We start from the raw sequence: 72,089 nt of genomic DNA on the forward strand, positions 1-72,089 counted from the left end.
ATGGCTTACATTGCACTCAACAAGTAATTTCTCATCCCTCACTTGTCTCCCACCCTCCCACCTTTTGGAGTCTCCACTGTCTGTTATTCCACTCTCTGTGCCCATGTGTACACATTATTTAGTTTCCACTTATAAGTGAGAACATGTGGTATTTGACTTTCTGTTTCAGAGTTATTACACTTAAGATAATGGCCTCCAGTCTCATCCATGTTATTGCAAAAGACATGATATTATTGTTTTTCATGGCTGAGTAGCATTCTCCATGGCATATAAATACCATACATTCTTTATTCAATCTTCTGTTGAGGGACACTTAGGTTGATTCCATGTCTTTACTATTTAATAGTGCTGTAATAAACAAACAAGTGCAGGTTTTAAAATATACAATGATGTATTTTCTGTTTGATAGATACCAAGTAGTGGGATTGCTGAATAACAGTTCTATTTTTAGTGCTTTGAGAAATATCCATAATGCTTTTTGTACAGGTTTTACTAATTTACATTTCCAGCAACAGTGTATAAGCATTCTTTTTACTTTGCATCCTTGCCAACATCTGTTTTTTTTTTTTATTTTTTAACAGCCATTCTGACTGGTGTAAGATGGTATTTCATTGTTGTTGTAATTTGCTTTTCCCTGATGATTAGTGATGTTGAGCATATTTTTTATTATTTTAAATTTTACTTTAAGTTCTGGGATACATGTGCAAGACGTGCAGGTTTGTTACATAGGTATACATGTGCCATGGTGGTTTGCTGCACCCATCAACCCATCATCTAAGTTTTTAGCACCGCATGCATTAGGTATTTGTCCTAATGTGCTCTCTCTCCTCCCCCCCACCCCTCCGACAGGCTCCAGTGTGTGATGTTCCCCTCCCTGTGTCCATGTGTTCTCATTGTTCAACTCCCACTTATGAGTGAGAACATGTGGTGTTTGGTTTTCTGTTCCTGTGTTAGTTTACTAGCAATGCTGGTTTCCAGCTTCATCCATGTCCCTGTAAAGGACATGTACTAATTTTTTTTTATGGTTGCATAGCATTCCATTGTGCATATGTCCCACATTTTCTTTATCCAGTCTATAATTGATGGGCATTTGGGCTGGTTACAAGTCTTTGCTATTGTAAATAGTGCTGCAATAAACATACATGTACATCTGTCTTTATAGTAGAATGATTTATAATCCTTTGGGTATATACCCAGTAATGGGATTGCTGAGTCAAATGGTATTTCTGATTCTAGATCCTTGAGTAATTACCACACTGTCTTCCACGAGGGTTGAATTAATTTACACTCCCATCAACAGTGTAAAAGCATTCATATTATTAAGCATGGGCAAAGACTTCATGACTAAAACCCCAAAAGCAATAACAATAAAAGCCAAAATTGAAAAATGGGATCTAATTAAACTAAAGAGCTTCTGCACAGCAAAAGAAACTCTCATCAGAGCAAACAGGCAACCTACAAAATGGAATTAAATTTTTTCTATGTTTATGTTGGCCACTTGCGTGCCTTCTTTTGAAAAACATCTGTTCATTTCCTTTGCCCATTTTTTAGTTGGTTATTTGTGTTTGTTTCTTGTTGAGTTCTCTGAGTTCCTTGTAGATTCTGGATATTTGTTCTTTGTTGGATATCTAGTTGAAAAATACCCTATTCTGTAGGTTGTCTGTTTATTCCATTGATTAAGAAATTCCACAATGTTTTGTTCTTTGTCTCTCTTTATGTACTTGAATAGGTAACATCTATTAGCAGAGTGTGTGTCAGAGACAGCCCTTAGCAAACTTATGAGGTTTATGTAATTGACTCTTTTCATCATCTCTCTGAAGTATATACTATTATTATCTCTATTTTACAGATGAGAAAACCAGTGAATAGAGAAATGAGGTAACTTGACAAATATCACACAGCTGGCGAAGGGCAGAACATCAGTAGTAACTCAGGCAGTCTGATTCCAGAGGCCATACTTTTTTAGCCCATACATTTGTGTTGTTTTGTTTTGTGATTAAAAGCCAGACTCTAGAGTTATTTTTCTGAGTTCAAATTCCAGCTTTACCACTTTCTAGTTGTGTTACCTTGGGCAAGTGACTTCACCCCTCTAAGCCTCAATTTCCTTATTTGTAAAATGGAAGAACAATAGTAAGGCTAATGTGAAAATTAAATAAGTTATTTATGTAAAACACTTACAGTAATGTTTGAAACCAGGTAACAGTATATAAATATTACCTATTATTATTGTCTGAATAGAATTAATTCCATTCAGCTCCCCAGGGGAGGTTGGTGGGAAATCAAAAGTCAGTCTTTTTTTCTTTATTGCAGCTTTCCAACATTACACAGAACTGTCAGGTTTAAATAAAGTTTACATAGTCCAGAAAAAAAAATGGGGCATGTAGTCTTCAGCAGTCCCTGATGGCTGCCTTCTGGTGCTCATTGATCATGTCCCAAGTGTTCCATTCCAAGGCTTTGCAATCCTTCAGTGCCAAGTCTCTAACAGGAGCTCACACTCTGATTTATTATGCCATACTGCCCCCTTCTGTGGATTATAGGTAATGAATAACTATGGGGCTTAGAGGCTGAGTTTCTCACATGCTTAATAAATGGTAGTGATTTTGTTTGATTAGATTTCACGCTCACTCATATGATCATGAGCCTCAACACTTAATGTTACCATGAGGAAACTAAAACAGAGTGAATAAGTATATCTACCAAGGGTGCCTAAATAATAAGTGATGGAAGTCTGGATTTGAATTCAAGCCTTGATAATTCTCACATTCCCAACTTTTAATTTTTATCGTATGTCTCTCTTTTTAATATTTCTGTATATGATCACATATAAGGACTGTCTATCTCCTACTTTAAAATCTTTTTCTCCTTCAGGAAGTCTTCCTGTATTCTGACATATTGTGTTGTATTTCTATGTTCACTATTTTCAAGTTGTTTATGGAGGCAGGTATTATCCTCTCTGAGATTTTACGATAGCTGAATAAAAAAAAATGAGTTTTCCAATTCCTTGTGGAATTGATTTCTAGAAAAATTACCATTTAGTCAGAATATGCTAAAATTCAAGAAACTCAGTTAAAAGGAGAGTGAAGAAGAGCACTGAGATAAATAAATTATAGACCCTGGTAAAGTATAATTTAGAAGAATAGATGTTTAAGAAAGTCAACATCTCAAGAGCAGGATTTACTTCTTATAAAAGATGACATCCCTCACAATCTAACTCAATGCCTGCTCTATAGTAAGAAGTCAGGAAATATTTGTTGAATTGTCATTTAGAGTTTGCTGATAGGATTCAGTATTATTAAACAAGTAATAATATGTTTCCTCTGGATATCCAGGAAAGAAAATGTTCTAGTAAGATTTGCAGGTCATGAAAAATTTTACCATTTACATGTGACCTTGTATCTTCATATTTTTAATAAGAATCATTGCGAAGTTAATAATACACTTCCTGGTTTTAGTGTATGAATACTAAATATGTAATGTTATTTGATTTTTGTTATTAAACTGAGCATCATCTATAAGAATAATCACTGTTAGACATTGATATAGGCTAAACCAAAGATGTACATATAGTTTTGTGTCACAGCATTGTTCAAATAATGAGCCAGAAGCATGTAACTAATTTTATTTCTTAATGTTTTTTGCTTTTTTTCTCTAAAAATTGAGAAAGATGTGGTTAAGTATAAGCTGAGCTGGAACCAGAAAAAATGCTTTTGACTCCCAGTTTAGTGGTCTTTTCATTACACTACTTTGTATCTGATATTGATAATGATTTTCTAAAAGATGAAATTATCACTTTGTAGACAGCTGCTTTGGCTTTTGATTTACCCATTACATTTCCAAAAACAGAAAACAGTGCTGCACTCTCCAATAAGTACCAGCACAATTTCTTGAAGTGGTGATGGTTACTGTTCAAATTTATTTTTAGAAAATAAAAATAGACATGCCTGTAAACACAGCACTAAGTTAAAAATTTCTATATGCCCTATGTTTTTATGAAAGTCTACAGCCCTTTGCCTGTTTACTTCACTCCAATGTAACAGCCTTTTGTCATTTCATAAATATTCTCTCATCTAATTCCACCCTAAATAACAGTGATCTAGAACAACAAGAATTCAAAATGGACTGCAAAGATAAATGTTTGAGAGGACAGAAACCACATTCTCCATGATGTGTTTAGTTCACACTGTATGCCTGTATCAAAATATCTCATTACCCCATAAATACATACACCTACTATGTACCCACAAAATTATAAAAATAATAATTAAAAAACAGATTGCAAAACTAACAGATGTACACAAGGAAGGCTAACATTAATATGTCACCATCTTACATTCTGATATCCATAGTGTCCTTCCTATACTAACAATTTTGTACACCTGTCTCTATAATACAAATAATTATAGAAATACAAGTTTATTGTACTTTAACACTGAAATTATGTAGAAAAAAATAAGTCTTTTGGATATTTTGAAGTTCTCTTTTCCTCCAGATGGAGATAATCTGGTAAGACTCCTTGCTTCATGGTAGTAATCAAGGAAGGAAGTTTAAGAACTAAGTCTTAAAGGATTAATTAAAAGTATATAATTGGAAGAAAAGACATTTCAGGCTGAGAGAGCAGTGTATGCAAATGGATATTTGGAGGGACAGGTAGGAGGGCAATAGGGGATTCCTAACTTTAAAGTTATAGGAGAACTGTGGGATATGAAGTTGAAGAGGTGGAATGGAACAAGTCCATGAGGGCCTCATATGCTATCCAAGGAGTTTGAGTTTTATATTTAAGGTAACATGGAGTCATTAATGGATTTTGAGTCATTACTGTGTAAAAAAGATCATTCTGGCTGCTGTGTACAGATTGGTTAGGGAGAATTGAGAGCAGAGGCAGGAAAACAAGATAGAAGGCTGGTGCAGTAACCCAGGCAAAAGATGCCAAGTACCTCTACTAACAAAGTGGCAGTAGAAATAATAGGACTGACCAGACTTGCAAGAGTTCAGGTGTGTGGTCAGCTCCCAGGTTTGTGACTTCAAAACCTTGCTTTTTATCCGGTACTCACCACCTTATGCAAATGATTTCCAATTATGTCTCCTGTAGCTCAGTCAAGATAATAGATCAGTCAGCTTTAGTCAGCAGATGGCATATTAATAACTTATTTCCGGTGGTTTCTCCATGGAACACCCTGTACTTCAGTGGATTGGCATTACTCAGCATAGTTCCCTGTAGATTCATTAATAGTTCATTTCCTCATATTGCTGAATAGTACTCCTTAATATGTATGCCCCACATTTGTTTAACCAGTTTGAGTTATTACAAATGTAACTAATATGAACATTTATATACAGTATTTTATGTGGACATAAAGTTTCATTTCTCTGGGGTAAATACTCAAGAGTCCAAATGCTATGTCATATGGTAAATATATGTATAGGTTTTCTTTAAGTTTGTTTAACTGCCAGTCAGAGTTGGTTTATTTTTTCACATTCTCACAAGCCATACAGGGAAGATTCAGTTTGTATCTTCACCAGCATTGGGAATTGTCATTATGTTTTTATTTTATCTTTACTGTTAGGTGTGGAGTGATATCACATTAGAGTTTTAATTTGCATTTAGCTATTGCCTAATTATGCTAACCATCTTTTTATGTGTGCATTTAAAAAATATTTATTTAATAAACAAAAGGTCTAGCTGTCTCACCCAGGCTGGGGTACACTGACGTGATCAGAGCTCACTGCAGCATCAAACACCTGGGCACAAACAATCCTTCTGCTTCCGTCTCCTGAGTAACTAGCTCTACAGATGCACGTCATCACACCTGATTAATTTAAAATAAAAATGTAGAGATAGGGTCTTCCTTTTTTGCCCAGGCTGGTCTTAAACTCCTGTCCTCAAAAGATCCTGCAACCTCAGCCTCCCAAAGTGCTGAGATTATAGGCATGAGCCACTACATCTGTTCCATGTATTCGTTTTTTATCTGTTTATTCTCTTCAATAAAATGTCTTACTGTGACTGTTACTCACTTTCTTTTAAATAATATTGTATACATTTTAAATGACATAAATTGTACATATTAATGGGGTGCATAGTGCTATTCAGTACATTCAATGTATAGTCATCAAATCAGGATAATTAGCATACCCACCACCTCAAGCATTTATCATTCATTTTGGTTAAGAACATTCAAAATTCTCTCTTCTAGCCATTTAAAAATATGTAATAAATTATTATTGGCTAAAGTCACCCTATAGTGCTATAGAACACTAGAATTTATTTCTACCTCTAGGTGAAATTCTATATCCTTTAGTCAATTCCTTCCTATCCCCTCTTCTCACTACACTTCCAGCCTCTAGTAACCATCTTCTCTTTCCTTCTATAGTATCAACTTTTTTTGCTTCTGCATATGAGTGAAAACATGTGTTATTTGTATTTCTCTCCCTGTCTTATTTCACTTAATGTAATATCCTCCAGGCTCATCCATGTGATCACAAATGACAGGATTTCATCCTTTTTAAATGACTGAATAGTATTCCATTGTATATATCACTTGCCCATTTTTAATTAAATTATTAGTATCATTTGCTTTTGAGTTGTTTGAGTTCCTTCTATATTCTGGATATGAATACCTTGTTGAATGAATAGTTTGCAAATATATTTTATTTCATTCTGCTCTCTTTTCACTCTAATGATTGTTTTATTTGTGGTGAAGAAAACTTACAGTTTGATATAATTCAAGATGTCTATTTTTTCTTTTGTTCCCTGTGCTTTGAGGTCATATTTATAAAATATTCAGGCATGGTGGCTCATACCTGTAATCCCAACACTTTGGGAGGCTGAGGCAGGTAGATCACTTCAGGTCAGGAGTTTGAGATCAGTCTGGCCAATATGGTGAAATTCCGTCTTTACTGAAATAAAAATAAAAATAAAAATAAAAATAAAAATAAATTAGCCAGGTGTGTTGGTACATGCCTGTAATCCCAGCTAGTAGGGAGGCTGAGATAGGAGACCCTTTTGAACCAGGGAGGTTGCAGTGAGCCAAGATTGCACCACTGCAACAGAGTAAGACTCCAACTCAAAAAAAAAAAAAAAAACAACCAAACAAAAAACATTTCCCAGATCAGTGACCTGAGATTTTTGAATTGATTTTTATATAAGGTGAAAATTAACTCTAGTTTTATTTTTTCTGTATATGGATAACCAATTTTTCAGCACCATTTATTGAAGAGACTGTCTTTTTCCTAATGAATATTATTGGCACCTTTTTCAAAATTCATTTAGTAATAACTACATGGGTTTATTTCTGGATTCTGTATTTCGTTTTGTTGGCCTATGTCAGGTTTTATGACAGTGCTATGCTGTTTTAGTTACTACAGCTTTATAACATATTTTGATATCTGGTGATGCAATGCCTCTACCTTTGCTCTTATTGCTCAGGACATCTCTGGCTATTCAGTGTCTTTTGTAGTTTCATACAAACTTTAGGATTTTTTTCTTTCTACTTGTGTGAAGAATGTAATTGGTAGTTTGATAGGGATTACTCTGAATCTGTAGGTTGTTTTGGGAAGTATGGTCATTTTAATATGTTAATTCTTCCAGTCCATGAACATAGAATATATTTTCATTATTGCTCTGCACTCTTCAGTTTCTTTCAACAGTATTGTGTAGTTTTTCTTGTAGAGAACTTTCACCTCCTCAATTAAATTTATCCCTGATAGTTTTTTGTAGCTATTATAAATGGAATTGCTTTCCTGATATTTTTTCAGGTAATTTATTTTTGGTGTACAAAAATGGTACTGATTTCTGTATGTTCGTTTTCTATTCTGCAACCTTACTGAATTTATCAGTTTTAAGAGCTTTTTGGTGTAGTGTTTAGTTTTTTTCTATACATAAAATTATCTCATATGCAAAGAGGGACAATTTGACTTCTTCTTTTTAAAATTTGATTACCTTTCTTTCTTTCTCTTGCCTAATTGCCCTGGCTAAGACTTCCAGTACGATGTTGCATAAGAATAGTAAAAGTTGCAATCCTTGTCTTCCTCCAGTTCTTAGCGGAAAAGCATTGTGGGCTTTACTATGTTGAGGTATATTTCTTTAACACCTAATTTGTTAAGTTTTTATATGAAAGAATGTTGTGTTTTAGTCATTTTTCTTCTTAGATTGAGATAATCGTATGGTTTTTATCCTTCATTCTGTTGATGTGATGTAACATGTTTATTGATTTGTGCATATTGAACCATCTTTACATCACTTGGTAAAATCCAACTTGACCATGGCTTAATTATCCTTTTGATGTGTTCTTGGATTTGGTTTGCTAGTGTTTTGTTGAAGAATGTTGCGTCAATGTTCATCTGAGATACTGACCTGTAGTTTTGTTATTGTTGTTTGGTTCTATCTGGTTCTGGTATCAGGGTTATGCTGGTTTCATAGAATGAGTTTAGAAGAGGTATTTCCCCTTCAATTCTTTGGAGTAGTTAGAGAAGAAGTGGCATTCATTCTTCTTTAAAAGTTGGGTGAAATTCAACAGTTAAGTAATCTGTCCCTAGGCATTCCTTTCTTGGGAGACTTTTAATTAATAATTAAATCTCATTAATCATTATGGGTCTGTTTAGGTTTTATATTTTTTCTTTGTAAAAACTGGTAAGTTGTATGCATTCAAGAATTTATTTATTTTCTCTACATTTTCTAATTTGTTGGTATATAGTTGATCAGAATTGACTTTAATGATCCTTTGCATTTCTTTGGTATCAGTTGTGATGTTTTCTTTTTCATTTCTGATTTTATTTATATGGGTCTTATCTCTTTTTTCTTACTACAGCTAATAATTTGTTAATTTTGTTTATCTTCTCAAAAACAGCAGGTTTTCCTTTTGTTCATTTTTTGCATTTTTTAGCCTCAATTTTGTTTATTTCTACTCTGTTTATATATTTTTTTCCCCTCTATTAACTTCTGGCTTGGTTTGTTTTTTCTTTCCTAGTTTGTGAGGTGAATTTTTGTGTTGTTTATTTTAAATCTTTCTACTTTTTTTTTCCAACTTTTATTTTAGATTCAGGGAGTACGTGTTCAGGTTTGGTACCTGGGTGTATTGTGTTGTGCTGGGGTTTGGAGTAAGAATTGTCCTGTCACCCAGGTAATGAGCATAGTACGCAACAGTTAGTTTTTCAACTCTTGCCCATCTCCCTCTCTCCCACTTCCAGTAGTATCCATTGTCTATTGTTGCCATCATTGTGTTCATTCATATACATCTTTTAACACCCACTTATAAGTGAAAATATGAAGAATTTGGTTTTATGTTTCTATGCTAATTTGCTTATGATAATGGTCTCCAACTTCATCCATGCTTTGGACGCAGCAAAGGACATGATTTTATTTTTATGCCCCACCTTTGATGAGCCCCTAGGTTGATTCCATGTCTTTTCTCTTATGAATAGTACTTCAATGAACATGTGACTGCTTGTGTTTTTTTTAATTGTAAAATTATTTGTTTTCTTTTGGATATATACCCAGTAATGGGATTGCTGGGTTAAATGGTAGTTCTAAGTTCTTTGATAACTCTTCAAACTGTTTTTCACAGATGCTGAACTAATTTACATTTCCAGTAACAGTGTATAATTGTTTCCTTTTCTCCACGGCCTCACCAGCATCTTGTTTTTTTTCTTTTGAGTTTCAACAAATAGCTGTTCTGACTGGTGTGAAGTGGTATCTCATTGTGAATTTGACTTGAATTTCGTTGATGATAAGTAATGTGGAGGATTTTGTAAAATTGTACTTTAGGTTCTGGGGTACATGTGCAGATCATGCAGGATTGTTGCATAGGTAAACACATGGCAAGGTGATTTGCTGCCTCAACCCCCCGTCACCTATATCTGGCATTTCTCCCCATGTTATCCCTCCCCAACCTCCCCACTCCATGCTCTCCCATCCCTAGTCCCAACCCCAACAGACCCCAGTGTGTGATGCTCTCCTCCCTGTGTCCATGTGTTCTCATCATTCAACACCCACCTATGAGTAACAACATGTGGTGTTTGATTTTCTGTTCTTGTGTCAGTTTGCTGAGACTGATGGTTTCCAGATTCATCCGTGTCCCTACAAAGGACACAAATTCATCATTTTTTATGGCTGCATAGTATTCCATGGTGTATATGTGCCACATTTTCCTTGTCCAGTCTATCATCAGTGGACATTTGGGTTGGTTCCAGGTCTTTGCTATTGTTAACAGTGCCGCAATGAACATACGTGTGTGTGTCTTTATAATAGAACAATTTATAATCCTTTGGGTATATACCCACTAATGGGATTGCTGTGTCAAATGGAATTTCTGTTTCTAGTTCCTTGAGGAATTACCACACTGTATTCCACAATGGTTGAACTAATTTACACTCCCACCAACAGTATAAAAGTGTTCCTATTTCTTTACTTGCTCTCCAGCACCTGTTGTCTCCTGATTTTTTGATGATTGCCATTCTAACTGGAGTGAGATGGTATCTCAATGTGGTTTTGATTTGCATTTCTCTAATGACCAGTGATGATGAGCATTCTTTCATATGTTTGTTAGCCTCATACATGTCTTCTTTTGAAAAGTGCCTGTTCATATCCTTTTCCCACTTTTGAATAGGTTTTTTTTTTTCTTGTAAATCTGTTTTAGTTTTTATATATTTGTTGGCTACTTGTATATCTTCTTTTGAGACGTGTCCATTCCTGTCTTTGCCAATTTGTTGACAATGTTATTTGTTTTTTGCTTGTTGAATTGCTTAAATTTCTTATAGATTCTGGATATTAGAATCTATAGGCCAAGTTTGTATCTCTCTACTTTTTTGATGTAGGAATTTATTACTATAAATTTGCCTCTTAATAGTGTTTTTGCTGTATTCTATACGTTTTGGTATGTTGTGTTTCTATTTTCATTTGTTTTAAATTATTTGTATGTTAAAAAAATTTCTTGGCTGGATGCAGTGACTCACACCTATAATCCCAGGGTTTTGGGAGGCCAAAGTGGGTGGATCACCTGAAGTCAGGAGTTTGAGACCAGCTTGGCCAACATTGTGAAACCCTGTCTTCACTAGAAATACAAAAAATAGTCGAGTATGGTGGCTGGCTTCTGTAATCCCATCTACTCAAAAGGCTGAGGCAGGAGAATCTCTTGAAACCTGGAGGCGAAGATTCCAGTGATCTGAGATAGTGCCATTATTACACTTCAGTCTGGGTGAAAAGAGCAAAACTCTGTCTTAAAAAAAAAATTCTTCATGACCTACTAGTTATTCAGAAGCATGTTGTTTTGTTTCTGTTTATTTGCACTGTTTTGAATGTTCTTCTTTTTATTGGTTTCTATTTTATTGAGTTATGGTAAAACAATATACTTGATATATTTCCAATTTTTAAAATTTTCTTGAGACTTTTTGGGGGCCTAACATATGGTTAATCCTAGAGAATATTCCATGTGTTAACAATAAAAATGTGTATTTTGCATAGGTTGGGTGAAACATTCTGTAAAGCTCTGTTAGGTCCGTTTGGTCTATGGTGCACTTTAAATCTGATGTTTCTTTTTTAAATTTGTTTGTGTAGATGATTTTTTCAATGGTGATAGTGGGGTGTTACATTTTCCAACTATTATTGTACTGAAATATATATCTGTCTTTAGCTGTAATAATATTTGTCTTATATATCCAGTTGATCTGGTATTGGATGTACATGTTTACAATTGTTTCCACCTCTTGCTTAATTGATTCCTTTATTATTATATAATGTCCTTTTTTTTTTTTTTTTACAGTTTTTGACTTAAAGTCAGTTTTATCTGATATAAGTTTAGCTATACCTGCTTGCTGATGATATACATTTGCATGGAATATTCATCTTCATCCCTTCACTTTCAATTTATGTGTGCCTTTACAGGTGAGGTGAGTGTTCTATAGGCAACATATAGTTTATTTCTTTTTATCCATTAGGCCAGTCTACATATTTTAATTGGAAAAATCAATGCACTTACATTCAAGGTTATTATTGATAGATGAAGATTTACTCCTGTCAATTTAATAGTTTTACGGTTGTTTCATATTTTATCTACTATTTTCCTCCTCTCAGAGTATATCTTTGTGGTATCACGTTTTTTTGTAGTAGTAACTTTTGATTCCATTCTTTTTCATATTTGTGTATGTGTTCAACCACTAAGTTTTATAATTTTGATTGTTTTCATGATGAATGTTATTGTCCTTTTGCTTCCAGATATAGAACTTCCTTGAACATGTCTTGTAAGACCATTTGATATTAGTAAATTCTTTTAGTTTTTGTTTATCTGAGAAAGATATTATTTATTCTTTATTCTGAAGGGTGGATTTTCTGGGTGTAGTATTTCTAACCAGTATTATTTTCTTTAAGCTCTTTTAATATATTATTCCATACTCTTCCAGCCTGAAGGTTTTTTCTAAGACATCTACTTTTAATTTAATGGAGGATTCTCTTATATGTGATTTGATGCTATTCTCTTCTGGTTTTTAGAATGTTATTGTTGTCTTTGACTTTTTTTTCCCCATAAGCTATTTGTATACAGATGGCATTTGGTTGCATGAGTAAGTTCTTTAGTGGTGATTTGTGAGATTTTTGTGCACTAATCACCTGATCAGTATACACTGCACCATATTTGTAGTATTCTATCCCTCACGCCACTCCCACTTTTCCCTCCAAGTCGCCAAAGTCTGTTGCATCATTCTTGTGTCCTTGTATCCTCATAGCTTAGCTCCCACATATCAGTGAAAACATAGGATGTTTGTTTTTCCATTCCTGAGTTACTTTGCTTAGAATAATAGTCTCCAATCTCATCCAGGTCACTGCAAATAAATTAAATTCATTCCTTTTTATGGCTGTGTAGTATTCCATTATATACACATACCAGTTTCTTTATCAACTGGGTGATTGATAGACATTTAGGTTGGTTTCACAATTTTATAATTGTGAAGTGTGACGCCAAAAACATGCAGGTACAAGTATATTTTTCAAATAAGAATGCTTTTTCCTCTGAATAGATACTGAGTAATGGGATTGCTGGATCAAATGGTAGTTCTACTTTTGTTTTTTTTAGAAATCTGCACATTGATTTCCATTGTAGCTGTACTAGTTTACATTCCCACCAGCAATGTAGAAGTGTTCCCTGTTCACTGCATCCACACCAGCATCTACCGTGTTTTGATTTTTGGATTATGGTCATTTTTGCAGGAATGAGGTGGTATCACATTGTGGTTTTGATTTGCATTTCCCCAATTATTAGTGATGTTGAGCTTTTTTTCTATGTTTGTTGGCCATTTGTATATCTTCTTTTGAGAATTTTCTGTTCATGTTCTTCGCCCACTTTTTGATGAAATTTTTTTTTTCTTTCTGGTTTAAGTTCAATGTACATTGTGAATATTAATCCTTTGTCAGATGTATAGATATTGAAGATTTTCTACCACTCTGTGGGTTGTCTCTTTACTCTGCTGATTCTTCTTTTTGCCATGCAGAAACTCTTTAGTTTAATTAGGTCTCAGCTATTTATCTTTGTTTTTATTGCATTTGCCTTTGGGTTCTTGCTCATAAAATCCTTGCCAAGGTTGATGGCTAGAAGGGTTTTTTCAATATTATCTTCTAGAATTTTTATAGATTCAGGTCTTAGGTTGAAGTCCTTAAGCCATCTTGAGTTGATTTTTGTATAAGATGAGAGATAAGGGCACAGTTTAATTCTTCTACATATGGCTAGTCAATTATCCCAACACCATTTGTTGGATTATCCCGAGATGAGATAATTTATAATGGAATGAGGTTTAATTGACTTACAGTTCCACATTGCTGGGGAAGCCTCAAGGAACTTGTAATCATGGTGGAAGACAAAGGAGAAGCAGCCACCTTCTTCACAGGGTGGCAGGATGGAGTTAGTACAAGCAGGGGAAATGACAGATACTTATAAAACCATCAGACCTTGTGAGACTCACTCACTATCATGAGAACAGCATGGGGGAAACCACCCCTATGATCCAATTACCTGCAACTTGCCCTGCTTTGACACATGGGGATTATGGGGATTACAATTCAAGGTGAGATTTGGGTGGAGACACAGAGCCAAGCCATATCCACATCATTTGGTTGTCTTTTCTCATTTCTGTTGAGATTTTTTAACAGCTTTATTAAGATGTATTATATATAACATCTAATTTACCCATTTAAACTATACAGTTTAATTGATTTTAGTAAATTTATGGACTTGTGCCTCCATCATCACAATCAACATTAGAACATTTTCATTACCTCTAAAAGAGACCCTAAAGTTCTCAGCAAGCATTTCTAAATCCCTGAGTCTCCCTCTCTAAGGCAACTGTTAACTTACTTTCCATCTCTATAGATTTGCCTAATCTGGACATTTCATCCATATGGAATTATACAATATGTGGTCTTTTGTGACTAGTTTCTTTCATTAGCATAATGTTTTCAAAGTTTATTCATGTTTTAGCATATATCAGTATTTCATTCATTTCATTGCTGAATGCTATGCTATTGCATGTGTATACCAGATTTTATTTTATTTTTAATTTTATTTTTATTTACTTTTTTTGGGGGGACAGGTGGTATTTGGCTACATTAGCAAATTCTTTACTGGTGATTTATAAGATTTTGTTGCATCCATAACCCGAGCAGTATACACTGAACCAAATTTGTAGTATTTTATCCTTCACCCCCCTTCCCACCCTTTCCCCCCAAGTCCCCAAAGTCCATTGTATCATTCTTATGCCTTTGCATCTTCATAGCTTAGCTCCCATTTATAAATGGGAATATACAATATTTGGTTTTCCATTCCTGAGTTACTTGACTTAGAATAATAGTCTCCAATCACATCCAGGTTGCTGCAAATGCTATTAATTTGTTCCTTGTTATGGTTGAGTAGTGTTCCATTATGTATGTACATCACAGTTTCCCTATCCACTCATTGATTGATGGGCATTTGGGCTAATTCCACATTTTTGCAATTGCAACTGGGTTACTATAAACATGTGTGTGCAAGTATCTTTTTCACATAATGAATTATTCTGCTTTGATTAGGTACCCATTAGTGGGTTTGCTGGATCAAATGATTTCTACTTTTAATTCTTTAAAGAATCTCCACACTGTTTTTCATAGTGTCTGTACTCATTTAAGCTCCTCATTTCATTAGTTTTTTTAAAAAATATATACCCAGAAGTGGGATTGCTGGGTCATACAGTAGTTATATTTTTAATTTTTGAAAAGAAATTTATAATGTTCTTCATAGGGGCTGGACCATTCCACCTTCTCATCAACCACGTATAAGCCTTCCCATTTCTCTACATCCTTGCCAACATTTGTTATCTTTGTAAAAAGATACAGGAAATAGTCATCACAACATGTGAGGTGATATCACATTGTTGCTTCATTTTTTTTTTTTTTTTTCCGGAGTCTCACTCTGTCACAAGGCTGGAGTACAGTGGTGGGATCTCCGTTCACTTAAACTTCCACCTCTCAGGTTTAAGTGATTCTCCTGCCTAAGCCTCCGAAGTAGTTGGGATTACAGCTGTGTGCCACCATGCTCAGAAAATTTTTGTATTTTTAGTAGAGACGGGGTTTCACCATATTGACTAGGATGGTCTCAATCTCTTGACATCGTGATCACCTGCCTCAGTCTCTCAAAGTACTGCAATTACAGATGTGAGCCACTGTGTTTGGCCTCAATCTTCATTCTTGATGATTAATGATGTTAGGTACCTTTCATATCCTTGATGGTATTTGTACATTTTCTTTGGTAAAATACCTATTTGAGGAATTTGCCCATTAAAAAAATAGTTATTTAATTTTTTGCTATTTAGTTGTAGGAGGTTCTTATAAATTTTGGATATTAAACCCTTATTAGTTGATGGTTTACAAATATTTTCTCCCATTTTGTATGTTGACTTTTCACTCTGTTGATTGTTTTCTTTGCTCTGAAGAAAATTTTTCGTTTAATATAACACAATGTCTGTTTTTGCTTTTGTTGCCTGTGCTTTGGTGTCAAATCCAATAAATAATTGCCAAGACCATTTTCAAAAACCTTTTCTTTGGTATTTCTTTCAAGGAGTTTACAGTTTCAGGTCTTACATTTAAGTCTGTAATCTATTTTGAGTTGATTTTTGTATATGGTGCAGGATTAACATCAAATTTTATTATTTTGCACATCATATACAGCTTTTTCAGCACCATTTGTTGAAGAGACAGTCCTTTCCCCACTGTGTGTTCTTGACATCCTTCTCAAAATCAGTTAATCATATATGCATGGGTTTATTTCTGGGCTCTCTGTTCTGTTTCATTGGTATGTGTCTGTCTTTATGCTAGTACCGTGCTGTTTTAATTACTGTAGCTTTGTAATATTTATTGAAATTAGAAAGTGTAATTCCTCTAGCTGTCCTCTTCTTGATCAAGACTGCTTCGGTTGTTTAGGGTATTCTGTGGTTATATCTTAATTTTAGTATTTCTTTTCTATTTATATAAACAATGCCATTGAAATTTTGATATGGATTAAATTTAATCTATAAATGACTTTGTTTTGCATAGACATTTAAAAAAATCCATATGAATTTTAGGAGTAGCTTGTCAATCTCTGCAAAGAAATCAGCTTAGATTTAAATAGGGTTTGTACTGAATTTGGAAGTCAGTTTGGGGAATATAGCCATGTTAACATTTTTAAGTCGTCCAATCTATGGACATGGACTGAATTTCAATTAATTTAGTTCTTTAATTTTTTTCCACAATGTTTTGTAGTTTTTGCAGTATAAGTTGGGCATTTTTTTTGTTTTATTCTTAAGTACTTTATTTTTTTTGAAACCATGGTGAATGGCAAGTGTATGGAAACAAAATTAACTTTGTGTGTTAATCTCGAATCCTGCAACCTTGCTGAACTTATTAGTTCTAATATATTTTTAGTGGATTCTTCAGAATTTTTCTATACAAAGATCATGTGTCTGAGAATAGGGATAGTTTTACATTTTCCTTTCCAATTTGGGTGTTTCTTAGTTCTTTATTGCCTAATTGTTCTTGTTAGAACCTCTAGTACAATGTTGAATAGAAGTATTAAAAGCTTGTCTTGCTCCTGAGCTTAGAAGAAAAGCATTCAGTTTTTAATGTTTTTTCACTAAGTATAATATAATGTCATTTCTATCCTTTAGAAATATATTGTTGCAATTTATTACATTAATTGATTTTTGTATGTTTAAATACCTTTGCATTTCTAGAATTAATTCCCCTTGATTGTGGTATCATCCTTATTATATATTCCTAGATTTGATTTATTATAGGTTGGTGCAAAAGTATTTGCAGTTTTTGACAAAACCACAATTTTTTTCACCACCGTTTGTACTACCCTAAGTACTATTTTGTTGAGTATTTTTATTCATATATTCATAAATAATATTGGTCTGTATTTTCCCTTTTTTCCTTGTCTGGTTTTGAAACTTGGGTAATATTAGGCTAATAGAATTAATTAGGAAGTGCTCTTAAGTTCATATTTTCTATGTTCTTTGTTTGACAAGTGATATTTTATTGTATCCTGGACTTTTTAATTATTACGATGTGAGACTCTGTATTGTATTTAATTATTACTTTTTATTTCAGTCATTTACCTTGATAATGTATGTCACACAAATCCAAGTGTAAATGAATGTTGAGTTTTCTGCTGGGCCTGACTGCTACCAACCTAACAAATGCAGAGCTTGATCTTTCACCACCTTGCCCTGTCTCATTGTCTGGCAGTAGGGGTTGAAATTCAGTTTCCTGCTTGGCCCTGCTTATACCTCCCAGTAAAATTAGATCACTGACTCTTATGTTTCTGTTTGAGAGCTTATTATTTCTGTTTGAGACCATGAAATTCAGCTCCACATTATGCTCTCACCGAAAGGAGGGAGGAGAAGAGTAGGAGGTAGGAGGGAGGTGAAGGGCCAACTACCACAAAATTGCACTGCCTCTTTCTGCCGCAATGACACTCACTAAGTTGGATGGAGTTAAATACTAGCTCCCTGCTATGTCTCACGAATACTGTGTGGGGTGGGCAAGAAGTAAAGTACTAATGAAAGTTGCCTGGCCCTGCCTTACTGTGTCTTGTTGTTGGCAGATGGGAGTGGAAGTTCAGCTTCTTCTTCGTTCTTGCTGATATGGATATTGGGAGAAGCAAAGTTTCCATAAATAGAGTGTCGTCTCACATTGCCTCATTCTGCCCTGTTCCTGCATGTTGGAGGCAGAAGACAGAAAATCAGGATTCTCCCAGTTCCTGCTGATACTGGGGTAAGGCTGGGGAGGGAGTGCTGACTAATAATATCTCACACAACTTTGCTCTGTTTCATTGCTGCTGAGTGGGGGTTGAACTTCAGCACCACCAACACCTGGACCCTCCTGGTACAACCCCTGCAAAAGCAGAGAGGTAGCACACACTACATTTCAGTGGTTATAGGTAGAACTTCAGCTCCTTGCTAAGCTTTGCTCATAATACATTGGCAGGGAAACTGCAATGCTAACAAGTACTACCTTGTACCACTTTGCTTTGTCTATTTGCCACCTGGTGGGTACAGGAGTTTAGCTTCCTGCTAGGGCCTGCTGACAATGGCAGGGGTGAGGGTGAGGGAGTGGGTGGAAGCAATTTTTCTTCTGTTATTTGGCTGGAGAAGCAGATATTATTTTTTTTTAAGTTGTTCTGCTGTGCTGCCCTTATCCCAATCCTTTGATTACAAGAGCAGGATTTTCCTGAAGCTTATTTTGTGTGTGCCTATTGTATAATTTAGGTTGCAGGCTTAGAGGGCCCCATCTGGGATATATGAGAGCCTAAAAGGAAACTCAGGGAGCTCCCACTGTGTTGTTCCTCAAGCCCTGAAGACCCTGTGTAGCTTGCCTTCTTTCACTCTTTAGAGTCTTTTATGTTTGTTTGTTATATTATATCCATGGTTTTGGTGTTTTTTATTCTTGTTGAGGGAGGATAGTGAGAAATGAGATGACTACTACATCTTTGCCAAAAATATAAGTCAGAAATCTGTGTTTTAACAAGCCCTTCAGGTGATTCTGATGTATGCCTCAGTTTGGAAACCATGGGTTTTTCATAGTCTCCCGACCTGTCATTTTTCACATGATGCCAATTGCAGTTTGATTAGAACCATGGAATATCAGTGTTGGGTGAAACTGTGAAGGATCTCTCTCACCAAAACATTTACATTTGACCCTGGAAACTTAACAGGTGTTCCTGAAGCCTCAGCTTAAATATATCTAGTGATAGGAGTCTCACTTGCTACCATTTGAGCCCATTTCATCTTTGGCCAGCTCTTTTAGAAAGTTCTGTGTAGTTATGAACTGAAAGCTGTGTCTCTGCAATTTATATCTATTCATCCATGCTTTGAACGTCTGTCAGCCTTCAAGTCTTGAGAGCTCTGAAGGCAGAGACTAAATTCCTCTAAGTCTTCTCCAAGCCAAACATCCCCAGCTCAAGGGACCTGGTTTCTGACTTCCTCCTCAGCTCAGTGACTGCCCTGTGGATATATTCATGTTTCTCTGTATCCCCCTTTAATTATGGGGCTTAGGTTGAATCTGAACAAATAGAGTATCATCTTTTTGGTTTTGGATAAATAGTCTCTTAGGTTTATTTCACTGGACACTGGTCATGTAAAATATTCTGTGAAGAAAGATTTCTATGTTCAAATAAGTTTGGGAAACACTACTTGCCTTAATCCCCTCTTGGAAAGCCACAATGCTCATTGTTGTGTTAAAGAATTGAGAAGTCCTTCAGTAAAAAAAGCATTTCCAAAGTGTATTTAAATATTGAACTTTCTTTTCACATAAACTCTTACTAATGCATACAAAAGATTGAGAATTTTTTTACTATACACAATATGTGGTTTTAATAATTATTTGTACTTTAAAATAAATATGCACTATTTTTAGACCAAGTACTATGAATATTTAAATATTATTTAGTTATGTTTTTATTTATACAGTTTAAAGTACATTTATTTTGTTAGCCACATGTTTCCACTAACTTATACTGAATTTGCAGATAAGTAAATTTCCATTTTTTTTAAAGAAAAATGAAGAAAGAAACAGAAATAAAAAAAGAAAAGAAAAAAAGAATGAAGAAGAGGAAGAATGAGAACTTGTTTTATAAATTGGACGCTCCTGTATTGGGTGCATATATATATAGGATAGTTAGTTTCTTTTGTTGCATTAATCCCTTTACAGTTATGTAATGCCCTTCTTTGTCTTTTTTAAACTTTGTTGGTTTAAAGTCTGTTTTATCAGAGACTAGAATTGCAACCCCTGATTTGTTTTGCTTTTCATTTACTTGATAAGTATTCCTCCATCCCTTTATTTTGAGCCTATGTGTGTCTTTTGCACGTGAGATGGGCCTACTGAATACAGTACACTAATGGGTCCTTGACTCTTTATCCAATTTGCCAGTCTATGTCTTTTAATTGGGAGCATTTAGTATTTACATTTAAGGTTAATATTTTTAAGTGTTAATTTGATCCTGCCATTCTGATGTTAGCTGATTATTTTGCCTGTTAGTTGATGCAGTTTTTTAATATTGTCGATGGTCTTTATAATTTGGCATGTTTTTGCAGTGGCTGGAACTTATTTTTCCTTTTTATATTTAGTGCTTTCTTCAGGAGCTATTGTAAGGCAAGCCTGGTGGTGACAAAATTCCTCAGCATTTGCTTGTCTGGAAAGAATTTTATTTTTCATTCACTTTTGAAGCTTAGTTTGGCTGCATATGAAATTCTGGGTTGGAAATTATTTTATTTATGAATGTTGAATATTGTCCCCCACTGTATTCTGTGTTTTAGGGTTTCTGCAGAGACATCCACTGTTAGTCTTATGGGCTTCCCTTTGTAGGTAACTTGACCTTTCTCTGTGGTTGCCTTTAACATTTTTTTTTATTTCAACCTTGGAGAGTTTGATGATTATGTTTCTTGGGGTTGCTCTTCTCAAGGAGTACCTTAGTGGTGTTCTTTATATTTCCTGAATTTGAAAGTTGGCCTGTCTTGCTAGATTGGGGAAGTTCTCCTGTATAATATTCTTAAGTGTGTTTTCCAACTTGGTTCAGTTCTCCTTATCACTTTCAGGTACACCAATCAATCATACATTTGGTCTTTTCACATAGTCCCATATTTTTTGGAGGCTTTGGTTATTCCTTTTCATTCTTTTTTCTTTAATCTTGTTTTCACACGTTATTTTAGTAAGTTGATTTTCAATCTCTATATCCTTATTTCCGCTTGATAGATTTGGCTATTGATACCTGTGTATGCTTCACAAAGTTCTCGTGCTGTGTTTTCCACCTCCATCAGGTTATTTATATTTCTCTCTAAGCTGGTTATTTTGGTTAACAGTTTCTGTAACCTTTTTATCACAGTTCTTAGCTTCCTTGCATTGGGTTAGAACATGCTCCTTTAGCTCAGAGGAGTTTGTTATTACCCTCCTGAATAAACAGGAGGGTAATAACAAACTCCTCTGAATCTGAAGCCCTAATCTGTCAATTCGTCAATCTCATTCCCCATCCAGTTTTTTGCCCTTTTTGGACAGGAGTCGAAATCATTTGGAGGTGAGGAGGCATTCTGGTTTTTAAAATTTTCAGAATTTTTGCACTGGTTTTTCCTCATCTTTGTTGATTTATCTACCTTTGATATTTGAGGCTGATGGCTTTTGGATGGGGTTTTTGTGTAGGGGTCCTTTTTGTTGATGTTGATGTTGTTCCTTTCTGTTTGTTAGTTTTTCTTCTAACAGTCAGGCTCTTCTTCTGCAGGTCTGCTTAGTTTTCTGGAGGTCCACTCCAGATCGTGTTTGCCTGGCTATCATTAGTGGAGGCTGCAGAACAGCAAAGATTGCTTCCTGCTACTTCCTCTGGAAGCTTCATCCCAGAGGGGCACTGGCCTGATGCCAGCTGGAGGTATCCTGTATGAGATGTCTGTTGACCCCTGTTGGGAGGTGTCTCCCAATCAGGAGGCACAGTGTCAGGGATTCACTTGAGAAGGCCCTCTTTCCCTTAGCAGAGCAGGTGCTCTGTGTTGCAAAATCTCTCTGGTCAGGATCAGCTACTGTCTTCAGAGCTGGCCAGCAGAAATGATTAAATTTACTGAAGCTGCAACCACAGCGATCCCTTCCCCCAAGTGCTCTGTCCCATGGAGACTGGAGTTTTGTCTGTAAGCCCCTGCTAATGACTGTTACCTTTCCTGCAGAGATGTCCTGCCTAGTTAGGAGGAATCTAGAAAAACAGTCTGGCCACAGCCGCTTTGCTGTACCTAGTCCAGATCTCCTAGACTTCTTAACACTGTCAGAGTAAAACTGCCTACTAAATCCTCAGTAGTGGTGGACAGCCCAATATTTTTTATTGGTGTTCTCATGATTCTGCCTAGAAATAGACCCTCACTTAGATCTTACAAATCAGAAGAAAATGCAGTCTATTTGGGTTTATATTTGAATAGCTTTGAGTATTTCACTGGAGGATAAATGTCTGAACCATATCCAAAAGATAGTTATACATATATACAGAGGTCCACTGGAGACACAGAGCTTTAAGGCTTTCAACAATGGAAAGGGAAATGGGGCAATGGGGCTTGAACCAGGATACAACAGAAATTCTATTGCTTTTATACTTTGCTGAGGGAAGACATTGTTGGGAATGAGCTTGGCTTTAGTTTGTTTAGTGAATGTTTACCTGGCTTAAAATTGTTAAGAACAAGTTTTTAAATGCATCTTACTCAGATTTGGTACATATGTCCTGTATAGTATGGTTCAAAAGATACTGAAAGCCGTCAGCTCCTAACACTTCTCTAAACGTCTTACACCCTAACTACTATGCCTAACATTTATACCGTTTGTCTTACCACCATAGTTCCACAAAGTCCCTCTTAAAGGCACTGAATATAAGAGGCACTATCTAGAAAACTTTTGAGGGGTATCTCGGAGGGAATGAGCAGTGTCTGTCAGCTAACCAGTAAGTAGTAGGCACTGGATCTTGGATAATGTAATGGTATTAGGAGGACAATTTTCTTCCTGGGGTGCAAAACTTTTACTTTCCCTGCATCTGGTTTGAATGTAGATAGATTTTTGCCCCTGGCAGCTCAGGGAAACAACTTTTAGCTTGATATAAGAAATAATTTTTAATTTCAATGTGACATATTAAAGACCGCAAATTCCTTTATACTCCTTCCATTGAGAGATGCTGTCTATGTTTCATTTCTTTGGCTTTAGGTAGGCTCTGTGACTGCTTCAATCACTAGAATATACTTTTTAGGGACCCTGGGCTCTCATGTAAGAAGTCTAAGCATTCTGGGATTACCATGCTGATCTTGGTGCCTTCAGACCAGCCCATTTCTCAGCTGAATACCACCAAGTGACCTCTGTTAGTATCAGGTGGAGCAGAAAATTCAGTTAACCAGATCCGACCTGAATTCCTAACCAACAAAAATCATGAGGTATAATAAAATGTTTGTGTTTGTGTTTTAAGTTACAAAAGCATTGGAGAATAGTCTGATACACAACAATACATAACCAGAATAGTCATAGATATGCAAAGATAAACTGGGCTGCCTCTGATCCGCCTTTGGTCCTTGTAGGTAATGAGATTACTCTCACTGGAAATGTATTGGCTGGGCCTGAATCTACTGGAGGGGATGTTTTATAGGCGATCTCAGGAACAGAAAAAAAATTACTATTCGACCATATTGTTGGTTTCTAAATATAGCTACCTCCTTAGAGTTTTCTCAATGACTGTATGGAACACAGATTCTTGTCCCCTCTATTAATCAAGGTTCTCCATAGATACAGAATCAATATAATTGTTTGTTTGTTTGCTTGCCTGCTTGTTTTAAGAAATTTCCTCGTGCAATTGTGGAGACTTGGGCAGTCTAAAATCTAATGAGAGAGGCTGGAAGGCTGGAGACTCAGGAAAGATTTGCAGTTTAAGGCCAAAGACAGTCTGCTGGCGAACCTGGAAAAACTGATGAAATCCCAGAACTGACATTGCAGATGACATCTGAAAGAAGTCTGCTAGAAAATCCTTCTTGCTGGAAGATCAGCCTTTTCTTCTGTTAGAACCTTCAACTGATTGGATGAGGCACACCAACATTATGGACAGCAATCTTCTTTACTTAAAGTTCACCAATGTAATGTAAAGCTCATCGAAAACACTCTCACAGAAATGTCCAGAATAATATATAACCAAATATCTGGGCACTGTGATCCAATCAAAGTCAACACATAAAATTAATCATCACAACCTCTCTCTGCTCCCATCCTCCACCACAGATTCCAGTTTTGTAGGTCTGGAATCGGCTTTGGGAATCTTTGTTTTTAGCAAGCTTTTTAGCTGATTCTGATCTTTAGCCAGGTTAAGCACTCACTGTACAAGTGTAACTATAAATTGTCTTGTAGCCCAGAATCTAGATATGTATAAGAAGTTGGTGCTAAAGTAATCTAATTTAACTGATTTACGCAGACACACTTACCAGGCCCTTTCTTGACATTAGACTGGTACAGCAGAAGGTTGATCCCTGCACAACCTTACAGAAAATCCTCGAGCTGCCATTACTAGCTCAGTCCTTATGACATCACTTTCTAGAGCCAACATTTCGGCCAGCTGATCACTTCTCTAACTTGTTCTCCAGATCTAGGACCCAGGTTGAGGCACCTGAGATCTTTACTGTACAAAGAAAGAAGTCATTTTAGTCCTCAGAGGAAGACAAAGATGTGGCCTCCATCCAAAGAGAAAAGTGGTTTTGTTCTGTTAACTAAAGCTATCATGGCCCATGTGATCAGTTTTTTATTCTGAATGCTAGCTGATTTTTCTTTGATGAGCCTTGCTATTTGAGAAATTAGACAGAATAATTATAATAATAGTAATTACAATAGCTGACACTTGTTATGCATTCAGTATATGGTATGTAGTCTTCTGAATGCTTTAAAAATGACAACAGTTAGAACATTCCTATGACACATAGTGTGTATTCTTATCATGCTCATTTTTTCTCTTTAGGGAACTGACACACAGGGAAGTGATTTTCCATAGTTACAGAGCTGATAAATGACAAAATTGGGATTTGAATTTAGGCACCTAAGTTCACAAGCCTGCACGTGTAATTATTATGTTAAGCCTTTTCTGGTTTCAGAAGCACAGTGATCCTGGAGGAAGATCTCCATAAAGAGCTAGCCAGGTTCCACTAATTTCCAACAGCATTCTTTTCTTTCACTTTTTCTTTCATTTTATTATTTTAATTTTTAAATTTTGTGGATATATAATAGCTGTGTATATTTATGGGGTACTTGAGATGTTTTGATACAGGCATGTAATGTGAAATAGCACATCGTGGAGAATGGGGTATCCATCCTCTCAAGTATTTGTCCTTTGAGTTACAAACAATGCAATTACATTCTGAGTTATTTTAAAATTTACAAATTACATCTTGTTGACATTAGTCACCGTGTTGTGTTATCAAACAGTAGGTCTTACCCATTCTTTCTATTTCTTTGTATCCATTAACCATCCTCACCCCACCTAGCTCCCCACTACCCTTCTCAGCCTCTGGTAACTACTCTTCTACTCTCTATCCCCGTGAACACAATTGCCTTGATTTTTAGATTCCATACGTACGTGAGAACACGTGATTGTCTTTGTGTGCCTGACATATTTCACTTAACATAATAATCTCCAGTTCCATCCATCTTGTTACAAATGACTGGATCTTATTCTTTGTTATGGCTGAATAGTACTCCATTGTGTATATGTACCACATTTTCTTTATCCATTCTTCCGATGATTGACACTTACATTGCTTTCAAATCTTAGCTATTGTAAACAGTGCTGAAACAAACATAGGAGTTCAGATATCTCTTCAATATACTCATTTCCATTTTGGGGGGCATATACCCAGCAGTAGGATTGCTGAATCATATGGTAGCTCTATTTTTAGTTTCCTGAGAAATCTCAAAACTCCACAGTCATTGTATTAATTTACATTCCCATTAACCATGTACAAGGATTCCCTTTTCTCCACATCCTCACCAGCATTGATTATTGCCTGTCTTTTGGATATAAGACATTTTAACTGGAGTGATATGATACCTCAGTAGTTTTGACTTTCATTTCTCTGATGATCAACTACATTGAGTGCCTTTTCATATGCCCATTTGCCATTTGTATGCCTTCTTTTGAGAAATTTCTATTCAAATCTTTTGCTCATTTTTTGATTGGATTACTAGAATTTTTCGTACAGAGTGGTTTGAGCTCCTAATATATTCTGGTTATGAATTCCTTGTCAGATGAGTACTTTAGAAATATTTTCTCCCATTCTGTATGCTGTCTCTTTACTTTTATCCATTGGTGTGCAGAAGCATTTTGACTTAATGTGATCCTATTTGTCCATTTTTGCCTTGGTTGCCTGTGATTGTGTGTATTGCTTAAGAAATTTTTGCCTAGTCTAATGTCCTGGAGAGTTTCCCAAGCATTTCCTAATAGTAGTTTTATAATTTGAGGTCTTAAGCTTAGGCCTGTAACCCATTTTGATTTTAGTTTGTATATGGTTAGAGATAGGGGACTAGTTTCATTGTTCTGCATTTTATACCCAGTTTTCATAGCAACATTTATTAAGGAGACTGTCTTTACCCCAGTGTACATTATTTATCTCTTTGTTGAAAATGACTTTATGGTCAGTGTGTAGATTTGCTTCTGCATCCTTGAGTTCCATTGGCCTATGTGTCTGTTTTCATGCCAGTATTATGCTGTTTTTGTTACTAGAGCTCTGTAGTATAATTTGACATCAAGTAATGTGATTCTTCCAGTTTTGTTCTTCTTTTATTATTTCATTTTTATTTTTATTTGAGACAAAGTCTCATTCTGTCACCCAGGCTGGAGCACAGTGGCACTATACTGGCTCACTGAAACCTCCCCCTCACAGGTTAAAGTAATTCTCCTGCTTCAGCCTCCCGAGTAGCTGGGACTACAGATGCATGCAACCACATCTGACTACATTTGGTATTTTTAGTAAAGACAGGGTTTCACCATGTTGGCCAAGCTGGTCTTGAACTCCTGAACTCAAATGATCCAGCCGCCTCAGCCTCTCAAAGTGCTGGGATTACAGGTGTGAGTCACTGCACCCAGCCCCAGCTTTTTTTTTTTTTTCTTAGGATATTTTCTTTGCCTATTCTGGGTCTTTTAGGCTTTCATATAAATTTTAGGATTTTGTTTCCATTTCTATGAAAAATTTCATTGGTATTTTGATAGGGATTGTATTAAATCTGTAGATTGCTTTGAGTAATATAGATACTTTAACAATACTGATTATTCCTTTTTAAGAACATGAAATGTATTTCCATTTTCTGTGTCCTCTTCAACTTCTTTTATCAGTGTTTTATACTTTTTATTATATAGTTCTTTCACTTCTTTGGTTAAGTTAGTTGTTAGTAGTTAATTTTATGTGTGGTTGTTGTAAATGGGATTACGTTTTTTTTTTCTCTGTTGCCCAGGCTGGAATGCAGTGGCGTGATTTTGGCCACTGCAACCTCCACCTCCCGGGTTCAAGAGATTCTCCTGCCTCAGCCTCCTGAGTAGCTGGGACTAGAAGCATGTGCCACCATGCCTAGCTAATTTTTTGTATTTTTAGTAGAGATGGGGTTTTACTGTGTTAACCAGAATAGTCTCAATCTCCTGAACTCGTGATCTGTCTGCCTCGGCCTCCCAAAGTGTTGGGATTACAGGCATGAGCCACAACACCCTGCCAGAATTACGTTTTAAGTTACTTTTTCACATTGTTCACTGTTGGCAAATGGAAATGCTACTGATTTTTGTATGTTGTTTTTGCATACTACGACCTTACTGAATTTGTTTCTCAGTTATACAGCTTTCTTGTAGAGTCTTTAAGTTTTTCCAAATCTAAGATCACATCATCTGCAAGCAAGGATAATTTTAATTATGTCTTTCCAATTTGGATGTCCTTTATTTCTTTCATCAGATTGCTTCAGCTGGGACTTCAAGTACTATATTGAATAACAGTAGTGAAAGGGGGCATCCTTGTCATGTTAGAGATCTTAGAGGAAAGGCTCAGTTTTTCCCCATTCAGTATGATACTGGCTGTGGATCTTTCATGTATGGCTTATATTATGTTGAGGTATGTTCCTTCCATTTCCAATTATTTGAAGGTTTTTATCATGAAGGGATGTTGAATTTTATTGAATACTTTTTCAGTATCAACTGAAATTATGGTATGGTTTTTATTCTTGATTCTGTTGATGGGATGTATTACATTGCCTGATTTGCATAGGCTGAACCATCCTTACATCTCAGGGGTAAATCCCACATGATCATGATGAATGATCTTTTATATATATATATATATATATTTTTTTTTTTTCTTTTTTCAAATTACATTTTAGGTTTTGGGGTACATGTGAAGAACATGCAGGATTGTTGCATAGGTACATACATGGCAGTGTGGTTTGCTGCCTTCCTCCCCATCACCTATATCTGACATTCCTGATATTTTTAATGTATTGTTGGATTTAGTTTGCTAGTATTTTGTTGAGGATTTTTGCAGCAATATTCATCAGAGATATTGGCATGTAGTTCTCTTTCTTTCTTTCTGTCTTTTTCTTTCTTTCTTTCTCTTTCTTTCTTTTTTCTTTCTTTTTTTTTTCTTCTTTCATGTGTTTTTGTCTGGTTTTCATATCAGGGTAATTCTGTTCTCATAGAATGACTTTGAAATCATCCCCTACTCCCCTATCATCGGTAGTAGTTATAGTATAATTGGTATTAGTTCTTTAAATGTTTGGTAGAATTCTTCAATGAGGCCATCAAGTACCAGGCTTTTCATTAGTGGGAGTCTTTTTATTATGGCTTTGATCTTGTTACTTGTTACTGGTCTTTTCACGTTTTGAATGCATTCCTGGTTCATTCTTGGTAGGTTGTATGTATCTAGAACTTTGTCCATTTCATGTAAATTTTTAAATTTATTGGCATATAGTTGCTCACAGTAGCCACTAATGATCCTTTTACTTTCTACAGTATCAGTTGTGATGCCTCTTTTTATATTTCTGATTTTATTTATTAGGATTTTCTCTCTTTTTGTCTTAATCTCTTTAAAGGTGTTTCAATTCTGTTTAACTTTTCAAAAAACAACTTTTTAAATTAATCTTTTGTATTGCAAAAAAGCAACTTTTTAAATTAATCTTTTGTATTGTCTTCTCCACTTCAATTTCATTTACTTCTGCACTGATCTTTATTATTTAATTTCTTCTACTAATTTTGGCTTTCATTTGCTCTTGCTTTTCTAGGTTTTTAAGATCATAAATTGTTTACTTGAAGTTTTCCTCTTTATTGATGTAGGCACTGATAACTGTAAACTTTCTTCTTAGTGTTGCTTTTGCTGTACCCTATAAAATTTTGTATGTGTGTTTCCGTTACTATTTCTTTCAAGAAATTTTTCAATCACTTTTTAAATTTCTTGATTATTTCCCTGGTCATTCATGAGCATAGTGTTTAGTTTTTACATATTTTTGTAGTTTCCACACTTTTCTTGTTATTAATTTCTAGTTTTATTCCACTGTGGTTAGAGAAAATGATTAATATTATTTTATTTTTAAAAAAATGTTTTAAGACTTTTTTGTAAACTAACATATGATCTGTGATCTGTCCTGTAGAATAATCTGTGTGTTGAAGAAAAGAATGTATATTTTGCAGCTTTTGGATGAAATGTTCTTTAAAAATTTATGATATCATTTTGGTCTATAGTGCAGATTACATCTGAAGTCTTTTGGTTCATTTTCTCTCTGGAAGATTTGTCCAATGTTGAAAGCAAGGTCTTAAAGCCTCCAGGTATTTTGGTATTGGGTCCTATGTCCCTTTAGTTTTAATAATACTTTCTTTTTATATCTGTGTGGTCCAGTTTTGGGTGCATATCTATTTAAAGTTGTTACATTCTTTCGCTGAATTGACCCCTTTATCATTATGTAGTGTCCTTCTTTGTCTCTTACAGTTTTTGTCTTCAAATCTATATTGTCTGATGTAAATATAGCTACTCCTACTCTTTTTGGGTTTCCATTGGCATGGAATATCTTTTCTTATACTTTTATTTTCAGTCTCTGTGTGTCTTCATAGGTGAAGTATGTTTCTTGTGGGATTTTTATTTTTCACCGAGTGAACCAGTTCATCAATATGTCTTGTTTTTTCAACTGTTAAGCCAATCTATGTCTTTTGAATGGAAAGCTTAGTCCATTTACATTCAATGTTATAATATATATGAAATAACTCACTCCCATCATTTTGTTGTTTGTTTGCTGGTAGTTTTACAGTATTTTCTTCCTTCTTTCTTTCTTTCTTTTCTCCTACAGTGAAGGTAATTTCCTCTGGTGATGTGATTTAGTTTCTTGCTTTTTAATTTATTGTGTATCATCAATTGTGTGTTTTTTCATTTGAAAGTTACCACAAGGGTCACAAATACTATCTTATAACACATTATTTTAACCTGATAACAACTTAACACTATTTACATAAACAAACAAACAAGCAAAAAGAGAATTGATAAAAGCTCATCTTAACTTCGTCCCATTAATTTTTAACTTTTCATTATTTGTATAATATTTATCTTATTGCACTATGTCTTGAAAAGCTGTTGTCATTATTTTCATTTGCTCATCATTTAATCTTTCTACTTAGAATAAGATTAGTTTATACACCACTATACAATGTTATAATAAGTGTGTTTTTCTGTGTATGTACTATTGTAAGTAAGTTTCGTACCTTCAGGTGATTATTTACTGCTCATTAGTGTCCTTTCCTTTCTGATTTAAGTACTGCCTTTAGAGTTTCTTATAGGACATATCTGGTATTAACAAAATCCCTCAACCTGTGTTTGTCTGAGACAGGTTGTTTTCACCTTTAAGTTTAGAGAATATTTCCACTTGTTATTCTATGTTAGGTTACATGTTTTCTTTTCTTTCTTTGGCACTTCGAATATGTCCTGCCACTGTCTCCTGATCTATAAGGTTTCCATGGAAAAGTCTGCTGCCAGTTGTATTTGAGCTCCATTGTATGCTATTTGTTTCTTTTCTCTTGTTGACTTTAGAAACTTTATCTTTAACCTTTGGGAGTTTGATTATTAAATGCCTTGAAGTAGTCTTCTTTGGGTTAAATTTGCTTGGTATTCTATAACCTTCTTCTACTTGAATATTAATATCTTTCTCTAGGTTTGGGAAATTTTCTGTTACTAACCTTTTGAATGAACTTTCTACGCCTATCTCTTTCCCTACTTTCTCTTTAAGGCCAATAACTCTTAGATTTGCCCTTTTGAATATATTTTATAGATTCTGTAGGCATATTTTATCTTTTTATTCTTTTCTCTTTTGTGTCCTCTGTGTATTTTCAAATAGCCTGTCTTCATGCTCACTAAATCTTTCTTTTTCTTGATCAATTCTGCCATTAAAGGACTCTGATGCTTTTTTTGGTATGCCACTTGCTTTGTTCAGGTGCAGAATTCCTGCTTAATTCTTTTTAATTAGTTTAATATCTTTCTTAAATTTATCTTACAGAATTCTGAATTCCTTCTCTGTTTTATATTGAATTTCTTTGAGTCTCCACAACACAGCTATTTTGAATTCTCTCTCTGAAAGGTCACGTGTCTCTCTGTTTCTCCAGGTTGGTCCCTGGTGCCTTAATTAGTTCATTTGGTGAGGTCATGTTTTCCTGGATAGTGTTGATGCTAGTAGATGTTCTTTGGTGTCTGCGCATTGAACAGTTAGTTAGGTATTTATTGTAGTCTTCACTGTCTGGGGGTTTTGTAGCCATATTTCTTGGGAAGGTTTTTCAGGTATTTGAAAGAACTTTGACGTTGTGATCTAAACAGTATCTGCTTTGAGGGGGTACCCCAAGCAAGATCTGAGAGAATTCTCTGGATTACCAGGTAGAGACTGTTTTACACCTCCTTTACTTTTCTTCAAACATACAGAGTCTATTTCTGTTCTGAGCCACTTAAAGCTGGGGTGGAGTGATACAAACAGCCTTGTGGCCACCACCTCTATGACTGCACTGGGTCAGACCTGAAGCCAGCGCAGCACTGGGTCTTGCCCAAGGCCTGCTATGACCATTCCCTGGCTACTGCCTGTGTTCCCTCAGTTCCCTGGTTCTCTACCACCCTGTGACTGTGCTGGTGCCTAAGGTGCAAAACAAAGTCCCCTTTATATTTCCCTCTGTTTTCTCAAACAGAAGGAGTTTTCCTCCATAGCCACAAAAGCTAGTAATGTGCTGAGTCCCTCCTAAAGCCAGAAAGTCTCAGAGGCTCATGCAAGACCCTGGATGTAGAACCTGGATATCACTTCTGAGTATTTGATTCTGAAGGGCTCTTCAGTTAGCAGGTGATAAATGCTGGCATGACTGAGCCCTTTTCTTCAAGGAAATGGGTTTCCTTCTGGCCCAAGATATGTCTAAAAATATCATGGAGCTACATTTTGGAACAGGCATCTCATGACTCTGGCTAGTGCCCTATCCTGCTGTGGCTAAGCTGATATTCTAGATGCAAGACAAAGTCCTCCGCACTTTTCCCTTTCCTCTCCTCAAGAAGAATGAAGGAGTCTCTTTTGGAATTGTGAGCTGTGAAGCCTGGGGTTGGGGATAGGTGATGCCAGCCTCCCTTGGCTGCCCCAGCTAGTGTCTCAGTATGTTGCATGCCCCCTCAGTCCACTGCCTCTGCGCCTACTTCAGCACTGTCTCCTCCCACATTCTGGACATTCTATACTTATTAATAACACAGCCTAAGGTGGTGTTAATATTTGGAGCACCCCATCATTCTCTTCACTCACAAGGTCCCACAAACATCTACCCCTTCCTTTAAGTATTTTTTTTTTACTTTATAGCGTGAGTTTCCTCTTATGTAAATATGTTGTGGTAAGATGATTAAGGACCCCCAAGATGTCCACATCCTGATTCCCTGGACCTGTGAACATGTTACCTTATGTGGCAAAAAGCGCTTTATAAATGTGATTAATTTAAGAATCTTAAATTGGGAAGATTTTCCTGGAATGTCTAGATGGCCTCAATGCAATCACAATGGTTCTTATAAGAGGGAGATAAGAATGTCTGAGTGAGATAAAGATTTGAAGATTCCATGCTGCTGGCTTTGAATATGAAGGAAAGGGGCCATGAGCTAAGAAATGCAGATGACCTCTTGAAATTGGAAAATAAAAGAAATAGATTCACCCCTAGAACCTTCAGAAAATAAATGAACCCTACTAACACCTTGATTTTAGTCCAATGAGATCTCTGTTAGACTTCTGGCCTCTAAAACTATAAGGTAACATATCATTATTGCTTGTTTTATTATTTACTAAGTTAATGATTATTTTCTACAGCAGCAAGACACAACTAATACAAATAACAGTTTTCTAGAAACTTTAAAATGGCAGAGTATTCTAGAATGGAAGACTAGAGCATCTAGCCCGACCAGTGAGGACACAAATGTTCCGAAAGGAAAACATACTTATCCAGAATCACATAGCAAGTTACTGATAGGCCTGGGACTAGAATCTAGGTTTCTTGCCTTTTGGGGTAGGGTGATTTTCCCCACTTGTTAGCTGCCTCTCATAGAATAAGATATAACTTAAAGGCCCTTAGAGAAAGTCCTGGGGTTGAGAAGCCAAAACTTTCAGAGAATTAAATTGTGGTAAAAAGCAGGGGAAGAAGTAGTGTGAGGTACCAGAACGAGTCAGCGTCAGAGCCAAACCTGTGATCCAAGTCTCTATATCCTTGTGTTTCTCCATTGCACCACATTGTCTGTTGCCTGTCTTGGATTCAAGCATGTGTCTTATTTTCTTTAAACATTTGCAGTTATTTTTCTCCTTTAGCTTCTAGTTCTAAAATAGTGACAGGAGTTAAGAAGGAGTGAGGGTAAGAATCCCTCATCTGGTTTTTGTTCCAGCATAGCTTTTCATGGTGGCAGAGCATTTGACACTTGAAAACATTTCACTTTTCAGTAAACCTTTGTAAAGGCCTATTTTGTGTTGGTTTTGTTTAATAGAAAAATTTATAAAAATTAAATTCCAAGGTTTTCTTTAGCACATTTTGCCTGTAGGGAATTAATACAAATTACTTTGCTATTTGCTCTTTTTCGTTTTTTTTTCTTTTCCTTTTCTTTCTTTTTCTTTTTTTTCTTTTTTTTTTTAACTTTAGGTGAATATTATATCTGGCATTTCTCCTCATGTTATCCCACCTCACCCTCCCCAACCTCCCCACCCCCTGCTATCTCTCCCCTACCCCCCAAACTGCCCCCAGTGTGTGATGCTCCTCTCCCTAAGTCCACTTGTTCTCATTGTTCAACACCCACCTATGAGTGACAACATGCGGTGTTTGGCTTTCTGTTCTTGTGTCAGTTTGCTGAGAATGATGGTTTCCAGATTCATCCAAGTCCCTACAAAGGACATGAACTCATCGTTTTCTATGGCTGTGTAGTATTCCATGGTGTATAAGTACCACATTTTCTTTGTCCAGTAAATCATTGATGGGCATTTGGGTTGGTTCCAGGTCTTTGCTATTGTACACAGGGCTGCAATGAACATACTTGTGCATGTGTCTTTATAGTAGAATGATTTATAGTTCTTTGGGTATATACCCAGTAATGGGATTGCTGGGTCAAATGGAATTTCTATTTTTAGATCCTTGAGAAATCGTCACACTGTCTTCCACAATGGTTGAACTGACTTACACTCCCACCAACTGTGTAAGAGTGTTTCCATTGCTCCACATCCTCTCCAGCATCTGTTGTCTCCAGATTTTTTAATGATCGCCATTGTAACTGGCATGAGATGGTATCTCAATGCGGTTTTGATCTGCATTTCTCTAATGACCAGTGATGATGAGCATTTTTTCTTATGTTTTTGGCCTCATATATGTCTTCTTTTGAAAAGTGTCTGTTCATAACCTTCGCCCACTTTTGAATGGGCTTGTTTGTTTTTTTCTTGTAAATCTGTTTTAGTTCTTTGTAGATTCTGGATATTAGCCCTTTGTCAGATGGGTAGATTGCAAAAAACTTTCCCATTCTGTTGGTTGCTGGCTCACTCTAATGATGGTTTCTTTTGCTGTACAGAAGCTCTGAATTTTAATTAGATCCCATTTGTCTGTTTTGGCTTTTATTGTCATTGCTTTTGGTGTTTTAGTCATGAAGTCCTTGCCTATGCCTATGTCCTGGATGGTTTTGCCTACATTTTCTTCTAGTGTTTTTATGGTGTTAGGTTTTATGTTTAAATCTTTAATCCATCTGGAGTTTATTTTACTGTAAGGAGACAGGTAGGGATTCAGTTTCTGCTTTCTGCACACTGCTAGCCAGTTTTTTCAACATCATTTATTAAACAGGGAATCCTTCCCCCATTGCTTGTTTTTGTCAGGTTTATCCAAGATCAGATGGTTATAGATGTGCAGTGTTGCTTCCCGGGCCTCTGTTCTGTTTCATTGGTCTATGTCTCTGTTTTGGTACAAATACCATGCTGTTTTGATTACTGTAGCCTTGTAGTATAGTTTGAAGTCTGGCAGCGTGATGCCTCTGGCTTTGTTCTTTTTGCTTAGGATTGTCTTGGCTATATGGGCTCTCTGGTGGTTCCATATTAAGTTTAAAGTGTTTTTTTCCAGTTCTGTGAAGAAGGTCATTGGGAGCTGGATGGGGATAGCATTGAATATATAAATTACTTTGGGCAGTATGGCCATTTTCACAATATTGACTTTTCCAACCATGAGCATGGAATGTTTTTCTATCTGTTTGTGTCCTCTCTTATTTCGTTGAGCAGTGGTTTGTAGTTCTCCTTGAAGAGGACCTTTACATCCTTTGTTAGTTGTATTCCTAGGTATTTTATTCTCTTTGTAGCAATTGTGAATGGTAGTTTGCTCTTGATTTGGCTCTGTTTGTCCGTTATTGGTATATAGGAATGCTTGTGATTTCTGCACATTGATTTTGTATCCTGAGACTTTGCTGAATTTGCTTATCAGTTTGAGAAAATTTTGGGCTGAGACAATCGGGTCTTCTAGATATGCAATCATGTCATCTGCAAATAGAGACACTTTGACTTCCTTCTTTTCTAATTAAATACTTTTTATTTCTTTTTCTTTCCTGATTGCTCTGACTAGAACTTCCAGTACTGTATTGAATAGGAGTGGTGAGAGAGGGCATGCTTCCAGTTTTTGCCCATTCAATATGATATTGGCTGTGGGTTTGTCATAAACAGCTTTTATTATTTTGAGATATGTTCCATCTATACTTAATTTAATGAGAGTTTTTAGCATAAAGCGCTGTTGAATTTTGTGGAAAGCCTTCTCCACATCTATTGAGATAATCGTGGTTTTTGTCTTTGGTTCCGTTTAGTTGGTGGATTACATTTATAGGCTTGCATATGTTGAACCAGCTTTGCATCCCTGGGATGAAGCCTACTTGATCGTGATGGATAAGCTTTTTGATGTGCTGTTGCAATCAGTTTGCCAGTATTTTGTTGAAGATTTTTGCATCTATGTTCATCACGGATATTGGCCTGAAGTTTACTTTTTTTGTTGAGTCTCTGCTGCATTTTGGTATCAGGATGATGTTGGTCCCATAAAATGATTTGGGAAGGATTACTTCTTTTTGTATTGTCTGAAATAGTTTCAGAAGGAATGGTAGCAACTTCTTTTTGTATGTCCGGTAGAATTCGGCTGTAAACCCATCTGGACCTGGGCTTTTTTTGGCTGGTAGGTTATTAGTTGCTGCCTCAACTTCAGCCCTTGCTCTTGGTCTATTCAAGGTTTCAACTTCTTCCTGGTTTAGGCTTGGGAGGGTGCAAGTGTCCAGAAATTTATGCATTTCTTCCAGGTTTACTGGTTTATATGCATAGAGTTGTGTATATTAATCTCTGATGGCAGTTTGCACTTCTGTGGGATAGATGGTGATATCCACTTTATCGTTTTTTATTACATCTATTTAATTCTGCTCCCTTTTCTTTTTTATCAATCTGGCTAGTGGCTTGTCTATTCTGTTGATCTTTTCAGAAAAAGGGCTCCTGGATTTATTGATTCTTTGAAGGCTTTTTTGTGTCTTTATCTCCTTCAGTTTGCTCTGATCTTAGTTATTCCCTGTCTTCTGCTAGCTTTTGAGTTTTTTTGATCTTGCTCTTCCAGCTCTTTCAGTTTTGATGATGTGTTGATTTTAGATCTTTCCTCACTTCTCATGTGGGCATTTATTCCTATAAATTTCCCTCTATACACTGCTTTAAATGTGTCCCAGAGATTCTGATACACTGTGTCTTCATTCTCATTGGTTTCAAAGAACATCTTTATTTCTGACTTCATTCCATTGTTTATCCAGTCAACATTCAGGAGCCAATTGTTCAGTTTCCATGAAGCTGTGTGGTTCTGAGTTAGTTTCTTAATTCTGAGTTCTAATTTGATTGCCTTGTGATCTGAGAGACTGTTTGTTGTGTTTTCTGTTCTTTTGCATTTGCTGAGGAGTGATTTACTTTCAATTATGTCGTCAATTTTAGAGTAGGTGCAATGCGGTGCTGAGAAGAATGTATATTCTGTGGATTTGGGGTGGAGAGTTCTGTAGATGTCTATTAGGTCGACTTGGTCCAGATCTGAGTTCAAGTCCTGGATACTTTTGTTAATTTTCTGTCTCGTTGATCTGTCTAATGTTGATAGTGGAGTGTTAAAGTCTCCCACTATTATTATTTGGGAGTCTAAGTCTCTTTGTAGGTCATTAAGAACTTGCTTTATGTACTTGGATGCTCCTGTATTGGGTGCATATATATTTAGGATCATTAGCTCTTCTTGATGCATTGATCCTTTTACCATTATGTAATGCCCTTCTTTGTCTCTTTTGATTTTTGTTGGTTTAAAGTCCATTTCATTAGAGACTAGGATTGCAACTCCTTCTTTTTTTGCTCTCCATTTGCTTGATAAATCTTCCTCCATCCCTTTATTTTGAGCCTATGTGTATCCTTGCATGTGAGATGGGTTTCCTGAATACAGCACACTGATGAGTCTTGACTTTTTACCCAATTTGCCAGTCTGTGTCTTTTGATTGGGGCATTTAACCCACTTACATTTAAGGTTAATATTGTTATTTGTGAATTCGATCATACCATTTTGATACTAGCTTTATTATATGTTTTGCCCATTTGTTGATGTATTTTTTTTTTCATTGTGTTGGTGGTCTTTACCATTTGGTACGTTTTTGGAGTGACTAGTACTGGTTGTACCTTTTCTTGTTTAGTGCTTCTTTCAGGAGCTCTTGTAAGGCAGGCCTGGTGGTGACAAAATCTCTCAGCAATTGCTTGTCCATAAAGGATTTTATTTCTCCTTCACTTATGAATATTAGTTTGGCTGGGTATGAAATTCTAGGTTGAAAGTTCTTTTTGGGTAACCCGACCTTTCTCTCTGGCTGCCCTTATAATTTTTTCCTTCATTTCAACCCTGGTGAATCTGACAATTACTTGCCTTGGGGTTGCTGTTCTTGAAGAATATCTTTGTGGTGTTCTCTTTATTTCCTGGACTTGAATGTTTTCTGGCTTGCTAGGTTGGGGAAGTTCTCCTGGATAATATCGTGAAGAGTGTTTTCCAGCTTGGATTCATTCTCTCTGTCACATTCACGTACACCTATCAAACGTAGATTAAGTATTTTCACATAATCCCATATTTCTTGGAAGCTTTGTTCATTTCCTTTCACTCTTTTTTCTCTAATCTTGCCTTCTTGTTTTATTTCATTGAGTTGATCTTCAATCTCTAATATTCTTTCTTCTGCTTTGTCAATTCGGCTATTGAAACTTGTGTATGCTTTGCCAAGTTCTCATACTGTGATTTTCAGCTCTATCAAGTCGTTTGTATTGTTCTCTAAGCTTTTTCTTCTAATTAGCATCTCATCTAACCTTTTTTTCTGGGTTCTTAATTTCTTTGCATTGGGTTAGCACATGTTCTTTTAGCTCTGAGAAGTTTGTTATTACCCACCTTCTGAAGTCTGTTTCTGTCAATTCATCAGATTCATTCTCCATCCATCTTTGATCCCTAGCTGGTGAGGAGTTGCGATCCCTTGGAGGAGGAGAGGCATTTTAGTTTTTGGTGTTTTCATCCTTTTTGTGCTGGTTTCTTCCCATCTTAGTGACTTTGTCTACCTGTGGTCTTTGTAGTTGGTGACTTTTGGATGGGGTCTCTGAGTGGACATCCTTTTTGTTGATGATGAAGTTATTTCTTTCTGTTTCTTAGTTTTTTTTTTTTTTTCCCTAACAATCAGGCCCCTCTGCTACTGGACTGCTGGAGGTCCACTCCAGACCCTGCTTGCCTGGGGATCATCTGCGGGATCTGCAGAACAGTAAGGTTTGCTGCCAGTTTCTTCTTCTGTTATCTTCATCCCAGAAGGGTACGTGCCAGATGTCAGCGTGAGCTCTCCTTTACGAGGTGTCTCTTTGGTCATGGGGGTTGGGGAGCTGCTTAAGGAGACAGTCTGTCTCTTATAGAAGATCAAGTGCTGTGGTGGGAGCTCCATTGTTTCATGCAGAGCTGCTGGGAATGTACTTTTAAGCCTGCTGCAGCAGAACTCATAACTGCCTCTTTTTCCAGGTGCACTGTCCTAGGAAGGTCAGCTTTATTTATAAGTTCCTGTCATTCTGCTGCCTTTTTTCATAGATGCCCTGCCCAGCAAGGAGGTAGCCTGGTCACAGTCTGCCAGCAGAGGCGTTGCTGAGCTGCCATGGGCTCTGCACAGCTGCTGTGTGAACTTCCTTGGTAGTGGCGGACTGCCTCGGTAGTGGTGGTCGCCCTTCCCCCCACTAAACTGGACCATCCTGGGTCCAACTGCACTTGCTGCAAAACTCTTAATCCAGAGCATTTCAGATTGCTTGTTTTGTGGGGGTGGTACTTGCCAAGCCAGATCACCTGGCTCCCTGTCTCTGCCTCTTCCCTTTCAGTTGAATGGGCAGCTCCGTCTTCCAGGCTTTCCAGGCACCAGTTGAAACAGCCTCCCAGGTTTGCGTGACTTTCTGTGTGCCATGCTGAAAACTCGTGGTGATTTTTGGCCCATGAATCTCCTGGTCTGTAGGCAGTGAACATTTGTTTGGAAATGCTGTGGGCACTCACCCTCTGTGTTGTTCTTGCTGGGAACTGCACTCCAGAGCTGTTCCTATTTGGTCATCTTGTATCCAGTCCGTGTAAGTTTTTTAACTACATAAAAAGGGTTAGTATTTCAGAACTGGGTGACAGCATATGTGAAGGCATAAAAGGTAAAAGGACATGTCAGGAAAGGTAGTTATATATACTGGCTGAAACTGCAGCTCTAGAGCTTAGATGCATTCATAGTCTGCCTTTGCTGCTTCCTAGCTGTGAATCAGAAGACAAACTACTTAACCATCCTGTACACATTTTTTCCTATGTAAAATGGGAATAATAATAATATAATTATCTCATAGTACTGATGAAAGAATAAATTAGTTCTATGTGAAATATTTCTAATAGTAATATTACTATCTAGCACATAGTAGTATTTCAGTTAGTGCTAGCTGTTATTTTAAAAACAAAGCATTGGTTTGTTCTACTATTTGTACTCTATTTCAACAAGCATCTAAGATAGATGACAGAGAGGTAGGTAGGTAAATAGAGAGAGAGAGAGATAAATATTGGGGTTGAGGGAAACTTCAAAATGTCCAGTTTACTGAAGCTTCAGCTGGGATGCATATAATGGAAAGGTGGAACAAATTTCACATCATAAACATCATTGTATTTATTATAACAGACATAAGGTGTTTAGATTTTATCCTATAATAAAAGAGGAGCCATAGATGGATCTTAAACAGAGGAGTGGCATGATTACAATTGTATTCTGATTCTACTGTGGAAGATGGATTAACAAGGAGAGACTGAAGACAGGGAAACCTATAGGAAGTAGTTGAAGAGATTCAGGATACAAGTGATAATATCCATCCTCAGACAGGGGTAGTTAGAGTGTTAAAGAATGAATGGATTTACAACAGAATTACAATACACTTGGTTACTGATCAATTGGACATAAATGTGATTGGAGAAATGTGAAGAAAGAATGGAAGTTAAGAACCCAGATCTAGAAGTCTCTTGACTCTTGTCCAATGTTCTTACATTTATCTAAGCTGCTTAATTTTCTCTGATGCTGCCTTTAGTTTGTGCTGGACCGCTTCCATGGCACAGAGGCCTGCTCTTTTAGTGAAGTTTCCTGTGTATTCTTCTTGTCTCCATTATTTTAGTAAGGGACTGTAAGCTGGGAATGCAACTTCTCTCTTTCTTTTATGTCCATAGATGATTATTTATAGAAGTATTCCTGGTGGTTGATCATCTCTTACCCAGGAACTCCTCTGGCCCTTGGGTGGCCTGGATATGGGCACAGAAATTGAGGAAGATGCCTAGAGCCCTTTGCTGCCTAATGGCACAGTTGTCTGGGACCCAGTTCTCTGTCTCCGTGGGAAATCTCTGCAAATGCTATGACTTCAGCCACCCTGGGGGCTTTGCCCAAACAGAGAGTGCTCTTGGCTGAGTCTCCACTCCTTCTATTTCTAAACTTTGTGTATTTCAAGGGAAATCTGATCTGGATCTTTCTGATTCATTTACACTTAAACAATCCAAGGGCTCTGTTGTAAGAGTGAACTCAGTTCCAAAAATATCTTATAAGCTTTAGTTATAAAACTCCCTAAGATTTTGTGAGCTAGAATTTTTTTTACTCCCCTTCTCTTTGAAACAAGATGTTGTGACTTTGCCAAGAGTAAATGGATTTCCAATCTCAAAGGGGTCGTGCTTGGTTCAAGAGTCAGAAATCATGAAGCTCAAAGACTCAAATGCATCCTTCAAAAATTGGCAAAAATGAACCCCACTGGATAGAATAAACAATAAATCCAGGAGGAGCTTGGTGAGGGGGTGACAGGAAGCATTCATTCTACCCTTTTGGCTCAGTGCCCAAAAGCCTCATGACTTTTGTCCTGTAACTGAAAAAATGAAGTCATGAGACAGCACACTCTTATATGGCACCAGGAAAACCAGGCAGAGAGACAACTCCCATTTTGAGTAAGTGCCTGACAGTTTACATAATACTTTTTACAGTGTTTTCTCTTACTTAATCCTCCAACAGCCCTGTGGACTAGCCATAATCATCCCCATTTTCCAGAGAAACAGAATGAGGTCCAGAGGAGGTGAAATGACATATCCAAGGCCACAGAACTGATTTACATCAAAGACAGGAATTATCTTTAATGAAATTCAGACTGTATTAGGCTGGGGAGAACAAAGACGTGGCAACTTATCTTGGGCTGCTGACAGCCAAGAAGTTGACTATGACTGAGTTTCTATTTAGGAAATCCTACTTGATGAACCCCCGCTAAGAGTTGTCCCTTTCTTCATTGGAAACCCATGGGAAGTTTGTTGATGCATGTCTTAGAACACGTATAACATTTTCCCTTTGTTTTATAGTTATCCATGTATTTACTTTATAACCTTCCTGCTCATTATTTTCTATATTTCACTAAACTGAGCATCTCAAAGACTAAAATGTGTCCTGCTCATCTTGCTGACCAGGGTCTAGTTCAGTGTCTAGCACAAGATAGGGTAAATCTTTCAGTAAATGTTGAATCGGTAAATGTGCAGAGGGTGGATATATGACCATTTACAAGCACCAATGTATATGTATGTTGATTTGTGTTTCTGCAAGTGTGAAGAAAATGGACTTTATAGAAACAGAAATTTTGATGGAGATAAGCATGTACTCATGTGTATTAAAAAAGTGTGAGGGTTGAGGAGGTGGCTGGCAAGACAGCTGAATAAGAACAGTTCTGGTCTGCAGTTCAAAGTGAGATCAATGCAGAAGGTGGGTGATTTCTGCATTTCCAACTGAGGTACCTGGCTTATCTTGTTGGGACTGGTTAGACAGTGGGAGCAGCCCATGGAGGGCAAGCAGAAGCAGGGTGGGGCATTGCCTCTCCTGGGAAGCCCAAGGGATCAGGAACTTTTTCCCCTAGCCAAGAAAAGCCATGAGAAACTGTGCCATAATGAATGGTGCATTCCAGCCCAGATACTACATTTTTTCCACAATCTTTGCAACCCACAGACCAGGAGATTCCCTCAGGTGCCTATGCCACCAGGGCCCTGGGCTTCAAGCACAAAACCGGGCAACTGTTAGGGAAGACACCAAGCTAGCTGCAATAGTTTTTTTTTTTTCATACCCCAGTAGCACATGGAATGCCAGTTAGTTAGACAAAACTCTTCACTCTCCAGGAAAGGGGGCTGAAACCAGGGAGCCAAGTGGTCTAGCTCAGTGGAACCCACCCTCTAGGAGCCCAGCAAGCTAAGATCCACTGGCTTGAAATTCTTGCTGCCAGCACTGTAGCCTGAAGTCGACCTGAGACTCTCGAGCTTGGTGGGGGGAGGGCCATCTGCCATTACTGAGGCTTGAGTAGTCAGTTGTCCCCTCACAGTATAAACAAAGATACTGGGAAGTTTAAACTGGGTGGAACCCACCACAGCTCCACACAGTGGCTGTAGCCAGACTTCCCCACTCAATTTCTCCTCTCTGGGCAGGGCATCTCTGAAAGAAAGGCAAGAGCCCCCATCAGGGACTTATAGATAAAACCCTAATCTGCCTAGGAAAGAGCACCTGTTGGAAGGGGTGACTGTGGGTACAGCTTCAGTAGACTTAAACATTCCTGCCTACTGGCACTGAAGAGAGCACTGGATCTCCCAGAAAAGTGCTGAAGTTCTGCTAAGGTCCAGGCTGCCTTCTCAAGTAGGTCCCACATCCTCGTGCCTCCTGACTGGAAGATACCTCAAAGCAGGAATTGACAAACAACTCATACGGGATAGCTCCAGATGATATCTGGTGGGTGCCCCCTTGAGATGAAGTTTTTAGAAGATGAAACAGTCAGCAATCTGCTGTTCTGCAGCGTTCACTGGTGATACCCAGGCAAACAGGGTTTGGAGTGGACCTCTAGCAAACTCCAGCAGATCTGCATCAGAGGGTCCTGACTGTTAGAAAGAAAAGTGACAAACAGAAAGCAACAACATCAACATTAGTAAAAAGACATTCACACAGAAGCCCCATCTGAAGGTCACCAACATCAAAGACCAAAGGTAGACAAATCCATGAAGATCAGAACAAAAACAGCACCAAAAGGCTAAAAATTTCAAAAACCAGAATGCCTTTTCTCCTCTAAAGGATCACAACTCCTCGACATCAAGGGAACAAAACTGAAAAGAAAATGAGTTTGACAAATTGATAGAAGTAGGCTTCAGAAGGTGGATAATAACAAACTCTTCTGAGCTAAACAAGAATGTTCTAACCCAATGCAAGGAAGCTAAGAACCTTGATGAAAAGTTATAGAAACTGCTAACTAGAGTAACCAGTTAAGAGAAAAACATAAATGACCAGATGGAGCTGAAAAACAGCATGAGAATGTCATAAAGCATACACAAGTGTCAATAGCTGAATTAATCAAGCAGAAGAAAGGATATCAGAGATTAAAGGTCAACTTAATGAAATAAAGCATGAAGACAAGATTAAAGAAAAAAGAATGAAAAGGAACGGACAAAGCCTCTAAGAAATATGAAACTATGTGAAAAGGCCAAATCTACATTTGGTTGGTGTACCTGAATGTGATGGGGAGAATGGAACAAAGTTGAAAAAAAGAAACAAAACTTTAAGGGTCTTATCCAGAAAAAGTTCCCCAACCTAAAAAGACAGGCCAACATTCAAATTCAGGAAATACAGACAACACCATGAAGATAGTACTGGAGAAGAGCAACCCCAAGACACATAATTGTCGGATTCATCAAGGTTGAAATGAAGAAAAAAAATGTTAACCACAGCAAGAGAGAAAGGTCGGGTTACCACCACCAACAACAATAAAAACATCAGACCAACAGAGGATCTCTGTGCAGAAACCCTACAGGCCAGAAGAGAGTAGGGGCCAATATTCAACATTCTTAAAGAAAATAATTTTCAACCAAGAGTTTTATATCCAGCCAAACTAAACTTCAAAAGTGAAGGAGAAATAAAATATTTTACAGACAAGCAAAGGCAGAGAGATTTTGTTAACATCAGGCCTGCCTTACAAGAGCTCCTGAGGGAAGCACTGAATATGAAAAGAAAAAGCCAGTCCCAGGCACTGCAGAAAGATACCAAATTGTGTGTTACACCCTCCCAAGAGTAAACCAGGAAGAAGTTGAATCCCTGAATAGACCAATAACAAGTTCTGAAACTGAGGCAGTAATTAATAGTCTACAAGCCAAAAAAAAAAAAAGCCCAGGACCAGACATATTCAGCTCCTCATTAAGAGGAGCTGCTACTATTCCTCCTAAAACTATTCCAAACAATATAAAAAGAGAGACTCCTCCTTAACTCCTTTCATGAGACTAGCATTATCCTGACACAAAAACCTGGCAGAGACACAATAAAAAGAAAAGAAAATTTCAGCCAATATCCCTAATGAACATCGATGTGAAAAATCCTCAATAAAATACTGGCAAAACAAATCCAGTAGCACATCAAAAAGCTTATTCACCATGATCAAGTCACCTTCATCCCTGGGATGCAAGGCTGGTTCAACATACGCAAATCAATAAACATAATCCGTCATATAAACAGAACCAATGGCAAAAACCATACGATTATCTCAACAGGTGCAGAAAAGGCCTTTGATAGAATTCAACACCCCTTCATGCTAAAAACTCTCAATAAACTATGCATCAATGGAACACATTTCAAAATAATAAGGCCTATTCATGACAACTCTACAGTCAATATCATACTGAATGGGCAAAAGTTGGAAACATTCCCTTTGAAAACCAAGACAAGATAAGGATGCCCTCTCACCATTCCTATTCAATATAGTATTGGAAGTTCTGGTCAGGGAAATCAGGCAAGGGAAAGAAGTAAAGGATATTCAAATAGGAAAAGAGGAAGTCGAATTGTCTCTGTTTGCAGATGATATGATTATATATTTAGAAAACCCCATAGTCTCAGCCCAAAATATCCTTAAGCGGATAAACAACTTCCACAAATTATCAGTATACAAACTCAAAGTGCAAAAATCACAAGCATTCCTATATACAAATAATTGGCAAACGGAGAGCCAAATCATGAGTAAACTCCCATTCACAGTAGCTACAAAGTGAATAAAAGACCTAGAAATACAACTTACAAGGGATCTGAAGAACCTCTTCAAAGAGAACTACAAACGACTGCTCAAGAAAATAAGAGAGGATACCAACAAATGGAAAAATATTCCATGTTTATGGATAGGAAGAACTAATATTGTGAAAATGGCCATACTGTCCAAAGTAATTTATAAATTCAGTGCAATCCTCATTAAGTTACCATTGAGTTTCTTCACAGAATTAAAAAAAAAAAAAACTATTTTAAATTTTATATGGAACCAAAAAAGAGCATGTATCGCCAAGACAATCCTAAGCAAAAAGAACAAACTTGGAGGAATCACACTACCTGATTTCAATCTATGCTACAAGGTTACAGTAACCAAAACAGCATGGTACTGGAACCAAAACAGATATATACACCAATGAAACAGAACAGAGGCCTCAGAAAAAATGTCACACATCTACAACCACATGATCTCTTTGACAAAGCTGACAGAAACAAGCAGTGAGGAAAGGATACTTTATTTAATAAATGCTGCTGAGAAAACTGACTAGCCATATGCAGAAAACTGAAACTGGACCCCTTTCGTACACCTTTTACAAAAATTTACTCAAGATGAATTAACGACTTAAATGTAAAACCTAAAACTCTAAAAATCCTGTATGAAAACCTAGTCAATATTATTCAGGACATTGGCATGGGCAAAGACTTCATGACTAAAACACCAAAAGCAATGACAACAAAAGCCAAAATTAAGAAATGGGGTTTAATTAAACTAAAGATCTTGTACACAGCAAAAGAAACTATCATTAGAGTGAACAGGCAGCTTACAGAATGGGAGAATTTTTTTGCAATCTATCCATCTGACAAAGGGCTAATATCCAGAATATACAAAGAACTTAAAAAGAAATTACAAGAAAAAAACAACCCCATCAAAAAGTGGATGGAGGATATAAACCCACACTTCTCAAAAGAAGACATTTATGCAGCCAACAAACATGAAAAAAAGCTCATCATCACTTGTCATTAGAGAAACTCAAATCAAAACCACATCGAGATACCACCTCACGCCAGTTAGAATGGCATTCATTAAAAAGTCTGGAAACAGCAGATGCTGGAGAAGATGTGAAGAAATAGGAACACTTTTACACTGTCGGTGGGAGTGTAAATTGTTCAACCATTTTGGAAGGCAGTGTGGCAATTCCTCAAGAATCTAGAACCAGAAATACCATTTGACCCAGCAATCTCATTACTGGGTATATACCCAAAAGATTATAAATTATTCTAATATAAAGACACATGCACACGTATGTTTATAGCAGCACTATTCATAATAGCAAAGATTTGGAACTAAGTCAAATGCCAATTAATGATAGACTGGATGAAGAAAATGTAGCACATATATACCATGGAATACAATGCAGCTATAAAAATGGATGAGTTCATGTCCTTTTCAAGGACATGGATGAAGCTGAAAACCTTCATTCTCAGCAAACTAACACAGGAACAGAAAACCAAGCACCACATGTTCTCACTCATAAGTGGGAGTTGAACAATAAGAACACATGGAGGGGAGCGTTACATACCAGGACCTGTTTAGGGGTGGGGTTTAGAGAAAGGATAGCATTAGGAGAAATACTTAATATAAATGATGGACTGATGGGTGCAGCAAACCACCATGGCACATGTATATATATGTAACAAACCTGCGCATTCTGTACATGTATCCCAGAACTTAAAATATAATAAAAAATTAATAAAAAACCAAAAATAATAAATATAAAAAAGCATGAAGCTGTGTATGCATGTGTTTTTCTACGTGTATTAGGAAAATGTAATTCTGTGAGTATGCTTCGAGGTGAGGTCTGTTTAAATTTTATTCTGGGACTGAATAGGGAAGGAGACTTTGTACTTGCCTAGTTAATTATTTTAGGAAAACCAAGGGCTTTCATGACTACTACTCAGTCCTGAAGATTCCAAAGTCCAGCTCTAAAGACATTTCCAAAGTCTCTGCTGATGCTGTCTCACAGAGGAATGAGTCACAATGCTGGGTATTGGCAAAAAATGATTTCAGCAAAGTTTATACGTGAAGTCCTCACTTCATTTTTCTGTGACCCTTTGCACCTTCCTTTTCCACACCCACCCTTTAGAGCCCTCAAGTTAGATGAGATCCCCTTGGAACAAGGAAGATGTCTGATTAGTAGGGTTGGGCAAATAGAGACGCAAGGCCTTTTTTTCAAAACTGAAGATTCTGAGGTTCTTGGTCGCTACCAGGTTTCTGCTGCTACTACTTATGTACTAGACGAACATTTAAAGATTTTTCTAAAACCTCTGACCTCTGGAGTATAGAGCAATTGGACTGGGGAAATGGGAGCTGTCAGATGGGAACTCCCTTTTTTGTATCACTAAATCTATTTATAAATAGATCTATTTTTTCCACTTTGTATTCTGTTACAATAGGGGAAGTGTTTATACTCATATCTAAGGTCAAATTTTCTACCTATATGTTGGATTCCAATCCCTCTCACCTTATCAAAGTCTTCACTTCCTCAGTTTCCACTCATGCTCCCCTCCCACATCTTTTTTCTTATTAGATCATCATTGTCATCCTACACACATATTCTAGTATCTCACACTTACAAAAACATTATTTCTTCTTCATTTCACATTTTCATTTAGCTACTCTCTCTAGCTATTTCTCTGTTCCACTTAGCAAAACTTCTCAAAAAAGTCATTTAGAAGTACTGTCTATATGTCTCCACCTGTAAGTCATTTGTAACTTGATTCTAATAAAAATTATCTGGTTCACATCACCAATGATCTTCTTGTTGACAAATCCAAAGGATATTTATCTGACTTCAAATTACTGAACCTCTCAGAAACTTTTAAATACTGCTCACTTCACTCCTTTAAAAAATTATTGGGATAAGAACACTTAGCAGAATATTTACACTCTTAACAATTTTTAAGTGTACATATATTATTGTCTACTATAGGTGCAATGTTTTACAGCAGATCTCTAGAGCTTATTTATCTTATTAAACTGAAAGTTATGCTCATTGATAAGTAACTCCCCATTTCTCTTTTCCCCCAACCTCTGGCAACCCCCATTCCGTTCTTTGATTCTGTGACTATTTTATATACCTCTGATAAGTGAAATTATGGAATATTTGGCTACCTGAGATTGGCTTATTTCAATTAGTATAATGTTTCCATGGTTCATCCATGTTGTCTTATATTTTAGTTTTTTAAAAGCTGAATATGCATATACTTCCTTTCTTTATCCATTCATTTGTCAAGGGGCATTTAGTTTGCTTGTCTATATTGGCTATTGTGAATAGTGCTGAAGGGAAATAGGAGTGCTTACATATCTTCAAAATCCTGATTTTAATTATTTTAGATAAATACCCAGAATGGGATTGTTAGGTCATATGATAGTTCTATTTTTAATGTTTAGAAGTATTTTCATAGTGTTTTTAATAGTGGTTGCACTATTTTGCATTCCCACCAACAGTGTTTAAGGAGTCCAATTTTTCCACATCCTTTCCAAAATTTCTTATTTTTTTGTGATTTTTCTTTTAAATAGTAGTCAACCTGACAGGTGTGAGGTATTATCTCATTGTGCTTTTGATTTGCATTTTCATGGTTACTAGTGACATTAAGCATGTTGGGGGCATTTGCATATCTTCTTCAGAGAGATGCCTATTAAAATATTTAGCTCAGTTTTAAAGTCTACCAAGATGGCCAAATAGGAACAGCTCTGGAGAGCAGTTCCCAGTGAGAGCAATGCAGAAGGCAAGTGATCTCTGCATTTCCAACTGAGATACAGGTTCAACTTAATGAAACTGGTTGGACAGTGGGTGTAGCCCAAGGAGGGCAAACTGAGGCAGGCTGGGGTACTGCCTCACCTGGGAAGTGCAACTGGCTGGAGGAACCCCCTCCTACCAAACGGAGGCCATCGGAGACTTTTTCCAGCTATTCTGGCACTCTGGTTTAGATACTGTGCTTCTCCCATGGTCTTCACACCCCACACACCAGGAGATTTCCACCAGACCAAAAAGTGTCATGGGTTTCCAGCACAAATCTGAGCAGCCATTTCAGTCAGTGCTGTGGGTTTTCAGCACAAATCTGGGTGGACATTTTGGCTGGCTCCTGGAACACCTGTGAGACCAGAGCCTCCCACTCTCCTGAAATAAGGGGAGCTGAAGGTAGGGAGCCAAGTGATCTGGCTCAGTGGGACCCACCCCCACAAAGACCAGGAAACTGAAACCCTCTGACTTGAGATTTTTGCAGTCAGCGCAGCAGTTTGTGCTCGACCCCGGACAGTCAAGCTTGGTGGGAGGAAGGGCATCTGCCATTGCTGAGACAGTCTAACCCTACCTGTGTAAACAAAAGCATGAGGAAGTTTACATAGCAGGTGGATGGAGCCCATGGCAGCTCAGCAGCCCCTCTGCAGGTATACTGTGACTAGACTCCCTCTTTGCTGGGCAGGGCATCTCTGAGCAAAGACAGCAGCACATCAGGGACTTATAAATAAAACCCCACCTTCCTGGGACAGAGCACCTGGGAAAAGGTGCAGTTGTGAGTTCTGATGCACCAGACTTAATTGTCCCTGCCCAGCAGCTCTAAAGGAAACAATGGAGCTCCCAGCCCAGCACTTGAGCTCTGATAAGGGACACACTGCCTCCTCAAGTGGCTCCCTGATCAACGTATAAAAGACACCTCATAACAGAGAGCTCTGGCTGGCATCTGGTGGGTACCTTACTGAGACAAAGCTACCAGAGGAAGGAACAAGCAGCAATCCTTGCTGTGCTTCAGTCCCCGTGAGTGATTACCAAGCAAGCAGGGTCTGGAATGGACCTCCAGCAGTCCTGCAGCAGAGGGACCTGTTAGAAGGAAAACTAAAAAACAGAAATAGCTTCAACATCAACAGAAAGGATGTTCACTAAGAGACCCATCCAAAAGTCACCAATGTGAAAGCTCATACATAGATAAATCCATGAAAATGGGAAGAAACTAGCACAAAAAGGCTGAAATCACAAAGACCAGAACACCTCTTTTCCTCCAAGGAATCACGACTCCTCACCAGCAAGGGAGCAAAACTGGATGTAGAATGAGATTGACAAATTGACAGAAGCAGCCTTCAGAGTCAAAGAAACATATTCTAACCCAATGCAAAGAAACTAAGAATCTTGAAAAAAGCTTAGATGAATTGCTGACTAACATAACCAGCTTAGAGAAGAATATAAACTACTTGAATGACCTGAAAAATACAGCACAAGAACTTCGTAAAGCAAACACAAGTTTCAATAGCCAAATCGATCAAGCAGAAGAAAGGATGTCGGACATTGAAGATCAACTCATTGAAATAAAATGAGAAGGGAAGATTAGAGAAAAAACAGTGGAAAGAAATGAACAAAGCCTACAAGAAATATGGGATTATGTGAAAAGACACAATCTATGTTTGATAGGTGTACCTGAATGTGATGGAGAGAATGAATCCAAGCTGGGAAACACTCTTCAGGATATTATCCAGGAGAATTTCCCCAATCTAGCAAACCAGGCCAACATTCAAATCCAGGAAATACAGAGAACCCCACAAAGATATTTCTCAAGAAGAGCAACCCCAAGGCACATAATTGTCAGATTCACCAGGGTTAAAATGAAGGAAAAAATGCTAAGGGCAGCCAGAGAGAAAGGTCGGGTTACCCACAAAGGGAAGCCCAACAGACTCACAGCAGGTCTCTTGGCAGAAACCCTACAAGCCAGAGGAGAGTGGGGGCCAATTTTCAACACCCTTAAAGAAAAGAACTTTCAACCTAGAATTTTATATCCAGCCAAACTAAGCATCATAAGTGAAGGAGAAAGAAAATCCTTTATGGACAAGCAATTGCTGAGAGATGTCATCATCACCAGGCCTGCCTTACAAGAGCTCCTGAAGGAGGCAATAAACATGGAAAGGAACAACCAGTACCAGTCACTCCAAAAACATACCAAATGGTAAAGACCATTGACACAATGAAAAAACAGCATCAACTAACAGGCAAAATAACCAGGTAGTATCAAAATGGCAGGATCAAATTAACACATAACAATATTAACCTTAAATGTGAATGGGCTAAATGCCCCAATCATAAGACACAAACTGGTAAACTGGATAAAAAGTCAAGAACCACCAGTGTGCTGTATTCAGGAGACCCATCTCACATGCAAAGACACACATAGGCTCAAAATAAAGGGATGGAAGAAGATTTACCAAGCAAATGGAGAACAACAACAACAACAACAAAAAGCAGGGTTGCAGTCCTAGTATCTGACAAAACAGACTTTAAACCAACAAAAATCAAAAGAATGGAAATCCTAAAAACCAGTCTCTCAGACAACAGTGCAATCAAATTAGAATTCAGGATTAAGAGACTGACTCAAAATCACACAACTACATGGAAACTGAACAACCTACTCCTGAATGACTACTGGATAAATAACAAAATGAAGGCAGAAATGAAGATGTTCTTTGAAACCAATGAGAACGAAGACACAATATACCAGAATCTCTAGGACACACTTAAAGCAGTGTCTAGAGGAAAATTTATAGCACTAAATGCCCACATGAGAAGTGAGGAAAGATCTAAAATTGATGCCCTATCATCACAATGAAAAAAGCTAGAGGAGCAAGATCAAACAAATTCAAAAGCTGGCAGAAGACAAGAAATAACTAAGATCAGAACAGAACTGAAGGAGATAGACACACACACACACACACACACACACACACACACACAAAACAACTTCAAAAAATCAATAAATCCGGGAGCCAGTTTTTTGAAAAGATCAACAAAATAGATAGATCACTAGCCAGACTAATAAAAAAGAAAAGAGAGAAGAATTGAATAGATGCAATAAAAAATGACAAAGGGTATATCACCACTGATTCCACAGAAATACAAACTACCATCAGAGATTACTACAAAAAAAACTCTGTGCACATAAACCAGTAAACCTGGAAGAAATGGATAAATTCCTGGACACTTACATCCTCCCAAGACTAAACCAGGAAGAACTTGAAACACTATATGGACCAATAACAAGGTCTGAAGCTGAGGCAGCAATTGATAGCCTACCAATCAAAAAAAGTCCAGGTCCAGATGGGTTCACAGCCAAATTCTACCAGACATACAAAGAGGAGCTGATATCAATAATTCTGAAATGACTCCAAACAATACAAAAAGAAGGAATCCTTCTCAAATCATTTTATGAGACCAACATCATCCCAATACCAAAACCTGGCAGAGACAGAACTAAAACAGAAAATTTCAGGACAATATCCATGATAAACATTGATATAAAAATCATCAATAAAATACTGGCAAAAGAATGCAGCAGCACGTCAAAACTTATCACTCATGATCAAGTAGGCTTCATCCCGGGGATGCAAGTCTGGTTCAACATACACAAATCTATAAATGTAATCCATCACATAAACAGAACCAAAGACAAAACCATGATTATCTCAATAGATGCAGAAAAGGCCTTTGACAAAATTCAGCAGTGCTTTGTGCTAAAAACTCTCAACAAACTAGGTATAGATGGAATGCATCTCAAAATAATAAAAGCGATTTACGACAAACCACAGCCATATCATACTGAATGGGCAAAAACTGGAAGCATTCCCTTTGAAAACTGGCACTAGACAAGAGTGCCTGCTCTCATCATTCCTATTCAACATTGTATTAGAAGTTCTAGCCACAGCAACCAGGCATGAAAAAGAAATAAAGGATATTCAGTCTCAGGATACAAAATCAATGTGCAAAAATCACAAGCCTTCCTATACACAAATAACAGACTTAAAGAGAGCCAAATCAAGAATGAACTGCCATTCACAATTGTTACAAAGAGAATAAAATACCTAGGAATACAACTAATAAAGGATGTAAAGGTCCTCTTCAAGGAGAACTACAAGTCACTGCTCAAGGAAATAAGAAAGGACACAAACAGATGGAAAAACATTCCATGCTCATGGTTAGGAAGAATCAATATTGTGAAAATGTCCATACTGCCTAAAGTAATTTATAGATTCAATGCTATCCCCATCAAGCTACCATTGACCTTCTTCACAAAACTGGAAAAAAAAAATCTTAAACTTTATATGGAACCAAAAAAAGAGCCCACATAGCCAAGACAGTCCTAAGCAAAAAGAACAAAGAGGAGACATCATGCAACCTGACTTCAAACTATACTACCAGGCTACAGTAATTAAAGCAGCATGGTACTGGTACCAACACAAAGATGTAAACCAATGGAAAAGAACAGAGGCATTGAAAATAATGCCACACATCTACAACAATCTGATCTTTGACAAACCTCACAAAAACAAGCAATGGGGAAAGGATTCCCTGTTTAATAAATGGTGTTGGGAAAATTGGCTAGCCATGTGGAGAAAGCTGAAACTGGACCACTTCCTTACACCTTACACTAAAATTAACTCCAGATGGATTAAAGATTTAAACATAAGACCTAACACCATAAAAACACTAGAAGAAATGCTAGGCAATACCATTCAGGACATAGGCATAGGCAAGGACTTCATGACCAAATCACCAAAAGCATTGGCAACAAAAGCCAAAATAGACAAATGGGATATCATTAAACTCCAGAGCTTCTGCATAACAAAAGAAACAATCATTAGAGTGAACCAGCAACCAACAGAATGGGAAAAAATTTTTGCAATGTACTCATCTGACAAAGGGCTAATATCCTGAATATGCAAAGAACTGAAACAAATGTACAAGAAAAACACAAATAACCCTATCAAAAAGTAGGGGAAGAATATGAACAGACACATTTCAAAAGAAGACATTTATCCTGCCAAAAATCATACAAAAAAATGCTCATCATCACTGGTCGTTAGAGAAATACAAATCAAAACCACATTGAGATACCATCTCACACCTGTTAGAATGGCGATTATTAAAAAAATCTGGAGACAACAGATGGTGGAGAGGATGTGAAGAAATAGGAATGCTTTTACAGTGTTGGTGGGAGTTTAACTTAGTTCAACCATTGTGGAAGACAGGGTGGTGATTCCTCAAGGATCTAGAAATAGAAATACCATTTGATCCAGCAATCCCATTACTGGGTATATATCCAATGGATTACAAATTGTTCTATTATAAAGACACATGCACATGTATGTTCATTGTGGCACTATTTACAATAACAAAGACCTGGAACCAACCCAAATGCCCATCAATGATAGGCTGGATAAAGAAAATGTGGCACATATACAGCATGGAATACTGTGCAGTCATAAAAAGGGATGAGTTCATCTCCTTTGCAGGGATATGGATAAAGCTGGAAACCATCATTCTCAGCAAACTGACACAAGAACAGAAAACCAAACACCACATGTTCTCACTTATCATTGGGTGTTGAACAACACACTGGGGTCTGTTGGAGAGTAGGGTGCTAGGGGAGGGATATTGGGGGTTGCGGATGTTGAGGAGGGATAACATCAAGGAAATACTTAATGTAGGTGATGTGGGGTTGGAAGCAGCACACCATGGCATGTGTATACCTATGTAACAATCCTGCAAGATCTGCACATGTACCCCAGAACTTAAAGTATAATAACATATATGTATAATATTTAGCCCATTTTTAAAACTGAGTTATTATATTATTATTTTGATACAGAGTTGTAGGAGTTCCTTATGTATATTGGAGATTAACCACTTATTAGATATTTAGTTTGGAAACATCTTTCCCCACTCTATAAATTGCCTTTTTACTCTTCTGTGTGTTTCCTTTGTTGTTTAGAAGCTTTTTAGTTTGATGTATTCTCACTTGTTTATTTTTGTTTTTGTTGACTGTGCTTTTGATGTCATATCCATAAAATCATTGCTAAGACCAATGTCATGAAGAATTCCCTGTTTTCTTCTAGGAGTTTTGCAGTATCAGATCCTATGCTTACATCATTAATCTGTTTTGAGTTGATTTTTGTGTATACTGCATGATAAGGGTTTTTTTTTTTCTTTTTAAAGGTATAATTGACAAAGTTGTATATATTTACAGTGCACAACATGACATTTTTATATGTGTATACTTTTTGAAATGATAAAATCAAGCAAATTAACAGATTCATCTTCTGACTTACTTTTTATGTGCTAATACTTAAAATCTAATCTTAGTTATTTTCACACACTGTATACAATACATTATTATTTGCTACAGTCTCCATGCTGTACAATGTATCTCTAGAACTTATTCATCTTGTCTAATTGAAGCTTTTTACTCTTTAATCAACATCTCTTCATTACTCTCCCATGCTCCAGCCCCTGAAAACCACCATTCTACTCTCTGCTTTTATGTTTTACTTTTTTAGTTTCCACATATAAGTGAGATCATGAGATATTTGTCTTTCTGTGCTTGGCTTATTTCACTTAGCATAATGTCCTCCATGTTTATCCATATTGTTACAAATAATAGGACTTCTTTGTCTTTTAGACTGAAAAGTATTCCATATTACATATATATCACATTTTATCTATTAAGGAACACTTGGGTTGATTCCATATCTTGAGTATTGTAAATAATGATGCAGCAAACATGGAATTGCAGATAGCTCTCCAACATACAGATCTTGCTTATTTTGGATGTATACTCAGTAGTAGGATAGCTAGATCATATTGTAGTTTATTTTTAATTTACTGAGGAAACTTCATGCTATCTTTCATAATGGCTGTACTAGCTAGATTTATGGTTTTGTATATGCATATCAAGTTTTTACATGCCAATTGTTGAAGGGACTGTAGTTTTCCCATTGTGTATTCTTAACATTTTGTTGAAGATCAATTGACCATAAAAGTGTGGATTTTTTTCTGGGCACTCTATTCTTTTTTATTGATTTATATGCTTATCTTTATGCTAGTATCATACTGTTTTAACTACTGTCAATTTATAATATATTTTGATATCAGGAGTGAACATTTCCAAACTCACTTTATGAGGTCATTACTGTTGTATCAAAACCAGTCAAAATATCACAAGAGAAGAAACTATAGGACAATATCTCTGATGAATTAAATATAAGAATCCTAGAGGGATCCAAGATAGCCGATTAGGAGCACCTCACAATTGCAGCCTCCAGCAAAAGTGCAGAGGGTGAGTGGACGCCACATTTCCAGATGGCTTTTTATTGCCCACAGACCAGGAGATTCCCAGGCGGAGGAGCCTAAAGGGTCGCCAGTGCAGCTGGTTTGGCCAGTGTGGCTGTTTGGCCAGCGTGGTTGTTTTCACTGGCATGGCTGTTTTGCCAGTGGTTCTCCCTACAAAATACATGGGTCCGGGCACCGTTTTAGCCGGCAATTGGAGCTCCTGGCAGACAGAGGTGCCCATTCAACTGGTTAAAAAGGGAACTGAAACAAGGAGCCAGGCTAGGAGACTCCTGGGCAAAAAAGCACCACGAATCTCAGTGTGGCTGTTGCGGCCGGCACAAGCACAGTGGTTCGCCACATGGGAAATCACACAGATCCCAGTGCCTTTTCAACAGGCGACTGGAACACCTGGTAGACAGAGTCAACTGTTCAACTAAAAAAAAAAAAAAAAAAAAAGGGCTCTGAGGCAGGGAGCCAGGAGATCAGGCTAGGCTGGTCCCACCCCCACAAAGGAACAGCAATTGGAAACACTCTAAATTGAGTTTCACAGCAAGCACAGCTGAACCTGGGACCATCCAGCTCTGTGGGGGAGGGGTGTCTGCCATTACTGAGGCAGTCCACCATTACAGAGGTAGTTTGCCATTGCTGAGGCAGCCCAGCATTGCCGAGGCAGCCCACCATTACAGAGAGAGTCTACCATTATAGAGATGGACCACCATTGCTGAGGCAGTTCTAACTACACCCGTATAAACAGGACTGCAGGGAAGTTCACATGGCAGCTGGGTGGAGCATACAGCAGCTCAGCAAAGCCTCTGCAGGCAGACAGTGACTAGGCTGCCTCCTTGCTGGGCAGGGCAGCCCTGAAAAAAGGAAGCAGCACAACAGAAACTCATAAAGCCCTAACTCCCTGGGACAGAGCACCTGGGAAAAATAAAAACAAAAAAAGGGGTTTATGAGTTCTGCTGTAGCAGACTTAAATGTGCCTGCCTAGCAGCTCTGAATGAACATCAGAGCTCACAGCTCAGCACTTGAGCTCCTACAAAGGACAGACTGTCTCCTCAAGCAGCTCCCTGACCCCTGTATATCCAAAGAGTCACCTCATAAAGGAGAGCTCAGACTGACATCTGGCAGGTATCCTTCTGGGTCAAAGATAGCAGAAGAAGAAACTGGCAGCAACCCTTACTGTTCTGCAGCTGCTGCAGGTGACCCCAGGCAAGCAGGGCCTGGAGTGGACCTCAGCAGTCCTACAGCAGAAGGGCCAGATTGTTAGAAGAAAAACTAAGAAACAGAAAGAAATAATCACCAACAAACTGGATGTCCACTCAGAGACCCAATCTGAAAGTCAACAACTACAAAGACGACAGGTGGATAAATCCACAAAGATGGGAAGAAATCAGTGCATAAAGGATGAAAATGCCCGAAACCAGAACACCTCTCCTCCTACAAGGAATCACAACTCCTCACCAGCAAGGGAGCAAGGCTGGATGGAGAATGAGTGTGATGAATTGACAGAATCTGGCTTCAGAAGGTGGGTAATAAATTTCTGTGAGATAAAAGAACATGTTCCAACCCAATGCAAAGTAACTAAGAACCTTGAAAAAGGATTTGATGAAATGCTAACAAGAACAAACAACTTAGAGAGGAATATAAGTGAATTGATGGAGCTGAAAAACACAACTTGAGAACTTCATGAAGCATACACAAGTTTCAACAGCTGAATTGACCAAGAAGAAGAAAGTATATCAGAGGTCAAAGATCAATTCAATGAAATAAAATGAGAAGGAAAGATTAGAGGAAAAAGGGTAAAAATGAATGACCAAAGTCTCCAAGAAATACGGGACTATATGAAAAGACCTAATCTACATTTGATAGGTGTACCTGAATGTGACAGAGAGAATGAATCCAAGCTGGAAAATACTCTTCAGGATATTATCCAGGAAAACTTTCCAAACCTAGCAAGGCAGGCCAATATTCAAGTCCAGGAAATACAGAGAACACCACAAAGATATTCCTCAAAAAGAGCAACCCCAAGGCACATAATCGTCAGATTCACCAGGGTTGAAATGAAGAAGAAAATGCTAAGGGCAGCCGGAGAGAAAGGTTGGGTTACCCACAAAGGGAAGCCTATCAGACTCACAGCAGATGTCTCAGCAGAAACCCTACAGGCCAGAAGAGAGTAGGGCCAATATTCAACATCCTTAAAGAAAAGAACTTTCAACCCAGAATTTCATATCCAACCAAACCAAGCTTCATAAGTGAAGGAAAAATAAAATCCTTTGTGAACAAGCAAGTACTCAGAGATTTCATCACCACCAGGCCTGCTTTACAAGAGCTCCTGAAAGAGGCACTATCATGGAAAGGAACAACCAGTACCAGCCACCCCAAAAACATATCAAATGGTAAAGAGCATCAACACAATGAAGAAACTGCATCAACTAATGGGCAAAACAACCAGCTAGCATCAAAATGGCAGGATCAAATTCATACATAACAATATTAACCCTAAATGTAAATGGGCTAAATGTCCCAATCAAAAGACACAGACTGACAAATTGGATAAAAAGCCAAAACCCATCAGTGCGCTGTATCCAGGAAACCCATCTCACATGCAAGGATACACAAAGGCTCAAAATAAAGGGATGGAGGAAGATTTACCAAGCTAATGGAGAGCCAAAAAAGCAGTAGTTTCAATTCTTGTCTCTGAAAGAATAGACTTTAAACCAACAAAGATCAAAAGAGACAAAGCAGCACAATACATAATGGTAAAAGGATCAATGCAACAGGAAGAGCTAATGATTCTAAATATATATGCACCTAATACAGGAGCACCCAGATACATAAGGCAAGTTCTTAATGACTTAGAAAGAGACCTAGACTCCCACACAATAATAGTGGGAGACTTTAACACCCCATTTTCAATATTAGACAGATCAACCAGACAGAAAATTAACAAGGATATCCAGGACTTGAACTCAGATCTGGAACAAGCAAACCTAATAGACATTTACAGAACTCTCCACCCCCAAATCCACAAAGCATGCATCCTTCTCAGCACCACATCACACCTACTCTAAAATTGACCACATAATTCGAAGTAAATCACTCCTCAGCAAATGCAAAAGAACAGAAACTATAACACACAGTCTCTCAGACCACAGTGCAATCAAGTTAGAACTCAGAATTCAGAAACCAACCCAGAACCGCACAGCTTCATGGAAACTGAACAACTTTCTCCTGAATGTTGACTGGATAAACACTGAAATGAAGGCAGAAATAAAGATGTTCTTCGAAACCAACAAGAATGAAGACACCACATACCAGAATCTCTGGGACACATTTAAAGCAGTCTTTAGGGGAAAATATATAGTAATAAATGCCCACATGAGACGCAAGGAGAGATCTAGAATTGACACCCTATCGTCAAAATTGAAAGAGCTAGAGGAGCAAGATCAAAAAAATTCAAAACGTAGCAGAAGACAAGAAATTACTCAGAACTGAAGGAGATAGAGACACGAAAAACCCTTCAAAAAATCAATAAATCCAGGAGCTGGTTTTTTGAAAAGATCAACAAAATAGACAGACCACTAGCCAGATTAATAAAAAAGAAAAGAGAGAATAATCAAATAGATGCAATAAAAAATGATAAAGGGGAGATCACCACAGATTCCACAGAAATTCAAACCATCATCAGAGATTATTACAAACAACTCCATGCACATAAACTAGAAAACCTGGAAGAAATGGATAAATTCCTGGACACTTGCATCCTCCTAAGCCTAAACCAGGAAGAAGTTCAAACCCTGAATAGACCAACAACAAGGGCTGAAGTTGAGGCATCAATTAAGAGCTTACCACCCAAAAAAATCCCTGGTCCAGATGGGTTCACAGCCAAATTCTACCAGATGTACAAAGAGGAGCTGGCACCATTCCTTCTGAAACTATTCCAAACAATCCAAAGAGAGGGAATCCTTCATAAGTTATTTTATGAGACCAACATGATCCTGATACCAAAACTCGGCAGAGACTCAGCAAGAAAAGAAAACTACAGGCCAATATCCATGATGAACATAGATGCAAAAATCTTCAATAAAATACTGGCAAACCGATTGCAACAGCACATCAGAAAGCTTATCCAACATGATCAAGTAGGCTTCATCCCGGGGATGCAAGGCTGGTTCAACATACGGAAGTCCATAAACACAATTCACCACATAAACAGAACCAAAGGCAAAAACCGCATGATTATCTCAATTGCTGCAGAGAAGGCCTTTGACAAAATTCAACCACCGTTTATGCTAAAAACCCTCAATAAATTAGGTATTGATGAAATGTATCTCAAAATAATAAAAGTTGTTTATGACAAACCAATAGCCAATATCATACTGAATGGGCAAAAACTGGAAGCATTCCCTTGGAAATCTGGCACTAGACAAGGATGCCCTCTCTCACCACTCCTATTCAGTGTAGTATTGGAAGTTCTAGCCAGAGCAATCAGGCAAGAAAAAGAAATAAAGAGTATTCAAATAGGAAAGGAGGAAGTCAAATTGTCTCTATTTGCAGACAACATGATTGTATATCTGGAAGACCCCATTGTGTCAGCCCAAAATCTCTTGAAACTGATAAGCAACTTCAGCAAAGTCTCAGGATACGAAATTAATGTGCCAAAATCACAAGCATTCCTATATACCAATAACAGACTTAAAGAGAGCCAAATCAAGAACGAACTGCCATTCACAATTGCTACAAAGAGAATAAAATACCTAGGAATACAACTAACAAGGAACGTAAAGGACCTCTTCAAGCAGAACTACAAACCAGTGCTCAACGAAATAAGAGAGGGTAGAAACAGATGGAGAAACATTCCATGTTCATGGTTAGGAAGAATCAATATTGTGAAAATGGCCATACCGTCCAAAGTAATTTACAGATTCAATGCTATCCCCATCAAGCTACCAATGACCTTCGTCACAGAACTGGCAAAAAACACCTTAGACTTCATATGGAACCAAAAGAGAGCCTGCATAGCCAAATCAATTCTAAGCAAAAAGAACAAAGCGGGAGGCATCACACTACCGGATTTCAGACTATACCACAAGGCTACAGTAAACAAAACAGCATGATACTGGTACCAAAACAGAGATACAGATCAACGGAACAGAACAGAGGCCTCGGAGGCAGCACAACACATCTACAACCATCTGATCTTTGACAAACCTGACAAAAACAAGCAATAGGGAAAGAATTCCCTGTTTAATAAATGGTGCTGGGAAAACTGGCTAGCCATGTGCAGAAAGTAGAAACTGGTCCCCTTCCTGACATCTTACATTAAAGTTAACTCCTAATGGATTAAAGACTTAAACATGAGATCTAACATCATAAAAACCCTAGAAGAACAGGACATAGGCGTAGGCAAGGACTTCATGACCAAAACACCAAAAGCATTGGCAACAAAAGCCAAAATAGACAAATGGGACCTAATCAAACTCCACAGCTTCTGCACAGCAAAAGAAACAGCCATTAGAGTGAATCAGCAACCAACAGAATGGGAACAAATTTTTGCAGTCTACCCATTTGACAAAGGGCTGATATCCAGAATTTACAACGAACTAAAACAGATTTACAAGAAAAAAACAAACAAGTCCATTCAAAAGTGGGTGAAGGATATGAAAAGACACTTTAGAAAAGAAGACATACATGAGGCCAACAAACATATGAAAATATGCTCATCATCACTGGTCATTAGACAAATGCAAATCAAAACCACATTGAGATAGCATCTCACGCCAGTTAGAATGGAGATCATTAAAAAATCTGGAGACAACAGATGCTGGAGAGGATGTGGAGAAATAGGAACACTTTTACACTGTTTGTGGGAGTGTAAATTAGTTCAACCATTGTGGAAGACAGTGTGGCGATTCCTCAAGGACCTAGAAATAGAAATTCCATTTGACCCAGCAATCCCATTACTGGGTATATATCCAAAGGATTATAAATTGTTCTACTATAAGAACACATGCACACGAATATTCATTGCAGCACAGTTTACAGTAGCAAAGACCTGGATCCAACCCAAATGCCCATCAATTATAGACTGTACAGGGAAAATATGGCACATATACACCATGGAATATTATGGAGGCATCAAAAATTATGAGTTAGTGTCCTTTCTAGGGACATGGATGAACCTGGAAACCATCATTCTCAGCAAACTGTCACAGGACCACAAAATCAAACACCGCATATTCTCACTCAAAGGTGGGTGTTAAACAATGAGAACGCATGGACACAGGGAGGGGAGCATCACACACTGGGGTCTGTCGGGGGGAAATAGGGGAGGGACAGCTGGGGGTGTGGAGTTGGGGAGAGATAGCATGGGGGGAAATGCTAGATATAGGTGATGGGGAGGAAGTTAGTAAATCACTCTGCCGTTTGTGTACCTATGCAACAATCTTGCATGTCCTTCATATGTACCCCAAATCCTAAAATGCAATTAAACAAATTAAGAAAAAAAGAATCCTCTATGAAACAGTAACAAATTGAATCTAATGTCACAATAATAGTATAATACACCATGGAGAAGTAGGATTGATTTATAGGATGCAAGAATGATTCAACATATCAAAATCAATTAATGTAATATGTGACATGTGGTGACTATCACATCAAGTCCCTGTTCGGGTGCAAGCTGTGATGAGTATCACATTGGGTTCACCACCTGAGACCTGGATCATATCAGGGTCACCACCTGAGATGTTCACCAAATGCGAAAGTCTGTCCTGCCGACCCTGACTCAACATCACATGAAAGAAAGCAGTTTCACACCCCGTCCAGTGATTTTGAGTGGTCTAGGGGTGGTCAACAACTGCTTTCATAGGGTGATTGCAGCTAACCAACCACAACTCCCTGTACCTTCTCAGATTTATTCAGTATAGATTTAATAACAGAGGTTCTAAGTCAAAATGCTTGTGGATAATTAACATGATTAAAAAAGTTGTTTTATTAATGACAAAAGCTTTTGTTTCTGGGGCCTAGAGTAAACATCACTAATGGGTAATGACCTCGTCCTCTTTGACCTCCCCCTGAGAGTGCCATCCAGCACAAAGTTTGTATGAGTAAACAGTTAGAGTAGAGACAAACACATGTGAGGTAAACAGACTTAACTGGGGAAGCTTTATTGTCCCTATCTTTTACTCTATGACTTACAATTGTAATGTAGTAAACTGGCTGCCTTCAGCCCGTTTCAATAAAACCTTTTGGCCTTCCAAAAGGTTGGAGACTATACTCTTATCACTTTCCCTAATATTTTCCTAGTATTTTTCCAGCCACCTTGAGTAAATTCCAAGAGCCACATTACAGAATAAATGTTAAAAACCACGTGAGCATGTCAATAGATTAAAAAAAAACTTTTAACAAAATTCAACATCATTTTATGATAGAAACTCTAAACAAAATAGAAATAGAAAGAAATTACTTTAACATAATACAGACAATATATTTAAAGCCCATAGTTAACATCATATTCAATAATGAAAAACTGAAAGCTCTCCTCTAAGATCAGGAACAAGACAAGGATTTCCACTCTCATCTATTCTATTCAACCTACTACTGAAAGTCCTTGCAAGAGCAATTCAGCAATAAAAACAAATAGAAGCCATCCAAATAAGAAAGGAAGAGATAATATTATCTTCACTGATGACATAACCTTATATTCAAAACACTTTAAAAACTCCACAGACAAACTATTTGGACTAATAAACAAGTTAAATCAAGTTGCAGGACAAAAAATCAACATAAAAATGTCACTTGTGTTTCTACACAATACTGACAAACCATCTGACAAGAAATTAGGAAAACAATCTTATTTATAATAGTACTAAAAATAATAAAATATTTAAGAATAAAATAAAGAAGGTGAAAGTCTTCTTTACTAAAAACTACAAAATATTGATGAAAAATTGAAGAGGATACAAACAAACAGAAAGACATCAATGTTTATGTATTGGAAGACTTAGTTTTTAAATGTCTATACTACTCATAGAGATCTACAGATTCAATGTCACTTCTATCAAAATTCTAATAGTATTTTTTACAGAAATAAAAAACAGTTCCATGATTTATAAATAACTACAAAAGATTATAAATAGCAAAAATCAATCGAGAAAGAACAAGTCTACTCTTTTGAAAATCATTTCTTATTTTAGCTTCTGTGATGCTACACTCTCTTTGCTTTTTTCCTACCTTAACATAGGTAGTGGGATATTTTCCTGGCTTAAACTCCGGCCTTCTTTAGGGCCCTCATTTGAGTTCACATATCGCTTCACCATCTCTCTCTAGCTAATGCTCTGTAGCTCCATTGTTTTAAATTTCATTCATATTCAAAGTTTACAAGTATATATCTCCAAGATTGACCTTTACCTTGAGTTTCAGATTTGTATATCTCAATGCCTACACATTGTCCTAATATAGTTTTTTCACAGATATGTCAAATACAAATTTGACTAACTTAAAACTCTTAAGTCTTACCCTGAAATCTCTTCCTTGCAGTATTATTCATCACAGTAAAAACAATATTCACCAATTTGCTCAAACAAATAAACAAACAAACAAAAAATGTGGTCCTTGAGTGCTCTCTTCCTCATTTTCCACATCCAGCCAATTAGAAGTTTCTGTCAATTCTACCTCCAAATATAGAGTCCAAAGAGAAAGAAATAAAGTACATCATAATTGGAAAGGAAGACATCAAATAATCCTTGCTTACAGATAATATAATCTTAAGTTTTTATTATTTATTTAGTTAGTTATTTAATTCTACATGAACATTATTAATGCATTTTTAATTTTACTATCTATGTCAATTGTTAAATTTATTAAAAATTTGGTACAAGGTACAGGATAACTTAGGAAGTCTACCTAATTATTCAAGATGGTTTTCTGTTTGTTTCTCTTTTTGTTTTTATTTTATGTCTTTTAAAATTTTTAAATTATTTTTATAGTTCAGTAGGTTTTTGAGAAACAGGTGATATTTGGTTACATGAAAAAGCTATTTAGTGATGATTTCCGAGATTTTGGTGGACCCATCACCCAAGCAGTGTACACTGTACCCAATGTGCAGTATTTTACACCTCACCACCCTCCTACCCTTTCTCTGGAGTCCTTAACGTCCATTGTATCATTCTTAATGCCTTTACGTCCTCACAGCTTAGTTTCTGCTTATGAGTAAGAACATATGATTTTTAGTTTCTCATTCCTGAGTTACTTCACTTAGAATAATAGTCTCCAAACTGATCTAGGTTGCTGCAGATACCATTATATTTTTCATTTCTATGGCTGAGTAGTATTTCATATATATATATATATATATACACACATACACATATATAGCACATATACATATACACATATAATTTTCTTTATCATTGATTGATCGATGGATGTTTGGGCTTGTTCTAAATTTTTGCAGTTGCGAGTTGTGCTACTATAAACATGCATGTGCAAGTATCTTTTTTATATGATGACTTTTTTTTACTCTGGGTAAGTACCCAGGAATGAAGTTACTTTTAGTTCTTTAAGGAATCTCCACATTTGTTTCCATAGTGGTTGTACTAGTTTACATTCCCAACGGAGTTCCCATTTCACCACATCAACAACATCTATTATTTTTAAATTTTTTTTTATTATGGCCATTCTTGTGGGAGTAAGGTGTTATAGTGTTGTGGTTTTTATTTGCATTTCCCTGATTATTAGTGATGCTGAGCATTGTTTCATATGTTTCTTGGCCATTTGTAAATTTTCTTTTGAGAATTGTCTATTTACACTCTTAACCCACATTTTTATGCAATTGTTTGTTTGTTTTTTTCTTGCTAACTTGTTTGAGTTCTTTGTAGATTCTGGATATTAATCTTCTGATGGATATATAGATTGTGAAGATTATCTCACACTCTGTGATTTGTCTGTTTATTTTACTGATTATCTCTTTTGCTGTGCAAAAGCTTTTTCATTTAATTAAGTCCCATCAACTCATCTTTGTTTCTGCTGCATTTGCTTTTGTGTTCTTGGTCATAAAGTCTTTGCCTATACCAATGTCTAGAAGGGATTTTCTGTTATCTTGTCTAGTTTTTATGGTTTTCTGTCTTAGAATTAAGTCTTTGATCCATTTTGAGTTGATTTTTGTATAAGGTGAGAGATGAGGATCCAATTTTTTTCTTCTACATGCAACTTGTCAATTATCCCAGCACTGTTTGTTGAATAGGGTGTCCTTTCCTGACTTTATTGTTGTTGCTTTGTCAAAGACCAGTTGACAGTATTTGATTTATTTCTGGGTACTCCATTCTGTTCCATTGGTCTATGTACCTATTTTTATACCAGTACCACGCTGTTTTGGTGAGTATGGCCTTATGGTATAGTTTGAAATCAGGTAATGTGATGACTCCCGCTTTGTTCTTTTTGCTTCATCTTGTTTTGGCTATGCAGGCTCTTTTTTGGTTCCATTTAAATTTTAGAATTTTTTTCCTAGATCTGTAAAAAATGATGGTTGTATTTCGATAGAAATTGCATTAAGTTTGTTGATTGCTTTTCGCAGTATGGTCATTTTCACAATACTGATTCTACTCATCCATGAGCATGGGATGTATTTTCAGTTGTTTGTGTCATCTATGGCTTCTTTTAGCAGGCTTTTGTAGTTTTCCTTGTGTAGATCTTTTATCTCCTTGGTTAAGTATATTTCTAAGTATTTTAAATTTTTTTGGCACTATTGTAAAAGGGGTTGAGTACTTTATTTGATTCTCAGCTAAGTCACTCGTTATGTATAATGGAGCTACTGATTTGTGAACATTAATTTTGTATTCTAAAACGTTGCTGAATTTATTTATCAGTTCTAGGAGCTTTTTGGAGGAGTCTTTAGGGTTTTCTAGGGAAACGATCATGTCATCAGAAAACAGCAACAGTTTGAATTCCTCTTTACTGATTTGGATGCCCTTTATTGATTTCTCTTGTCTAATTACTCTTGTTAGGACTTCCAATATTTTGTTGAATAGAAGTGGTGAACGTGGACATCCTTGTCTTGTTCCAGTTCTCAGGGGAAATGTTTTCAACTTTTCCCCAGTTAGTATAATGTTGGCTGTGGGTTTGTCATAGATGGCTTTTATTACATTAAGATATGTCCCATTGATGCCAATTTTGCTGAAGGTTTTAATCATAAAGAAATGCTGGATTTTGTCAAATGCTTTTTCTGCATTTATTGAGATAGTCAAATGATTTTTGTTTTTAATTCTATGTGGTTTATTACATTTATTGACTTGCATATGTTAAGCTATCTCTGCATCTCTGGTATGAAACCAACTTGATCATGGTGGATTATCTTTTTGATAGACTATTGGATTTGTTTAGCTAGTGTTTTTTTTTGAGGATATTTGCATCTATGTTCAGCAAGGATATTAGTCTGTAGTTTTCTTTTTTTGTTATGTCCTGTCCTGGTTTTGACATTAGGGTGATATTTGCTTCATAGAATAATTTAGAGAGGATTCTCTCTTTCTCTTTCTTGTGGAATAGAGTCAAAAGAATTGGTACCAATTCTTCTTTGAATGTCTGATAGAATTCAGCTGTGAATTCATCTGGTTCTGTTTTTGTTGTTGTTGTTGGCATTTTTAAATTGCCATTTCAATCTCACTGCTTGATATTGGTCTTTTCGGAGTTTTTCTTTCTTTCTGGTTTAAACTAGGAGGGTTGTGTATTTCCAAGAATTTATTTATCTCCTGTAGGTTTTCTAGTTTATACATGTAAAGGTATTCATAGTAGCCATGAATGATATTTTGTATTTCTGTGGTATCAATTGTAATATCTCCTATTGCATTTCTAATTGAGCTTATTTGGATTTTTTTTCTTTAAGAGACAGCATTTTATCATATTGGTCAGGCTGGTCTCGAACTCCTGACCTCAGATGATCCACCCTCCTCAGCCTGCCAAAGTGCTGGGATTACAGGTGTGAGCCACCATGCCCGGCTATTTGGATCTTTTCTTGGTTAATCTTGCTAATGGTCTATCAATTTATCTTTTCAAAGAATCAGCTTTTTGTTTCATTTTTTTGTATTTTTATTTTGTTTGTCTCAATTTTATTTAGTTCTGCTCTTATCTTGGTTATGTTTTTTTCTCCTGCTGTGTTTGGGTTTGGTTTGTTCTTGATTATCTGGTTCCTTGAGGGGCAACCTTATATTGTCTATTGATTCTCTTTCAGATTTTTTGATGTAGGCATTTAGTGCTATGAATTTTTCTCTTAGCACTGCCTTTGCTGCATCTCAGAGGTTTTGATCAGTTTTGTCAGTATTATTTTTTAATTCAAATAATTTTTAAATTTTCATCTTGATTTCAGGCAGGTTATTTTATTTCTGTGTGCCTTCATGATTGTAAAGGTTCATTCTGGAGTTGATTTCCAGTTTTACTCTACTGTGGTCTGAGAGAGTATTTTATACAATTTTGACTTTCTAAAATTTACTGAGACTTGCATTGTGGCCTCTAATATGTTCTGTTCTGGAGATTGTTCCATGTGCTGATGAATAAAATGTATATTTTGCAGTTTTGGGGTAAAATGCTCTGTAAATAGCGTTAACTCCATTTGTTTTAGGGTATAGTTTAAGTCCATTGTTTCTTGGTTGATTTTCTGTCCTGATGACCTGTCTAATGCTGTTGGTGAAATATTGAAGTCCCCCATTATTATTGTGCTGCTGTCTATCTCATGTCTCAGGGCTAGTTATAATTGTTTTGTAAATTTAGGACCTCCAGTGTTAGGTGTATATATATTTAGAATTGGGACATTTTTCTGTTGGACAAATCCTTTCATTATTATATAATGTCCATCTGTCTTTTTTCACTGCTGTAACTTTAAAGTTTGCTTTGTCTGATATAAGAATAGCTACTCTTGGTCTCTTTTGGTGTCCATTTGGATGGAATGTAGTTTTTCCACCCCTTTACCTTAATTTTATGTAAGTCCTTGTGTGTTAGGTGAATCTCTTGAAGGCAGCATATACTTGGTTTGTGAATTATTATCCTTCTTCTATTCATTATCTTATACATGGAGCATTTAGGCTATTTATATTTGACGTTACTTTGAGATGTGAGGTCCTATTCTTTTTATCATGCTGTTTGTTGTCTGAATTCCTTTTTTTCTTTTTGTTGTGTTATTGATTTATAAGTCCCATGAGATTTATGCCTTAAAGGTTCTATTTTGGTGTATTTTGAAGATTTGTTTCAAGATTTAGAGATTTTTTAGCAGTTCTTATCATGCCATATTGGTAGCAGCAAATTCTCTTAGCATTTGTTTGTCTGAAAAGACTATCCTTCATTCATTTATGAAGCTTAGTTTTACTGGGTACAAAATTCTTGGTTGATAATGGTTTTGTTTAAGCAGGCTAAAGATAGGACTACAATCCTTCTGGCTTGTAGGATTTCTGTTGAGATATCTGCTGTTAATCTAATAGGTTTTACTTTATAGGTTATCTGATGCTTTTGTTTCACAGCTCCTAAGATTCTTTCCTTTGTCTTGACTTTAGATAACCTGATGACTGTGTGCCTAGGTGATAATCTTTTTGCAATAAATTTCCCAGGTGTTTTTTGAGCTCCTTGTATTTGAATATCTAGATCTCTACCAAGGCTGGGGAAATTTTCCTCAATTATTTTCTCAAATATGTTTTCCAGACATTTAAATTTCTCTTTTACTTCAGGAACACCAATTATTCTTAGGTTTGGTCATTTAACATAATCCCAAACTATTTAAAAGATATGCTCATTAAAATTTATTCTCTTTGTCTTTATTAGATTGGGTTAATTTGAATCTCTTGTTTTTGAGATCTGAAGTGCTTTCTTCTACATGTTCAATTCTATTGCTATTTCCAGTGTAGTTTGCATTTCTCTAAATGTGTCCTTCATTTCCAGAAGTTGTAATTGTGTTTTATTTATGCTATATATTTCTCTGGAGATTTTTGTTATCCATATCCTGTTATTTTAAAAAATTTCTTTAAGTTGGTATTTACCTTTTTCTAGTACCTCCTTGAGCAACTTAATAATCAACCTTCTGAATTCCTTTTTTCTGGCAATACAGAGATTTCTTCTTGTTTTGGATCCATTGCTGGTGAGCTAGTGTGGTTTTTTAGGAGTGTTAAAGAACCTTGTTCTGTCATATTATCAGAATTGTTTTTCTGGTTCTTTCTCATTTGAGTAGACTGTGTCAGAGGAAAGATGTGGTGCTCAAGGTCTGCTGTTCAGATTATTTTGTCCCACAAGGTGATATCTTGATGTGGTGCTCTCCCTCTTCCACTAATAATGTGGTTTCCTGAGTGTTGAACTGCAGTGAGTTGTTATGCCTTTTCTGGATCTAGATGCCCAGCAGAGCTACCAAGCTCTAAGCTGGTACTGGGGAGTGTCTGCAAAGAGTGTTGTGATGTGATGTGTCTTTAAGTCTCTCAGTAGTGGACACCAGCACTTGCTCCAGTGGATGTAACAGGGAAGTGAAGTGGACTCCATGAGGGTCCTTTGTGGTATTTTTGTTTAGTGTGCTAGTTTTCTGTTGGTTGGCCTCCAGCCAGGTGATAGTGCTTTCAAGACAGTGTTAGCTGTGGTAGTAAAGGGAGGATAAAATCTTGCTGTAGGGTTGCCTGAATAAGTATTCTGGTTTGTCAGGTGGTGGGCAGGACCATACAGATCCCAAGAGTTTATGTCCTTTGTCTTCGACTCCTAGAGAAAGACCATCTGGTGGGGGGAGGGTTAGGTGTGTCTGGGTTCAGACACTGCCTGAGTGCAAGATTCTCCTTGCCGCAGCTGCTGTGGAAAATGGGGATGTGG

Source organism: Aotus nancymaae, unplaced genomic scaffold (genome assembly GCF_030222135.1).
Source record: "Aotus nancymaae isolate 86718 unplaced genomic scaffold, 86718_ANA_hifiasm-v0.15.2.pri h1tg000073l, whole genome shotgun sequence".
Lineage (NCBI taxonomy): Eukaryota > Metazoa > Chordata > Mammalia > Primates > Aotidae > Aotus > Aotus nancymaae.